Below are 72089 nucleotides of genomic sequence, written 5' to 3' on the forward strand. Positions count from 1 at the left end.
TGCATGAGATTTCATTTGGGTACGGTTCCTGCAGTAAAAATGGTTTGACAACCACTTCTCTAGGAGGCATCAAAACTTGGGATTGTGCAAACTAAAGACAGAGAAAGAGTAACTTACCTCAAGAATATCAGAGGCAAGAACACATTCATTAACTCAGCAAAAGTTGAAGGGTTATGAAAAGCTAAAAGGTTATGCATGTTGCTGAGGTGGAAAAACCAGAGGCCTACTCTGGGACTCACATCTGTATAATAAGATAAACATGCAAATGATAGGTTGGTGAGGTGAAGGATATGTTAACTAGTTTCATGTAATCTTTCTACAATGATCAAAACCCCACATCGCACACAATAAATGCATATAATTATTATTTGTCAGTTAAATAAATAAATAACAAATGAGTACAACTGTTACATAGTTGCTATGACAGAGGCCTCTTTATGAAAAACAGAAATGGTTAGCATGTGGCTCACATACTATCCTTCCACCTCCTATTCCAGAAAAGATTTTACTAATTAATCGTAATATTCCTCCCAAGAGGTCCCAGATGTGACCTCAGAATCCTTCTCAACACATTAAAACACTGAGCCACAAACAATTGATTAAAGGTAGCATTCAAGTTGAAATTTGTGTGCTATCGTTGATCCAAGTTCTGGTAAGAATATTTCACAATTCCATCTGTGTAAGTTTAGGAAATAATTCATAAAGAGGATGGTACTTGATAGAATCTTGAAAGCTAAATACATGATACATAGGTGTCAAGGAGAGTGAAGAAGGGAGGAGGTGGTGATGGAGTATTCCAGCAGATGTAAAGAATAAAATTCATTACAAAGATTAACAAGTGAATGGTAAGTTGGCCAGCAATTCTAGACCATGGCTTCGTAGATGTTTTATGTGAAAGAAAAGAGAGTTTATTAAAGGTACCTAGACGTGTGTGCAGGGAGGGTCAATGGACAATTTTTTAAAACCTGACTAGATTATGTTTCTGGGCTGTGGAGAAGGATGTAGAGAGAAAGTTTGAAAAAAATAGGCAAGAAAAGAGAATATAATGAACAAGTCCTCAGAGAAAACCTAAGGCCAGTATTCTCTCCCAGCATTGCTTTGAGGTTGTCTGATCCCTACTCCTAATAGGGTGGCTGTGGTGGAAGCACGCATGCACAGCCAGGTGTCTAGTGCACAGGCACAGAGAGGAAATGCCAAACATCAACTCAGAGGGAGACCAAGCTTGAACCACAGAAGCATACCAAGAATAGCTTAGGGTGGGAGGGCCAGGGGACTAGGGAAGTCAAGAATGAAAAGCTTCTTCTCTGAGACAGCAAAAAGGCAGTGGTCTGGAGGAATTCTAAAAGGAAAAAAAAAAAAAAAGAAAATATCACATGTCCATTGGGACTCTGCCCTCAACAAAGGTCTGGATGGGAAAACCAACAACATTTTAAAGATGGATGAAACAGACAGAAGTATAGTAAACAGGTTGTGTTTTAAGATCATGACCAATTCTTTTTCTTTTTTTTTTTTTTGGTCACTTTGCAGTACTTTATTAATTATAGGAGGTTTGAGTACTCTCAATCTTCGTTTTCAAATTTTCATGCCCATTCCGAAGAATTTAGTCTTCCACATGAACTTAAGGAAGTTCCTTGAACCTCCACTACCACCTTACATTTAAAATGGGTTTTGAGTATGATACACCTAAAGAATAAATTCAATAGGTAAATATTAACATCGTTTTTAACTTTAATTTTACTTTTAACTTTCATTTTACTTTTTAAACTTTTATTTTAAAATCAGAGGGTACATGTTCAGATTTGCTACAAAGGTATATTGTATAATGCATGTTGAGTAGAGTATTTTATAATAAGAGTCATTTATGACAAACCCAGCCAATATCATACTGAATGGGCAAAACCTGGAAGCATTCCCCTTGAAAACCAGCACAAGACAAGGATGCCCTATCTCACCACTTCTATTCAACATAGTATTGGAAGTTCTGGCCAGGGCAATCAGGCAAGAGAAAGAAGTAAAGGGTATTCAAATAGGAAGAGAGGCTGTCAAATTGTCTCTATTTGCAGATGACATGATCCTATTCTAGAAAACCCTATCATCTCAGCCCAAAAGCTTCTTAAGCTGACAAGCAACTTCATCAGAGTCTCAGGATACAAAATCAATTACAAAAATCACAAGCATTTCTATACATCAACAACAGACAAGTGGAGAACCAAATCATGAGTGAACTCCAATTTACAATAGCTACAAAGAGAATAAAATACCTAGGAATAGAGCTAACAAGGGAAGTGAAGGGCTCTTGAAGGAGAACTACAAACCACTGCTCAAGGAAATCAATCAGACAAGACATAGGCAAATGGAAAAGCATTCCATGTTCTTGGACAAGAAGAATCAATGTCGTGAAAATAGCCATACTGCCCAAAGTAATTTATAGATTCAGTGCTATTCCTATTAAACTACCATTGACATTCTTCACAGAATTAGAAAACAAACTATTTTAAAATTCATATAGAACCAAAAGGCAGCTTGAATAGCCAAGGCAATCCTAAGCAAAAAGAACAAAGCTGGAGGCATCATGCTACCCAACTTCAAACTATACTACAAGGCTACAGTAACCAAAGCAGCATGATACTAGTACAAAAACAGACACACAGACCAATGGAACAGAATAGAGAACTCAGAAATAAAACTGCACATCTACCGCCATCTGATCTTCAATAAACCTGACAAAAACAAGCAATGGGGAAATTACTTCCTATTTAATAAATGGTGCTAGGAGAACTGGCTAACCATGTGCAGAAAATTGAAACTGGGCCCTTTCCTTATACCTTATATACGTATTAACTCAAGATGGATTTAAAGACGTAAATGTAAAGCCCAAAACTACAAAAACCCTAGAAGAAAATCTACACAATACCATAGGCATGCCTATTCAGGATACAAGCACAGGCAAAGATTTCAAAACAAAAACATCAAAAGCAATACCAAAATTGACAAATCGTATCTAATTAAACTAAAGAGCTTCTGCACAGCAAAAGAAACTATCTTCAGAGTAAACAGGCAACCTGTTTACTGGCAAAAGATCTGGCATTAAGATCTTAATATCCAGAGTCTACAAGGAACTTAAACAATTTTACAAGAAAAAAAAACAAGCCCATTAAAAAGTGGGCAAAGGACATGAACAGACACTTCTCAAAAGAAGACATTTATGCAGCCAACAAACATATGAAAAAAAGCTCAACATCACTGATCATTAGAGAAATGCAAATCAAAACCACAATGAGATACCATCCTACACCAGTCAGAATGGCAATTATTACAAAGTCAAGAAACAACAGATGCTGGTGAGGCTACAGGGAAATAGGAATGCTTTTACACTGTTGATGGGAATGTAAATTAGTTCAACCATTGTGGAAGAGAGTGTGGTGATTCCTCAAAAACCTAGAACCAGAAATACCATTTGACCCAGCAATCCCATTACTGGATATATACCCAAAGGAACACAACCAATTCTTAAGAAAATCTTTTATCCGATCATTGATGAAAAAGTGCTGTAATTTTTTTTCCATAGTGAGAAATAATAAGCAAAATGTGCCAGGCAGTGTGCTAAATGCTTTAAATACATCATCTCCCTTAACTTAATCCTTGTAATGCCTATGAGATATTTTCATCTTACACATGAAAAAACTTAAGTTGATAGAAGTTAAAGGACTTCACAAGCTTGTGTGTGACAGAGCTGGGTTTTTAACCCAGGGTCCAGGCTTCTATCGACTCTACCCTACGTACTTTTTTGAAGAACATCTCTGACCCCACAAAAACACTTGCTTACTTTTCACTGAACAGACTGTTTTAATTTTTTTCTAAGCATCCTTCAAGGCCCATTTGCTTCTCTCTGTGAAGCCTTCACCCGCATCCTTGTGCTCAGTTAGTGGTACCCTGCTCTGCCTTCCTATATGATACCATAAAGCTTTGTACTTATCTCTCCCAGAGCTCTCACTATGTTTGATAATAGCCACCTGTGAGTTTGTCTTTACTATAAGGTTGAAGCAAAGCACAGAGAAAGGATGTGGACTTTGAAGTTAAGGAGAACTAGTTCAAATTTCAGTTCTTCCTCTTATTAGTTGTATAAACATGGGCAAATTACTTAACCTCTACCTCATTTGTAAAATCAAGATAATGGCAACAATGATTGTGAATATTTTAATGAAATAAGATTATGTTAAGTTCTAAAACATGCTGATGCTAATTAAATGGTAGAAATTATCATGACTTTTTATAACTGTTAAGTGAATGAATTGCAATTTTATCTTGATTCACCCCATTGGTTCTATATTTCTGAAAATTTAAGATGGGAACATTTGTTTACAACATAAATTTCAAGCAAAATATTTAAACACCTCATTTAAGAAAAACAAGCTTTTCACACATATATGTTTATAAACAATTAAGGTATTTATGTAAATATCCTTATAGTCATCAAAATGGATCCCAAAAGATCTCAGCTTCCCAATAGTTGGTTTAATTTGAATTACTATAAGACTTTAAAAATAATAAAAGTACAATTCCTTTAAATGGCTGACTGTCACACAAGTCCGTGTGAAAAGACCACCAAACAGGCTTTATGTGAGCAATAAAGCTATTTAATCACCTGAGTGCAGGCAGACTGAGTCCAAAAAAGGAGTCAGCAAAGGAAGACATGGGTGAGGCAGTTTTATAGTATTTGGATAGGTAGTGGAAAATTACAGTCAAAGGGGGTTGTTCTCTGGCGGACAAGGGCAGGGGTCACAAGGTGCTTGGTGGGGGAGCTTCTGAGACTCATTGACTGGGAGAAGGAATTTCACAAGGTAATGTCATCAGTTAAGGCAGGAACTGGCCATTTTCACTTCTTTTGTGGTTCTTCAGTTGCCTCAGGCCATCCAGATGTATACCTGCAGGCTTGGACTCAGAGAACTCACACTGACATGATTTTACTAAATTACATTCCAACCTCTTTCTTCCAATTAATCCCAATGAGTCAAGTTTTATTGTGTTTACATTTCAAGTGCAAGGTTAAAGTAAGTAAGTCAAAAATCTCAAATCCAAATGTTTCAGAGAGCCATAGAAAAAGGCTTTGGCAGATTAATTGGAGGAAAAGAGGGCTTTCAAAGGAGGCTGAAAACAATTTTCTATTGATAGTTAAGTATGTCATCATCTGAGGGTATATGCAAAGCAAGACTAGCCATATGACTGAGAGTTACATGGGGCTTCATTATATTACTTCTTTATATAGACTAGAGATGTTGGAAATTTTCCATGATAAAAAATATTTTAAAAGAACAAGATATAATTACCATCATCATTTGTTAAATTTACTGGGCATTTTCCATCTCTTTTAATTCATAAAATTATCACTTCCTTATGAAGAGAAGCAAACTTAAGATTAAAGAGATTACAGAAATTTCCCAAATTCACGATCCTAATAAGTAGCAGATTTCAAGACTCTCATTTTTAACCAGTCCAAGATACTCAGAAGGAGAAAGGGGGAGAAATGGCATCCTACTGAGAAAGGAAATGTTTCCTTTTTCTATGTGAAAACTGCTAGCAGCCCTCAGATAAAGAACCCCAAGGGGAAAGCAGATGTGACAACTGGAGGCACTGCGTGTGGCCTGTGGACTCCTGGGGAGGGAAGCAAGTAGAGCAGACCACAGCACTGATAGGGGAATGGAGCTGGCAGAAGTGAAGAAACAGCAGCTCTACTGGGATCTATCAGAAAGGTAGATGGATCCAAAAATATGTTGAATCAAAAAATGCAGAATGTGCTGTGTGCAAAAACCGGAGAAGGAATAAATAACCCACCCTGAGGGAGATTCATTCAGATGTTTCCTCTCCAAGAAAAAGTGTGAGGTGAGTATTTTCATTTGAGTTTGAGGAAATTCAGGCAACATAACCAAGAGAAGCACATACCCCAAGATTTCACAAGCAGAACACAGTTTCCATGTGGCTTGTGGAAGGAAGTGGGCATTCAAAACCCGATTTTGAATTCAACCAGGAATTCCCAATGATATATGAGATGGACATACTGAGTGCTTTTTGTCAACATCCAACGAATATTTATTGAGCAAATATTATGTTTGGCACTGTGCTACATGATGAAATACAACAAAGAAAACAGATTCAGTTCTCTAAGCTATAGAGGAAACAGACAAACAAGTCAAACAACAAAAAAAATAAAATAATTTAAAAGGTCTGAGTGCCACTGTATTGGTTTTCCAGGGCTGCCATAATAAAATGTCACAGACTGGGTGGCTTAAACAACAATTTATTTTCTCACAATTCTGCAGACCAGAAGTCCAAGATCAAAGTGTCAGCAGATTTGGTATTTCCTGAGACCTCTCTCCTTGGTTTGCAGATGCCACCTTCTCACTGCGTCCTCACATGGCTCTCCCTTTATCTATGTGTTTTCTGTTTCCTGATCTTCTCTTCTGATAAGGGCAGCAGTCACACTGGATTAGGGTCCACCCATATGACCTTATTTTACCGTAATTACCTCTTTAAAGGCCCTATCTCCAAATACAACTAAGGTACTGCACGTTAGAACTTCAGCATATGAATTCGAGGTGGGAGGGAACAATTCAACCTCTAACAGCCATGAAGTTAAAAAACAGGATGCTGGCCCCATCTTTTCAGGGAAGTCGTACCTATTCAATCTGATGAAGTTAGACTAATAAGTTATCATAATACGGGACACCTCCTCCTTTTGCACAGTTGCAATTGTCACAATGGCAATTTACATTACTTTGTGTGATCACTTGCTTAAGGTCTTCCTCCCTCTCCTCACTGCAAGCTCCAAGAGGGCAAGAATCTCTTCTGCTTTTTCCTTTCACTGTATCCTACCACTTAGCAGTTAACTGTACCTGATATGTAGCAGTTGAGGTATCCACACATGTATTTTTTAAAAGGATGAATGAATAAGCATCAAGATTGAGAACAATGTTGAGGTGTGAGGTAGCATCTAAACTGATATCTGAAGGATGGGATGATGAGCTGGACATGAAATAAATGGGAAAAAGACAACTCCAACCACAGTATGTGTGAAAGGTTTGCAAAAAGATATAATCTGACATGTTACAAAATATATGTATTACATAGTGCCATATAATAATTGAACTTAATATGGCAACAAGATAAGACTGTCTTTTGTTTCAGATATTCATGGATATGCTGGGAAAATGTGGAAGAAGGGCCTAGCAATATCCTATAAAGCTAATTACTTTGGGGAATTCAAATAAAGATGAACCAACAAGAAAACAGCAGAGACGAATAATCCCTAATTTTCCCCAAATCTCAAAGTAGGAAAGTATCTTTCTCAACCGGAGGTAATCCCCCTCCAACTCCCAGGTTTCAAAGAGTAGCAACTGTCAATCTGCAGAAATTCAGCTACCACACATACCCTATGAATATATTAAGACTTTATTATGATTTTGCAGCTAAATTGCATATGATCTTGAACTCAATATATTGTTACTATACATGGACATTTTAGAGCACTGAATCTGTTCAAGGAATTTGAAGATCACTCCATTGGTTTTGAAACTCCTGCAGCAGAATAACCCTCTGCATGTGCACAGAACTTTGAAAGACTGCTAACATAAGACTTGAAGAGCTTTTATGGAGGCTACAGTTGGTTAGATAAGCAATAAACATATTTAAGCTTTTGCTCTTGAGTTACACATTATGGAAAATACATAAATATATATATCTTTCATGAAACACACATATGACGCACTGTACACCCGGGAAAAAAACAAAATTTAATGGTCAAAATATCCCATATTTGAGTCTGTCAACCTGAAATCAAAAACATCAGAATCCAGCTTAAAAGAGTTCGTTCAACTGCAAAGCTGAGAATAGCCATCCAGGTAATACAGATTCCAAAGGAATTGGATCAGTGCTCCAATGCTGAAAAGTTAAGGTCTTGCTTATACAGGCAAAAAACAAATGTAACAGGATTACAACATTTTCCATAGAAGGCTGGTTTATGAGTTACAGCAATTAGATTAGGTACAGCTTGTTTCCTTTTCATTTTCCAATTAAAGAAACTATATTCAACGTTTATCCCAGACAATGTGATAGTCATGAGGTCTTTGTGTAGGAGAATTAAGAGGAAAGTTAATCTATAATGAATATCAACAGTGAAAAGAGAATGGGTCTAGGTCTTCCCTTGTGCCCTTTAGTCTTTTACATTTTACAAAACAATGTAGGTTAAAAAAAAAAAAGCCTAATCTGTAATCAGAGAACAAAGATAACAGCTGCCTAGGTTACAGGTGCCTGTCATGTGACTCAGGTCCCATAATCACATTCCTTTAAGGCTCAAAGTAACTTAAAGTTCCAACAGCTTTTGAATTACTTTTTTTTTACAAGTCAACTTTGCCAATAGCCAACAGTGTGACCTTGACTGCCACATCACCATGACATATTCACTGTGTGTCTAACTCCTTCACTAGATTATAATTCCCTAAGGGCAGAAGACATGTTTTATTTCTTTTTCATCTTTACCAGTTCCTTCTGTAACAGGCACTCACCAAATAGATGTTGTGTGGCTGGATGGAATAAATAACAGCACCTGTAATAGATAAGATAGACATTATCTTGTTTACCAATGCAATAAGTTAACTAAGATAAAACATATATAAAACAATTACAAGGTGTAAAGTATATCTGAATAGTCTGTTTTCACATGGCTGATAAAGATATACCTGAGACTGGGCAATTTACAAAAGAAAGAGGTTTAGTGGACTTACAGTTGCATGTAGCTAGGGAGGCCTCACAGTCATGGCAGAAGGTGAAAGGCATGTCTCATGTGGCAGCAGACAAGAGAAGAGAACTTCTGCAAGGAAACTCCCCTTTATAAAACTATCAGATCTCATGAGACGTATTCATTATCACAAGAACAGCATGGGAAAGACCTGCCCCTATGATTTAATTACCTCCCACTGGCTCCCTCCCACAACAGGTGGGAATTCAAGATGAGATTTGGGTGGGGACACAGCCAAACCATTTCACTAATCAAGGTGAAATTATACAGTATTAATAATAAATTCAGCAGAGGGGAGAGAATAAGACAAACCAACTTGTCTCCAAATTTAGTCAAAGATATATTTAAGAGTTAGTGAAAATTTGACTCACTTAAAAATACTTCTAATGGGGAATGGTGTATAAATTGTCTGGCAAGGAGCCAGTAAAAGGAAGTGGTTCTGTGGTCCTTGGATTTTCTTCCCTGGGGTTCATCCCCTTCCTACTCCTTAAAATCTTCAGAATAGATTTATATCCATGTTCTGCTATAAAAGGAAGTGGCATTTTCCCTTTTTTAACTACTTTTTAAATCTAATATTTTTACTTTGTTCTGTTTTCTGATTGCTAATATCTTCCCTTATTTTCTTAAGTATATCTATCATGTTTATGTTAAATTATCTTTTCATCTGTTCTAACCCTTTTGCTCCAGATGGGAAATGTTAACCAGTTTTGTATCATCTCTCTTTTGAGGAAATTGTACTTCTCTAGTGTCTGGTTATTTTCAGCTTATCAGCTCAGCTTCCCCTAGGAGTTCAACCCGCTTGTCTTGCCATTGTACTGAAAAAGGTTCAAAGATCAGGCCCTATCTTTGTCCATAGCATAAAGAATAAGGAGAGACAAGAGTGAGTCCCAGGACAGAGAATCTTGACATCCACAGAGCCATCACTCCTTTTTGGCAACACCTACCCAGGCAACTCCTCTTGCCAGGCTTTCACTTTTAAACCCTTCTTTAGGAAGAAGCAGTGTGGGGAGGAGGCATATCCCTAGTTTGCAATATACTAGTCCGTGGATCTAGGAGAAGTGCAGGAGTGAATGCCTAGGAATAGTCAGTCCATACCTCTTGCCATCAACCTCAGCAAGGTGGTCACTAACACCAGTAGCCTAGCACTAGAACAATTAGGCACTGATTGTCCTAAGGCAGCGGGAGAAAGAGGCAAGAGCTAAATGTCCCTAAAGATTTCCTCTAGCCACAGCCACTCACCTTCAACATTCACCATCCAAAATAGCCTTCAAGGGCTTCTTGTGTTCATTCCTAGCACCCTGGATTCTCAATTCTATAGCTTCTTTAAGGTTGATTTTTGGAATAGGGTGCCAGTAGCCCATACTAGTTTGCTTGTTTTTAAGACCTTGTTTTTAAGCCCATCCCCTCAATGGATTTCTTTTTTGTTTCTTCGTTTTATGATTGAGTCTTGCTTTGTTGTCCAGGCTGGAATGCAGTGGTGTGCGACCTCAGCCTCCCGGGTTCAAACAATTCTCCTGTCTCAGCCTCCCGAGTAGCTGGGACTACAGGCACACGCCATGACACCCAGCTAATCTTTCTGTATTTTTAGTAGAGACAGGGTTTCACCATATTGATCAGGCTGGTCTCGAGCTCCTGACCTCAGGTGATCTGCCAGCCTTGGCCTCCCAAAGTGCTGGGATTATAGGCGTGAGCCACCCACCGTGCCCAGCCCAATGGATTTCTTTTAAAAGACTTTCTGGCTTACTTTCAGGTATCATTAGCCAATAAGTAAATTGTGATATTGTTTGAGAATCAGTGATACATTTGAGTATCAAAGATTTGTGATGTGCCTAGCAATTCTACTTTTAGAAATGTATCCTAAAGAAATAAGCTGATAGGTACACAAAAGTGTTTAAGGTCATCCACTGCAGTGGTACTGCTAATAGGGACAATTTGGAAATAACTGAGTGATCATCAGCAGAAGATTGGATAAATAAATCTGGCATACAAATGCAACACAATGCTGCATAGTCATGAAAATGATGATATGGATTATATGGGCAGAGAAGATATACCCTGTGATTGTTAGCTTACATTTCTAATATAATTCCATTTATGCAAAATAAAAGAGAGAGGGAGAAAGAGGGCTGTAGCATAGACAGCAAAATGTTATCACGGATTGTCTCTAGATGTTGGGGTTTAAAATTATTGTTGCTTTTCTTCATTATAATTCTCTGTATTGTTTGATATGTGAACATCCATTTTAATAATCCTTATGATCAGAAATATAATTTTTTTTGAAAATTAAAAAAATAATGAATATCTCCCCAATCATGAAGCCAAAGACTAAACTTCCCTAATGATTTGAGCCCCATTTCTATAGTGTTGGGGGTTTCAGAATAATCTGCTGCTGACCTTCAGTAATAATTTGCTTAGTTTATAACTTAATAACCACTGTAACCCAAGGGTACAATGAAATAAAAGTGCTAATTCGGTGGAGCTGAAGGAAGACAAATTATCCCGGGGAAAGGGCTTCCCCTGAGCTTAGTCACTTAAAACCCTTGGTGGGACCACCAGGGAAAAGAGAGCCACTGCAAGCTGATGAATTGTTCATAGTCTTATCTGCTTGGAGGGGTTCACTGAAGCATTGTTTATGCTGCTATTTCCTGCATATCTAGGCTGACTAATCAGATGATGTTAGGCTGGGGATAAAGGGTAGCAAGGAATGTAAACGTTGTCAAGCCCAGGTGTTGAAAGCAAGAATCAAAAATAAATCAAATATCTTGCTGGTGCTCCCCGGCCTTATGACCTTGTAATTCTTGGCTTAAAGTCTGGATCCTTAATGCAAATGAGCTAATGGTCTCCCCTGGAGCAAAATAGCTTCTGGTCTTGGTGAGAAATGAATAAATAGCTGTAGTGTCCTGAGGCATCAGGAAAGGATCAACACTTGGGCCAAATTCAGTGGTTGAAGCTTCCTGGGGTGAGAGGAAAATGAATCTAGGTCAGCAGGATTTGGGGGGCAACTCAGTGTTTGTTTATTATTGCTGTAAAAATAATTCTACACTTGTTGGAAATTTAAATGAATCAGATTTTTTCCCACTATTCAAAGAGGGGAGGCTGAGAGTAAGATACCAAGTTACTTCGCAGTGCAGCTCCCCCATTCTATAAGGAGGCTCAAAGGAGCTGCCATAGCTTGACAAGTGGACTAAATGACCACTAAAGGAAAAGTCTTCATGCTGATGATTTCAGAGTCAATTTAGTGATGAGAAACTAAAACAGAATTTAGATTTATTCTCTACTCTGTGCCAGGGACTATGCTGGGCACTCTGTGTGTGTAATCACATATTTCTCACAAAACTGTATAAGATAGGGAAATTATCCCAAGCTTCAGATAAGGAAAAATAGCAGTCAAAGAGTAATTATCTTGGCAAAGGTTCAAATCCAATTAAGAGGTTCATCACCTGGTTCAAGACTCAGATTGGTTTGGCTTTATGAACAGAATAAAAGCTCTTTACATTTTCCCACCACATTGGCTCCCAAACTCCTCTCTTTGGACCAAATAGCTGCAAATTAAAAGTTCTTTAGTATAATCCCCTCTCAAGTTTTACATTGGGTTTGATTGCTATGCACATCAAGGCTTCTATTGTGGACTGCAAACTTGCTAGTTCTCTACCCAACATCTATTCTTTTTCTTCCTTTTTCCAGATTAAATCTCCTTACAGCCCACGTACCTTGGGAAGGCTGACCTCACTCCAGCTCCAAGACTAAACCCCAATTTACTCATGCCAATCAGCACATCCTATTATCTTAGCCAGAATATTGGATTAGGGAGGGCATGTGACCTAAATGAGTCTATTAAGGTGAAATTTCAGGATGCTTGCTTGGAATGCTGGAATGGAGGCCTTGTGTGCTGATAAATGCAAAGCCTAGAATTGCTGCAGCCTTTTTGCTATCAAGTGGGAGGCTCAGTTTGGGATAAAGCTGATATAATATAGGGCAGAATGAAAAAAGAGAAAGAAAGAAAGTGGTCCTAAAGACAGCATTAAATTCCTGGATCAACCAAAAGTGTCTAGGACTTCCAGCTGTGCCTATCAACGAAGTATCATTATTATTTAAGCCTGCATGAGTCCTGATCTGTTTCCTAATTGACATAAAATTTTGTATCCGAAGTAGAGTATTGGAATAATAAAACTATAAATTTAGAGCTGGCTGGGTAGCAATCAGAAGCTGGCAAGCTGGTGATCATTGTTGTCTGGTTATAAAACAGCTGTTGACACTATAGCCTATTAATAAAATGATCATTTAGTTTATTGTCCAAACTAGATCACATTAGAGAATAAAACACAGATGACATTAATAATTATTTCAGGAACGGTACACTAGTCAGATTTTAGTTCACTTTTGTCTTTTAACCCTTAGAGCCTAGTGATACATTTACAATACATTGCTGTAATTTATTCAGGATCTGCTCTTTTAACCTCCCCGTCTAGAGTATGTGGTACAGTCATCCCTCAATATCCATGGGAAATTGGTTTCAGGATCTGCTCTTTTTACCTCCCCCTCAAGAGTATGTGGTACAGTCATCCCTCAATATCCATGGGAAATTGGTTCCAGGATCACCCACCCCAATAAGAAAATTCATGAGTGTTCAAGTTACTTATAAAATGGCATGGAATGTGCATATCATCTATGCACATTCTCCCATATAGTTTAGATCATCGCTAGATTACCTATAATACCTAATAGAATGTAAATGCAATGTAAATAGTTGTTATACTATGTTGTTTTATTTGTATTCTCTTTTTATTGTTGTATTTTTATTGTTTTTCTCTAATATTTTCAATCTGTAACTGGTTGAATCCATGGATGCGGAACCCACAGCTATGGAAGGCTGACTGTGTATCTTTGCAGTGAAAGTAGAAGTCCGTAACAGTAGACTGAAGTTGCCTGTAGGGAAAAGGCAGGCCAGGAGAAGGGAAATTATATATCAATGTAAATAATAAGCAGGGAGAGGTTCTTTAAAAGAAAGTGATGTTTATTCAGAAACTTCAGAAACAGCACATTGCAATTGGAATACAGTTGCCATAGTAAACTAAGTGTGTATTCAGGGAGGTAGATGGAAGACAAAGAGTTTTAAGGAAAAAATAAAGAAGACTGCATAATTTTTTTGAAATGATTATCCTTGGCTAAAAGGATCAATAACAAGGGTGACACCAGTCTGAGGTTGGACAAACAGTTGCTGGGCAGATGTCCTTGCACAAGTATTTTTTGTGTAAGGTTGCAGTGGCCTTTATGCAACGTTGTGATTTTTGCAGTCTTTTGTTACAGTTTTGCTATTAGTCATACAAGTGTGAGAACCCTCTCTTCATAGCCTTCCCTGGCTGTATTTGTCAGGGTTTGGTTTTTTTGTTTTGTTTTATTTTGTTTTTAACACAAGCGACTCCATTTTGATTCTGACATTTGCTGAGCTAACGAGGCTGACTTTATCATGAAGGTAATGGGAAACCACTCCAAGAGTTGAAGGAAGGTAGTACTGTACCTATCCTTCATGTTGTTAAAAATCTCTCTTTATGTTGAGGACGATAGATAAGAGATGAAGAAGCCACATGTAGGCTATAGCTCTAAGAATAACGAGTGTTTTTAACACAGGCAGTGGCAATGTGAATGGGGACAAGGGTACAAATTTAAGAGATTGAAAAGCAAGAAGGAAGCTGATAAATTCACCTGAAGCCAATCCTCATATAGCACATCAGCCTAAAATTCTTAGTATCAGACAAGCTTTTCAAAATTGATATGATAGTTTCAGCCCATTTTAAGAAAGTTCCTATTTTTAGGTCTCGTTTTCTTCTGCATTTTTCAAGGAACTTTTATCAACTTACCTGAAGATATTTTCACATTTAGATCATAAGGCTCTTAAGTATTTAAGGAATGCAGTGGATTTTACATACAAAACATTTTGTTTAGTCCCCTTTGTATATTACTTTTACTCCTTTGGTGTTCTTTTACAGTCATGCCTACCACTGAGGTTTTCAAGGAGTTTTGTTCCATTAGTCTAAGGGCACATCTGTCTAAGTTTCATTTTTCTAATAAGTGTTTATCACATTTGTAAAATTCCACATTTGACTGTCTTCATTTGTCCCTTTTGAGGATTCTTTATTCTTTCTTGCTGGATTCTGTATGTGTGTGTTTTGTGCCTTCTGAGCACTAAATGGAATTATTAAGCAAATTAGGTCATATCTAATATTTCCCCATGTTTAGCTAAGTATGACCTTTCATACTGTGGCAATCAAAAGATACAATGGATATATAAAAAGAATCTTTAGCTCCAGTGAATTTCATTTTTAAGAAAATATTGCTGGATCATAAAACCCTAAAGAAAATCCACTATCAGTATTCCATATTATAAAGAACTGCATGCTGTAATTGGAAGCATCTTCATGGTATAAGTTCAGCGTGGCATGGCTAGTTTAATGAGTCTTGGACTTGAAGTCAGAAAGACTTAAATTTGAATATTAGCCATGGCTCTTCTAAGCTATATGCTAATGACCAAGTTATTTGACCTCTCTGGGCCCCAATTTCTTTCATCTGGAAATGGTATTAAGATTTATTTCAGGCCAAGGTGGGAGGATCACGAGGTCAGGAGATCGAGACCATCCTGGCTAACACAGTGAAACCCCGTCTCTACTAAAAATACAAAAAATTAGCCGGGCGTGGTGGCAGGCGCCTGTGGCCCCAGCTACTTGGGAGGCTGAGGCAGGAGAATGGCATGAACCCAGGAAGCAGAGCTTGCAGTGAGCAGAAATCACACCACTGCACTCCAGCCTGAGCAACAGAGCGAGACTCCGTCTCAAAAAAAAAAAGATTTATTTCAGGCCAGGCATGGTGGCTCCTGCCTATAATCCCAACACTTTGGGAGGCTGAGTCCAGGAGTTCGAGACCAGCCTGGGCTATATAATGGGACCTCATCTCTATAGAATAAATAAATAAATAACATTTATTTCATAGGATTGTTGTAAGGATTATTAAATAAAACAATATGTAAAGCACTTCATACATGTATAGCATAGGAAATACACTACGCATAGTAGCTTTTGCCATTGCTATCATTCAAGATTCTTCTGCCTTCAGTAAATTGAATGGAAACTCAACACAGTCAGCCCTCCATATATGTGGGTTTCACATCCATGAATTCAACTAGTTATGGATTGAAAATATTCAAAGAAATACCACAAACTTCCAAAAAGCAAAACTTAAATTGGCCACATGCTGAGTACCACATTGAGTCCACATGAATGAAGTAATGTTAAGCATTGTATTAGGTATTATAAGTAATCCAGAGATGATTTAAAGAACACAGGAGAATGTGCATAGTTTATACACATAGTCTATGAGATTTAATATAAGGTACTTAGGCATCCATGGATTTTGGTATCTGGAGGGGTCCTGGAACCAATTTCCCACAGATACTGAAGGATGACTGTATTATGACAACTGGGAAGCTTGTTAAACCCAATCATAAAGGCTTCAGTTTTCTTACCTGGAAAATGAGATAGTAGTATTACCTACCTTGTAGGGTTATAGTGAGGATTAAATGACATAATATATGTAAACACCTGACATTGTGACTGGCACATACTGAGCGCTTTATATATTTAGCTGTCATTACTATTGCTGTTATTATTATGGTTGATTCTGATTAAATGTAAATCAACTAATATTTTTATTCAAATACAATGAGTTGTGGCTCTCAGTTCCTTGTATCTCAAGAACCCAAACCAACCCAGAGTCAGTCCAAAATTGTGCTTTAGCTAAAAAGTAACCAATAGACTGTATAAATGTTGAAAGAAACTTTTATCAATTTCAAATGTACATCTTGTAACATCTCAGAATCTATTATATATAGAAACAGGATACTGTTATTGGAGAGTAGATAACCAGCACCTGAGAGCCAAGAATTTATTAATAGTTTGTGTAACACTGCCAGAACTTCCCTTTTCACCTTGAAGCCAGACAAAATGTAGAGATTTTAGGAGTCTGGGGGCCCAGCAACATGGTTAGTAGCCTAGTGAGGTTGAGCACTTTTTTCATATACCTGATGGCCATTTATATGTCTTCTTTTGAGACATGTATACTGAGTTCATTTGCCCACTTTTTAAGTGGATTACATTGACCGTTGAACAACATGGGCATTAAGTGTGCTGAGCCCCACACAGCTGAAAATTTGAGTATAACTTTTAGTTATCCAAAAACTTAACTCCTAGTAACCTACTATTGACTGGAAGCCTTACCAATAACATAAGCAGTCGATTAACACCTATTTTATCTGTTATATGTAATATATGCTGTATTCTTAAAATAAAGTAAGCTCAATAAAAGAAAATGTTATAAAGAAAATTGTAAGAAAGAGAAAATATATGTACTATTCACTAAGTAGAATTGGATCATCATAAAGGTCTTTATACTCATCATCTTCACATTGAGTAGTCAGAGGAGGAGTAAGAGAAGGAGGAGGAGGTAGAGGAGGAGGAGGAGGAGGAAGAGTCAGGAATGGTCTTACTGTCTCAGCGGTGACAAGAGGTGTAAGAAAAATCTACATATAAGTGGACCCATGCAGTTCAAACCTGTGTTGTTAAAGGGCCAACTGTATTTTCTTCATTTCTGTTGAGTGGTATGAATTCCTCATATATTCTGGATATTAATCCCTTGTCAGATGAGTAGTTTGCAAACATTTTCTCCCATTCTGCAGGTTGTATTCTCACTGTTGATTGTTTCCTTTGCTGTGCAGAACTTTTTAGTTTCATATAATCCCATTTGTCTATTTTTGCTTCTGTCACCTGTGCTTTTGAGGTCTTCTCCATAAAGACTGGTCTTTGCCCAGATGAAGAGCCTGAAGCTCTACCCCTGTTTTCTTCTAGTAGTTTCATAGTTTGTTTTCTTACATTAAGTCTTTAAACCATCTCGATTTGATTTTTGAGTATGGTGAGAAGTAGGGGTCTAGTTTCATTTTACTGCGGCTGGTTATTCAGTTTTCCTAGTACCATTTATTAGAGGATGTCCCTTCCCCAGTAAATGTCCTTGGTACCTTTGCTGAAAAGCTGTTGGCTGTGAACATGTAGATTTACTTCTGGGTTCTCTTATTATATTCCATTACTCTATGTGTCTGTTTTTATGCCAGTACCATGCTGTTGTATTTACTATGGCTGTGTAGTATATTTTGAAATGCAGTAGTGTGATGCCTCCAGCTTTATTCCTTTTGCTCAGAATTACTTTGACTATTCAGGGTCTTTTGTGGTTCCATAGAAATTTTAGGACTGTTTACTATATTTTTGTGAAGAATGTCATTGGTATATATATTAGTCTGTTCTCACATTGCTATAAAGAACTACCTGAGACTGGGTAATTTATAAAGAAAAGAGGTTTAATTGGCTCACAGTTCCACAGGATGGTGAAGCCTCAGGGAACTTACAATCATAGTGGAAGGCAAGGGGGAAGGAGACACATCCTACATGGCTGGACCAGGAGGAAGAGAGTGAAGGGGGAAGTGCTACACACCTTCAAACCACCAGACCTCCTGAGAATTCACTCACTGTCACAAGAACAAGAAGTGAGAAGTCTGCCCCCATGATCCAATCACCTCCCACCAGGCCCCTCCTCCAACATTGGGGATTACTACATTTTGACAACTACATTTTGACATGAGAGTAGGGCAGGAACACAAATCCAAACCATATCCTTATGCCTGTGGCCCCTCCCAAATCTCATGTCCTTCTCACATTGCAAAATACAATCATCCCTTCTCAACAGTCCCCCAAGTCTTAACTCATTTCAGCATTAACTCAAAAGTTCACATCCAAATTCTCATCTGAGACAAGGCAAGTCTCTTCTATCTATGAGCTTGTAAAATCAAAACCAAGTTAGTTATTTCCAAGATACAATGGGGTCACAGGCATTGGGTAAATACACCCATTTCAAAAGGGAGAAATCTGCTAAAACAAAGGGGCTACAGGCCCCATGAAACTCCAAAATCCTGCAGGGCAGTTGTTAAAACTTCAAAATAATTTCCTTTGATTCCATGTCTCACATCCAGGCCACACTGATGCAAGGGGTGGGCTCCCAAGGGCTTGGGAATCTCCACCCATGTGGCTCTGCAGAGTACAGCCTCCTTTGCTGCTTGCACAAGCTAGCATTGAGTGCCTGAGGGTTTTCCAGGTGCACAGTGCAAGCTGTCAGTGGATCTACCAATTTGGGGACTGGAGGATGGTAGCCTTCTTCTGGACAGTGCTCCAGTGGGGACTTTGTTTGGGGGCTCCACCCCCACATGTCTCTTCCACACTGCCCTAGTAGAGGTTCCCCATGAGGGCTCTGCCCTGCAGCAGACTTCTGCCTGGACATCCAGGCATTTCCATACATCCTCTGAAATCTAGGCAGAGGCTCCCAAGCCTCAACTTTTGCCTTCTGCACATCTGCAGGCTTAACATCATGTGGAAGTTGCCAAGGCTTATAGCTTGCACCTTTTCAAGCAATGCCCAAGCTGTACTTTGGCCTGTTTTAGCCATAGCTGGAGCTGGAGCAGAAATGATGCAGGGTACCATATCCTGAGGCTGCACAGAGCAACAGGGCCCTGGTCCTGGCCCACAAAATCATTCTTCCCTCCTAGACCTCCAGGCCTGTGATGGGAGGGGCTGCCAAGAAAGTCTCTGAAATGCCTTTGAGGCATTTTCCCTATTAACTTGGCTATCAACATTTGGCTCCTTTTTACACATGCAAATTTCTGTAGCTGGCTTGAATTCCTCCCCAGAAAATGGGTTTATCTTTTCTAACACATGGCCAGGCTGTAAATTTTCCAAACTTTTACATTCTGCTTCCCTTTTAAATATAAATTTCAGTTTCAGATCATCTCCTTGCTCAAGTATATGAGCATATGCTCTTAGAAGCAGCCAGACCACATCTTGAATGCTTTGCTGCTTAGAAATTTCTTCCTCCAGATACCCTAAATCATTTCTCTCAATTTCAAAGTTCCACAGAGCTCTAGGACAGGGGTACAATGCCTCCAACCTCTTTGCTAATACATAACAATAGTGGCCTTTGCTTCAGTTCCCAATAAGTTCCTTATCTCCATCTCAGACCACCTTAGCCTAGACATCATTGTTCATAGCACTATCAGCATTTTGGTCACAACAAATTAACAAGTCTCTAGGAAGTTCCAAACTTTCTCTCATCTTCCTGTCTTCTTTTCAGCCCTCCACTCTCTTCCAACCTCTTCCCATTACCCAGTTCCAAAGTCACTTCCACATTTTCATGTATCTTTACAGCAATACCGCACTATTGGTACCAGTTTTCTGTATTAGTCCATTTTCACATTGCTATAAAGAACTACCCGAGACTGGGCAATTTATAAAGAAAAGAGGTTTAATTCACTCACGGTTCCACAGGCTGCACAGGAAGCATGGCTGGGGAAGCCCCAGGAAACTTACTATCATGACGGAAGGCAAAGGGGAAGGAGGCACATCCTATATGGCTGGAGCAGGAGGAAGAGAGTGGAGGGGGAAGTGCTACACACTTTTAAACAACCAGATCTCCTGGGAACTCACTCACTATCATGAGAACAGTAAGGGGGACATCCACCCCATTATACAATCACCTCCCACCAAGCTCCTTCTCTAACACTGGAGATTACAATTCAACGTGAGAGTTGGACAGGAACACAAATCCCAACCATATCAGTATGTTGATAGGGATTGCAATGAATCTGTAGATCACTTTCGGTAATATGGTAATTTTCACAATATTAGTTATTCTAATCCATGAACATAGAATGTCTTCTTGTTTGTCTGTGTGTGTGTATCCTCTTCAATTTTTTCATCAGTGTTTAATAGTTTTTCTTGCAGAGACCTTTATCTATTTGGTTAATTAATTCCTAGGTATTTTAAAATTTTTTACAACTATATTATAAATGGGATTGTTTTCTTGACTTTTTTTTCTCTTAGTTTGTTGTTGGCATATATAAACACAACACAACTAATTTTTGTATGTTGATTTTGTATCCCACAACTTTGCCGAATTTGTTTATCAGGTATGAGTTTTTAGTGGAACTTCTAAGGTTTCTGTATGTAAGATTATGTCATTGGCAAACAGGGACAATTTTACTTCAAGACCCAAAATTTGGTCTCAAATTTATTTATTTATTTCTCATTTTATAACCTACATTTACATAAGCAGTTCATAATATCTGTCAATGTCAAGGGCTCAAGTTCTTTCTGTGTTTTTCCTCCACATTTCCTAGGATAACACCATCATCTTTAAGTTTCAAGATGGCACACAATGATGGTCTTATTCCAGCACAAGAGTTAAAGGGGAAGGGGGTGGGGCATGCTCTTTCCCTTCAAGGGATGATCTGGATTTATATATGTCACTTTCATTCATATTCCTTTAGTCAGAACTTAGCTATGTGGACATTTACCTGAAGAAAGGATGGAAAATATTGTTTTATTTTGGGTGGCAATGTGCCCAGCTAAATCTTGAGGTTCTGTTATTAGGGAAATTTATTAAGGACAGAAACAAGATACAACTAGCATTCTCTGTCAAAACAGCAGTTTAGATTGATAGTACAAGACATAGGCCTGGAAGGCTGAAAGCCTAGGTTTAAGTCCTGAAACAACATTTATGTAGCTGGCTTAACTATCAATTAACTGGGTGATCTTGGCAATGATATTCAGTTCAGTAAGCTGCAGTTTCCTCATAACAGAGTGCCTATTTCATCGGATTACTGGAAGGATTAAAAGTGCTAACCCAAATAATCTCACATAGTTCTTGACACTCAGCATGTACTCAGTAATGTAAGCTATTATTGTCAGTAATTAGGAACATCAGTTCCTCATTAGAGCCTCCTTCTAGGAAAAATACTAAACAGCTTGAGGGCAAGGACAGTGTCCTGAATTTTCTCTTGGAGAATGGGTGAGTGTATTTTGCATGTAGGGTCTTCAGGGGAATGAAAAGATGTTTTTACAAATATGTCTCCCCCAAGAGACCGTTTCTAAGCGATCTCAATAGCCCCAGGTGTTAAGTGTCGAAGGAAATGTGCCAAGTTTTATAAGGCAAACATGCTGGTCTGGGCACTGGCTGCTTTAAAATGACCCTTGATAAAATGTATGAATTCCTGAGCATCTCATAATCAGAATCTCCAGGAGTATAACACACAATGTTATTTTTAATAAGCTTTCTGAGTTAATGCTGTTATTCCACAAGGTGTTCGAATCATTGCTGAATAACAATACTAATAAGAGTATTTGTTGTTATTAATAATGACAGCTATATTTATTAAGGCTTACTGTGTATGTGCACTAGTCTAAGCACTTTATACATGTTAACTTATTTTATCCTCACAATAACCTTATGAATTGTTGCTATTGTTATCTTCATTTTACTGATTAAGAAATGGAAACACAAAAAAATGTACATAACTCACCCCAATCACAGAGTGAGTAAGTAGTTGAGCCAGGATTTGAACCCAATCTTGCTCAGAGTGTGCACAATTAACCACATTATTCTGTTTCCATTTGCAGTGGAAGGAAAGTGATGAGTGGAACTGGATCCCACTGGAGAACAGCCAGGGCTCCATCACAGCCTAAAGCCTCAAGGAGCTCCCCATGAGGTGTCCCACACATGCAACCTTGCTTACTTACAGAAGCACCTAAGACACACCATTAAAAGCTGGAATAAATAGCCTCGAAAAGAGCATAACTATGTAACAGACGTTTTTCCCAATGTGACAAAACTAGCTGTGCTTAATCTAGGGCTGTTAAATACCCAAAGTAGATGAAACTACATTGAGTTATGCTTGGCACTTTCTGGCCATAAAGTTAATTTTGTATTCCCTAGAACAGATGTCCAGCTGGACTTCTAGACTGTGCCAGGCTCCTCGGGGGCAGGGTGAGGGGCAACGATGCAGGGATGATGCAAAGTCTTACTCAGAAAATAATGAAGGTTTTCAAGGGCTAGGTTATCACGGACATGAGGGCTTCTCACTACTAAAACTGCCCAGTGTCCAGGCAGTTCCATGGACTGCGCTGCTCCTTTTCCAAGAAAATCTCATGCACATGAAACTGCCAAGCTCTGTGCTGCCCAAAGCATTTTGTAGGCTGGTGAAACAGGCAGCCTCCATATTTGTAAGCAGTTTTCAGAATGTCTTGTCATTTATCTGTCTACGTATCTCTCCTTCTCACCAGACTGAGTGACCTGGCAGAGAATAAGGGTGGTGACTGCAAAACTGGATGAAAATGCCTCTTCTATTATTGAGAGGTGGAATCTAATTCTCCACCTTGGAATCTGGGTTGGCCACATGACTTTCTTTGGCTAACAGGGAGGGAGGAAGGGGGCAAGCAGTGAGTTGAGATCGTGCCACTTCACTCCAGCCTGGGCGACAGAGCAAGACTCCATCAAAAAAGAAAGAAGAAAGGAAGGAAGAAAGAAAGAAAAGGAAAAGAAAAGAAAAGAAAAGAAAAGAAAAGAAAAGAAAAGAAAAGAAAAGAAGAGTGATGGTGCATTGGATCTTGCCTTCTTGCTATGCTTAGAACCCTGAGATCTAAGGGAACAAGCCCAGAGTAGCAGCTGAAAGATGAGAGGCTGATAGAGAAGAACCAGGGCACTCCTGCCAATGCCCAGTCAGTGTTCACACATGTAATTGAGGCCATCCTAGACCATCCAGTTCCCAGTGACCCCAGACCACAGATGCGTGACAGGACACAGTAGAGATCAGCTGCTATGCCCAAAGCAGAAAAACGTCCCAGCTGGGACACAAGATTATAATGAGCTATATAAAATGATGCTATTTTAGGTCTCTAAGTTTTGGAATGGTTTGCTGCCCAACAATTGCTAACTGACTAAGAAGGTAAATTATTAAAAGGAGAGGCTCTGGAATTAACCATGCCTAGGTTCAAATCCCAGCTTTTTCTCTTACTAGATGTGTGCCTCTAGACAACTAAGTTAACTTCTCTAACTCCCAGTTTCATTATCTTTAAAATTAGGAAAAATAAACATAGCTATTACCTGTTTTTTTTAAGAAGAAATAAGGTTTGTATGAGCCACTGGTTTGTTATATGGTAGTTATTTTTCTACTACTATTACTATTATTGTTATTGCTATTGGAATCTTGTGGATTTGAACTGAGCTATGGGCTAGAACAGGGTGATTAGTCTTGCCAGGTTCCAGAGATAAAGAAATGAATCTAACAAGGTATTGGCTTGAGCCAAGAGTCAACAAATATCTATAGATATGAATTACGTTATATAGTAAATAACCACTGTCTAAATACTTGCATGGTTGCAAAGGGTTTGTCATCCCTGGAAAATATCACTAAGATCCCTCCAGTTCTCAGGTTTTAGAGAGCGGGGAGAGAGCAGGAAGTGGCAGCAAACAAATGGAAATGGGAGCAACCCGTTGCCACAGAATAGGATCAGGGATTCCTAGAACTGGGTGGGGAGGTGGAGGTGGCTTTGAATACAAAGATTCACCCCACTAGCCTTCAGACTCCTTCTGAAATAGAAACAAGAACCAACTATCCAAGAGCAGCCTGACATAATGAGAACATTACAAATTCTGGAGTCAGGAACACCAGTTTAAATCCTCCTGAGCTGGCTCATGTATCTATTGAGACTATAGAACCCAATAGGATTTATACGTAGGTTCATAGGATGGTTGTGAGAATTTGACATAACACAAATGTAAAATGTTTCACATAGTAGCTGCCACATGATAGGTGATCAACTGACATAGTGTTTTCCCCATGTCTTCCATGTTCATAAAGCCGCTTTTGCTGTTCACCTCCTGACAGAGCCTGCCTCCTACAACCCGGGGATGCAGCGAAATCTGAAGGCCAGCCTCCTGACCACAGATACTATTTCTAGATTTGTGAACTTGCACCAATCCCTTGGCCTCTCTGTTTATCAGTTTCTCACTGGTGAAATGAGGATAATATTTTGTGTCCCTGATGCAGTTCTCAAGGATAAGGGGATGATTCATTCAATTTTAAAACCTAACTCAGGGCTTGATGATGCTGAGTAGAAAATAAATAAAACACAAAAGGAAAGTCAAATGACTAATACTTAAAGTCCCAAGTCACTAATGAATAGTCGGTGACATTTTCATCACTTTTAATTCTTTTTTCTCTTTCCCTTTTCTTTGTCCTAGACCCTCTCATGGAGAGATGCATTTCTCATACTGGTTTTGCTGCCTCTCTCTTTTCCCCTTCTCCCCACCCCAAGCCTGCAGTTTCTCAACAGGGACAAAAAGCCAGCACTGGAACCAGGCCTAGGGAAATAGCACAATAATAGTTAACCAAGAACTTACTCTATGCTAGGCACTCTGCTATATACTTTATACATGTTATCTCTTCTAATTCTAACAATTCAATGAAGGTGATATGATTTTAATCTTGGAAAGGCTCAATAATTTTTCAAGGTGACACAGTAAATTGTAATAGCAGAGTTAGGATTTAGATCCAAGCCAGCTGACTTCAAAGCTCACTAGCTTATCTTTTGCAATACAATATGTATTCAAGATCAGTACAGTGTAGTGATTGAGACCATAGTTTCTTTTTTTTTTTCAAGTATGATTCTTCTGTTTTTAACAATGGGGGCTTAGGATTGAGACCATAGTCTTTAAAGTCAGATGCCTGGTTACAGAATGACTGAGTAATTGCTTAGTAATATCTAAAATATAAGATATATATTGGATTATATTGTGTATTATATATGTGCGTGTATGTGTGTGTGTCTGGTGTATGCAGTAGATTAAGCACTTACATATGCCAAGTCTGCATTTAATATTTATAACAACCCCATGAAGAAGGTGATAGTATTATCCCCATTTTATTCATAGGGAAAATGAGATACAGAGAGCGCAAGAAATTTGCCCAAGATTGCACAGCTAGTAAACAGCAGAGCCAAGATTCAAACCTGGGCAATCTAGCTCTGAGGTCTCTACCCTTGATCACTAAACCTTGTAGCCTCCAGGAGGCACAAAGCTCCCACTTCCAGCCCAGCTCCTCACCATGCCCTTGTGAGCTGTTCTTCATTCCATTTCTCCAGCCTTGATGCCCACGAAAGTCGAGAAGGCACAAATCAAGCTCTCCCCAGAACTCTCATCACACTCCACTCTGGCGCAGTGGCAGCCTCGTGTGGGCCTAAGAGTTCCTTCAGCTCAGCAAGCATCCTGCTAGACTAGAGCAGAGATGCGAGAGAAACAAAGCTCTTCCTGTGCCAACAGCCCAAGTCTCTGTGAGTAATTCTCTTAGGGCTCCTTCTTTTGGCTTGAGATGCAGGGGTGGGGAGAGGAAGTGCTTTCTACTCTGCAAATTTCCTTCTGTAGAAGACACTGCGGCACCTCCTGTACCTAAGTCTCCCTGGGACCCCTTTTATCACCTCATTCCCCAGATTCTGTAATGCTTTGCTGTTGATAATCCCACTAGTGACCTACAGATGACTGAGCATTGAAAGCTGAGAGCAGGCTCCATGTGAGGGTACTTTTGCCTTGAGGCAGAAAAAACCTGGAGGTGTCATTTACACACCCAAGCCTCAGGGATTTCACCTTGTTTGAGTCTTCCTCTTCCTTGTCCATTCTCCCACTTCCTTGCTGGTTTCTCTTGGGAACACTTTTTAAATAAATTACTTGGAAATTATTTGAGCTGAGGGGTTCTGCTTCTGGGAGAATCCAACTGATATGGTTTGGCTGTGTTCCCACCCAAATCTCATCTTGAATTGTAGCTCCCATAATTCCCACATGTTGTGGGAGGGACCTGGTGGGAGATAATTGAATCATGAGGGGAAAGGTGTCCCCCATGCTGGTCTCGTGGTGGTGAATAAGTCTCACGAGAGCTGACGGTTTTATAAGGGTTTCTCCTTTCACTTGGCTCTCATTATCTCTTGCCTGCTGCCATGTAAGATATGTCTTTCACCTTCCGCCATGATTGTGAGGCCTCTCCAGCCACGTGAAACTGTGAGTCCATTAAATCTCCTTCCTTTATATATTACCCAGTCTCAGCTATGTTTTTATTAGAAGCATGAGAACAGACTAATACTCCAACCTAAGAGACAAATTTTGTTTTGCTTTGTCTTAAAGAATGTCTAGGCTTTTCTTAAATGCACTCGTTAAGAGGAATGGGCATTGGTGGTCATCTCTTAGCATGTCTTGCACAAATGGTATTGATAACTTTCTTTACAGAGGATGTAAGCATTACCAACCAATGTCCTCAGCTCATGAGCCTCCACTGCAGCTCCAGAAGGAGAAAAACATTTTCCATTTAACATTCTGTAATGTGATTTTTTCCCCCTCAGTATTGTCCAGACTCTGTGATAAAAAAACAAACCTTTTTTTTTCTCCCTTTTATGCCTGTTTTGGAGCAGAGCTTCCTCCATATTCACTGGGGCTCTTATGCCTCAGCTGCCACAGAGATGTGTTTGGCTCCATTTGGAGAACCGACAGGCAGAGAAAATGTTTATAAAACAAAAATCAAAACCAAGATACCTGGCTGCTACCCGGGAGCCTGACAGTGTCACAGGAAGGCTTTTTCCACCACTGTCTGCAGCCAGCTTCAATCATGCTAACAGAGTGTACTTCAGGTCACCCCACTTCTCTCCTAGGTTCTTCTCCAAGAGGCCAACAAAGCCCATCTCTCTGAGGTAAGCCATTTCCCAGGAGACCATAGTATTGCTCCCCAGCCTTCAAGACATGGCACACACATGGTAAAGGGATGAGACTGCTAAGGGCTTGGAGATACCTTCCCAGAGCTCCTTCTGCCCAGCCCACTCCAAGGTGTGTGTGAGGGGAGGGGTGGATCAATATCTCAGCAAGCCTTAACCCAATCTCAGTGTCCTGTCTAGGAAGCTCAAGTCTAGGAAATGAGGATAGGAGAGAAAAGAATTTTGGGGTCCAAATATACCCTGAGCAGTATTGTGTCACCCCTCTTACTTTATGTCAGTGTCATCAGTGCCCATACAAGTAGCACAGAGTGATACTTAGAGAAAAATTAGTGTGCAGCATCGTGCAGTGGCTATGAAAAAGTTGGAAGTCACACAGAACAGATTTGAGTTCAAAACCCCATACTGGGGTTGTATACCTTAGGCAAATTTGTATCTTAGAACAGTTATGTAACCTGTTAATTCCCCATCTGGAAAATGGACCTTCTGCCTTAGATGATTGCTTTGAAGATCAATGAAATAGTATATGCAAAAGAATTTCAAAAAAGCAGACAGTAGAATCGTGGTTGCCAGAGGCTGGCTAGGGAATGGGGAGATGTGGGTCAAAGAGCACAAAATTTCAGTTTTACATGATTACTAAATTCTGGAGATCTAATGTACAGCATGGTGACTATGAATAATAACAATGTAATGTATATTTGAATTCTGCAGAGGAAGTAAATATTAAATATTCTCACCACACACACACAAAACCCACAATGGTAACTATGTGGAGTGATGCATATGTGAATTAGGTTGATTGTGGTAATCAATCCACAATGCATACATATATCAAATCATTAGACTACGCATCTTACATTTACACAAATTTTTTTATTTTTTTATTTTATTATTATTATACTTTAAGTTTTAGGGTACATGTGCACAATGTGCAGGTTAGTTACATATGTATACATGTGCCATGCTGGTGTGCTGCACCCATTAAGTCGTCATTTAGCATTAGATATATCTCCTAAAGCTACCCTCCCACCCCCTCCCCCCACCCCACAACAGGCCCCAGAGTGTGATGTTCCCCTTCCTGTGTCCATGTGTTCTCATTGTTCAATTCCCACCTATGAGTGAGAATATGCAGTGTTTGGTTTTTTGTTCTTGCAGTAGTTTACTGAGAATGATGATTTCCAATTTCATCCATGTCCCTACAAAGGACATAAACTCATCATTTTTTATGGCTGCATAGTATTCCATGATGTATATGTGCCACATTTTCTTAATCCAGTCTATCATTGTTGGACATTTGGCTTGGTTCTAAGTCTTTGCTATTGTGAATAGTGCCGCAATAAACATACATGTGCATGTGTCTTTATAGCAGCATGATTTATAGTCCTTTGGGTATATACCCAGTAATGGGATTGCTGGGTCAAATAGTATTTCTAGTTCTAGATCCCTGAGGAATCGCCACATTGACTTCCACAATGGTTGAACTAGTTTACAGTCCCACCAACAGTGTAAAAGTGTTCCTATTTCTCCACATCCTCTCCAATACCTGTTGTTTCCTGACTTTTTAATGATTGCCATTCTAACTGGTGTGAGATGGTATCTCATTGTGGTTTTGATTTGCATTTGTCTGATGGCCAGTGATGATGAGCATTTTTTCATGTGTTTTTTGGCTGCATAAATGTCTTCTTTTGAGAAGTGTCTGTTCATGACCTTCGCCCACTTTTTGATGGGGTTGTTTGTTTTTTTTCTTGTAAATTCGATTGAGTTCATTGTAGATTCTGGATATTAGCCCTTTGTCAGATGAGTAGATTGCGAAAATTTTCTCCCATTCTGTAGGTTGCCTATTCACTCTGATGGTAGTTTCTTTTGCATGCAGAAGCTCTTTAGTTTAATTAGATCCCATTTGTCAATTTTGGCTTTTGTTGCCATTGCTTTTTGTGTTTTGGACATGAAGTCCTTGCCCACGCCTATGTCCTGAATGGTAATGCCTAGGTTTTCCTCTAGGGTTTTTATGGTTTTAGGTCTAACGTTTAAGTCTTTAATCCATCTTGAATTGATTTTTGTATAAGGTGTAAGGAAGGGATCCAGTTTCAGCTTTCTACATATGGCTAGCCAGTTTTCTCAGCACCATTTATTAAATAGGGAATCCTTTCCCCATTGCTTGTTTTTCTCAGGTTTGTCAAAGATCAGATAGTTGTAGATATGCGGTGTTATTTCTGAGGGCTCTGTTCTGTTCCATTGATCTATATCTCTGTTTTGGTACCAATACCATGCTGTTTTGGTTACTGCAGCCTTGTAGTATAGTTTGAAGTCAGGTAGCGTGATGCCTCCAGCTTTGTTCTTTTGGCTTAGGATTGACTTGGCAATGCGGGCTCTTTTTTGGTTCCATATGAACTTTAAAGTAGTTTTTTCCAATTCTGTGAAGAAAGTCATTGGTAGCTTGATGGGAATGGCATTGAATCTATAAATTACCTTGGGCAGTATGGCCATTTTCACGATACTGATTCTTCCAACCCATGAGCATGGAACGTTCTTCCATTTGTTTGTATCCTCTTTTATTTCATTGAGCAGTGTTTTGTAGTTCTCCTTGATGAGCTCCTTCATGTCCCTTGTAAATTGGATTCCTAGGTATTTTATTCTCTTTGAAGAAATTGTGAATGGGAGTTCACTCAAGATTTGGCTCTCTGTTTGTCTGTTATTGGTGTATAAGAATGCCTGTGATTTTTGTACATTGATTTTGTATCCTGAGACTTTGCTGAAGTTGCTTATCAGCTTAAGGAGATTTTGGGCTGAGACAATGGGGTTTTCTAGATATACAATCATGTCATCTGCAAACAGGGACAATTTGATTTCTAATTGAATACCCTTTATTTCCTTCTCCTGCCTAATTGCCCTGGCCAGAACTTCCAACACTATGTTGAATAGGAGTGGTGAGAGAGGGAATCCCTGTCTTATGCCAGTTTTCAAAGGAAATGCTTCCAGTTTTTGCCCATTCAGTATGATATTGGCTGTGAGTTTGTCATAGATAGCTCTTATTATTTTGAAATACGTCCCATCAATACCTAATTTATTGAGAGTTTTTAGCATGAAGGGTTGTTGAATTTTGTCAAAGGCCTTTTCTGCATCTATTGAGATAATCATGTGGTTTTTGTCTTTGGTTCTGTTTATATACTGGATTACATTTATTGATTTGTGTATGTTGAACCAGCCTTGCATCCCAGGGATGAAGCCCACTTGATGATGGTGGATAAGCTTTTTGATGTGCTGCTGGATTCATTTTGCCAGTATTTTATTGAGGATTTTTGCATCAATGTTCATCAAGGATATTTGTCTAAAATTCTCTTTTTTGGTTGTGTCTCTGCCAGGCTTTGGTATCAGGATGATGCTGGCCTCATAAAATGAGTTAGGGAAGATTCCCTCTTTTTCTATTGATTGGAATAGTTTCAGAAGGAATGGTACCAGCTCCTCCTTGTACCTCTGGTAGAATTTGGCTGTGAATCCATGTGGTCCTGGACTCTTTTTGGTTGGTAAACTATTGATTATTGCCACAATTTCAGAGCGTGTTATTGGTCTATTCAGAGATTCAACTTCTTCCTGGTTTAGTCTTGGGAGGGTGTATGTGCCCAGGAATTTATCCATTTCTTCCAGATTTTCTAGTTTATTTGCGTAGAGGTGTTTGTAGTATTCTCTGATGGTAGTTTGTATTTCTGTGGGATTGGTGGTGATATCCCCTTAATCATTTTTTATTGTGTCTATTTGATTCTTCTCTCTTTTCTTCTTTATTCGTCTTGCTAGTGGTCTATTAATTTTGTTGATCCTTTCAAAAAACCAGCTCCTGGATTCCTTAATTTTTTGAAGGTTTTTTTGTGTCTTTATTTCCTTCAGTTCTGCTCTGATTTTAGTTATTTCTTGCCTTCTGCTAGCTTTTGAATGTGTTTGCTCTTGCTTTTCTAGTTCTTTTAATTGTGATGTTAGGGTGTCAATTTTGGGTCTTTCCTGCTTTCTCTTGTGGGCATTTAATGCTACAAATTTCCCTCTACACACTGCTTTCAATGTGTCCCAGAGATTCTGGTATGTTGTGTCTTTGTTCTCGTTGGTTTCAAAGAACATCTTATTTCTGCCTTCATTTCATTATGTACCCAGTAGTCATTCAGGAGCAGGTTGTTCAGTTTCCATGTAGTTGAGCGGTTTTGAGTGAGTTTCTTAATCCTGAGTTCTAGTTTGATTGCACCGTGGTCTGAGAGACAGTTTGTTATAATTTCTGATCTTTTACATTTGCTGAGGAGAGCTTTACTTCCAAGTATGTGGTCAATGTTGGAATAGGTGTGGTGTGGTGCTGAAAAAAATGCATATTCTGTTGATTTGGGGTGGAGAGATCTGTAGCTGTCTATTAGGTCCACTTGGTGCAGAGCTGAGTTCAATTCCTGGGTATCCTTGTTAACTTTCTGTCTCATTGATCTGTCTAATGTTGACAGTGGGGTGTTAAAGTCTCCAATTATTATTGTGTGGGAGTCTAAGTCTCTTTGTAGGTCACTCAGGACTTGCTTTATGAATCTGGGTGCTCCTGTATTGGGTGCATATATATTTAGGATAGTTAGTTCTTCTTGTTGAATTGATCCTTCTACCATTATGTAATGGCCTTCTTTGTCTCTTTTGATCTTTGTTGGTTTAAACTCTGTTTTATCAGAGACTAGGATTGCAACCCCTGCCTTTTTTTGTTTTCCATTTGCTTGGTAGATCTTCCTCCATCCTTTTATTTTGAGCCTATGTGTGTCTCTGCATGTGAGATGGGTTTCCTGAATACAGCACACTGATGGGTCTTGACGCTTTATCCAATTTGCCAGTCTATGTCTTTTAATTGGAGCATTTAGTCCATTTACACTTAAATTTAATATCGTTTTGTGTGAATATGATCCTGCCATTATGATGCTAGCTGGTTATTTTGCTCGTTAATTGATGCAGTTTCTTCCTAGCCTCAATGGTCTTTACAATTTGGCATGATTTTGCAGTGGCTGGTACCGGCTGTTCCTTTCCATGTTTAGTGCTTCCTTCAGGAGCTCTTTTAGGGCAGGCCTGGTGGTGACAAAATCTCTCAGCACTTGCTTGTCTGTAAAGTATTTTATTTCTCCTTCACTTATGAAGCTTAGTTTGGCTGGATATGAAATTCTGCGTTGAAAATTCATTTCTTTAAGAATGTTGAATATTGGCCCCCACTCTCTTCTGGCTTGTAGAGTTTCTGCTGAGAGATCAGCTGTTAGTCTGATCGGCTTCCCTTTGTGGGTAACCTGACCTTTCTCTCTGGCTGCCCTTAACATTTTTTCCTTCATTTCAACTTTGGTGAATCTGACAATTATGTGTCTTGGAGTTGCTCTTCTTGAGGAGTATCTTTGTGGCGTTCTCTGTATTTCCTGAAAGTGAATGTTGGCCTGCCTTGCTAGATTGGGGAAGTTCTCCTGGATAATATCCTGCAGAGTGTTTTCCAACTTGGTTCCATTCTCACCGTCACTTTCAGGTACACCAATCATACGTAGATTTGGTCTTTTCACATAGTCCCATATTTCTTGGAGGCTTTGTTTGTTACTTTTTTTTCTCTAAACTTCCCTTCTTGCTTCATTTTATTCATTTCATCTTCCATCACTGATACCCTTTCTTCCAGTTGATCACATCGGCTCCTGAGGCTTCTGCATTCTTCATGTAGGTCTCGAGCCTTGGTTTTCAGCTCCATCAGCTCCTTTAAGCACTTCACTGTATTGGTTATTCTAGTTATACATTCCTCTAAATTTTTTTCAAAGTTTTTAACTTCTTTGCCTTTGGTTTGAATTTCCTCCTGTAGCTCGGAGTAGCTTGATCGTCTGAAGCCTTCTTCTCTCAACTCGTCAAAGTCACTCTCCATCCAGCTTTGTTCCGTTGCTGGTGAGGAACTGCGTTCCTTTGGAGGAGGAGAGGTGCTCTGCTTTTTAGAGTTTCCAGTTTTTCTGCTCTGTTTTTTCCCCATCTTTGTGATTTTATCTAATTTCGGTCTTTGATGATGGTGATGTACAGATGGGTTTTTGGTGTGTATGTCCTTTCTGTTTGTTAGTTTTCCTTCTAACAGTCAGGACCGTCAGCTGCAGGTCTGTTGGAGTTTGCTAGAGGTCCACTCCAGACCCTGTTTGCCTGGGTACCAGCAGCTGTGGCTGCAGAACAGCGGATTTTCGTGAACCGTGAATGCTGCTGTCCGATTGTTCCTCTGGAAGTTTTGTCTCAGAGGAGTACCCGGCCATGTGAGGTGTCTGCCCCTACTGGGGGGTGCCTCCCAGTTAGGCTGCTCAGGGGTCAGGGGTCAGGGACCCACTTGAGGAGGCTGTCTGCCCATTCTCAGATCTCCAGCTGTGTGCTGGGGGAACCACTGCTCTCTTCAAAGCTGTCAGACAGGGATATTTAAGTCTGCAGCAGTTACTTCTGTCTTTTTGTTTGTCTGCACCCTGCCCCCAGAGATGGAGCCTACAGAAGCAGGCAGGCCTCCTTGAGCTGTGGTGGGCTCCACCCAGTTGGAGCTTCCCGGCTGCTTTGTTTACCTAAGCAAGCCTAGGCAATGGCAGGCACCCCTCCCCCAGCCTCACTGTTGCCTTGCAGTTTGATCTCAGACTGCTGTGCTAGCAATCAGCGAGACTCCGTGGGTGTAGGACCCTCCAAGCCAGGTGTGGGATATAATCTCCTGGTGCACCGTTTTTTAAGCCCATCAGAAAAGCACAGTATTAGGGTGGGAGTGACCCGATTTTCCAGGTGCCCTCTGTCACCCCTTTCTTTGACTAGGAAAGGGAACTCCCTGACCCCTTGTGCTTCCCAAGTGAGGCAATGCCTCGCCCTGCTTCAGCTCGCACACGGTGTGCTGCACCCACTGACCTGCGCCCACTGTCTGGCACTCCTTAGTGAGATGAACCCGGTACCTCAGATGGAAATGCAGAAATCACCCATCTTCTGCATCACTCACGCTGGGAGCTGTAGACCAGAGCTGTTCCTATTTGGCCATCTTGGCTCCACCCCCATTTACACAATTTTAATTTCTATACCTCAGTAAAGCTGGTGGTTAAAAAAAAAAAAATCCACAATGTGTTTTCCTACAGTCAATTTAGACAAGCTGGAACTACATTTCCCAGAATCCCCTGACCTGAATGGTCCTGGGTTAGGGTTGGTCACAAAGAAATTTGCATGAGATCAGGAAGGCAGAAGTGAAGCAGTAGCCACTGGGCTCTGAAGGTCAGTGTAGGGTCAGGCACCACTGCAGCTCACCCATCTGGTAGCTGGTCTGTTGGCACCCATGTTAGTTGTTGCTTGGCCTTGCTCTTCAGCTTCTTTGAGTCCCAGGGCAGAGCACCTGACAGCCTTTCTGTAAGTTACTCACATCTCCAAGATGGTGGAGGTGGAAAAACAGACAAGATTATAGTTTGTCCTACCTCTCCTACAATTTACAGCCAGTTCTTTCTAACTGTCCATGCTGCTGACTTTCAGTGACCAGGCCATGACCAGCAACAGAGGCAACAACCTTCCACAGGCTGCCTTCTCAGCTCCCGTAAGTAAGTACAGCATAATTCCAGTGAGAAACCCTGGATGGCATATGACTCATAGAGGATCTGATAAGCCGTGCCTGGAGTATAGTAAATGCTCACAAAAGGAAACATTGGAATAATTTAAGTGTAGACAGTGAAGAATACTCTCTTTTGGTTCCAGTCCAAGCTCCACCTAAGACAAATTGCTTACTTCTGAAACTCAGTTTCCTCATCTGACAAGTGGTGATACAGGCTGAGTATCCCTTATCCAAAATGCTTGGGACCAGAAGTGTTTGGGATTTCCGATTTTTTTTTCTAATTTTGGAATATTTGCATTAAACTTAGCAGTTAAGCATCCCTAATTAGAAAATTCGAAATCAGAAATGCTCCAATGAGCATTTGCCTTGAGCATTATGTTGGCACTCATAAAATTTCCGATTTTGGAGCACTTTGGATTTCAGATTTTCTGATTAAGGATACTCAGCCTGTAATAATATGATCTACTTCTTAGGATTGTGGAAATGGTTAAATGAGATCAAGCATGCAAACACAGTACTTGACATTACAAGCTTTAGAGAGAAAACCTTTATTTCCCATTCTAATTCTTGAGTTTAGCATTTGGAAATCCATCATCAACAGATACAAGCTTTATCCTTCAAACTACCTTTGTCAGTAATGAAATATTTTCATCCTGTATCTGTTTTATGCTATTTTTCAATTGGCTTAGAACTTAGCCATGAAAGAAGGATGCTGCTTAATAGACCCCTTCAAAGACCACTACTGCTTAACTGTTAGTACTCAATAAATGAGAATAATAACCCTTGCTTTTGTGTTTCATAGAAGTCCTTTCATCAGCATTATCTCATGTCCCCTTGCAATAAGGCTGTGACCCAGACAGCATTAAATAGTGGGGTGCTACAGACACCGCACCACAACTCAAAGGACCTGGTTTTCCAACCTGGCTCTGTCAATAAGCATGGGTCTCTAAGCCACTGTTTCCTCATTTACAAAAGGAAAGAACTGAATCCGTCATAAAAGCCTTAAAGCCCCAGCAGACCACAAGCCTCTTATTATTTTCATTTTGCATTGTGGGAACTATGGGGGGTGGGGAGATGTTCCAAGAGACTGAATGGCTTAATTCAGTAATTTCTTAAGTGTGGTTCCTGGGCCAGCAGCAGCAGCATCACCTGGAACTTATTAGAAATGCAAATTATCGGGAGGCCGAGGCAGGTGGATCACGAGGTCAGGAGATCGAGACCATCCTGACTAACATGGTGAAACCCCATCTCTACTAAAAAATACAAAAAAGTAGCCAAGCATGGTGGTGGGCACCTGTAGTCCCAGCTACTCGGGAGGCTGAGGCAGGAGAATGGCATGAACCCGGGAGGCGGAGCTTGCAGTGAGCCAAGATAGCACCACTGCACTCCAAGCTGGGCGACAGAGTGAGACTCCATCTCAAAAAAAAAAAAAAAGAAATGCAAATTATCAGGTTCCACTTTGTACCCATAGAATCAGAAATTCTAGAGGTAAGACCTAGAGATCAGTGTCTCAACGAGCTTTTCAAGTCATTCCGATGCTTGCTCAATTTTGAGAACCACTGGCTTAATCAACATTGCAACAAAAAGAAAGCAACTGAACCAGGACTTAAACCCAGACCTATGACTCCTTTCTCATTGCCTCATGGTTCTGGAAAGAAAGACCTGGTAAAAACAAATGCATTTGAAGACAAAGCAAGTCCAAAAGCGCAGAACTAAATTCTAAGTAATATGCTAAAAATCTCAGATTTCTTCAACTGAGAACCTTTGATCCTTGACCCTAGACAGGGCCGAAGCTGACTTTTATGCCCTCTCTGACACAGTCATTGGAACTTTTAACTGGAATCTTCCATTTGGCTAGAACAATTGTCAGATGGCAACAAAGGAGTTTGCAAGTTATAGTGCAACAGAGAAAAGGAAGAGCACTGACTTAAAATTCGGCATCTGGCTTTTCAGTTTTATTTCTTTGAACACGTACACATATGTGTTCAAAAATGCATACGCAAGACAAATTTATGTATGCTCTAGGTATCTTTTACTTCCATCTTTTTCTTTTTATCCTTCTTTTCCCTTGATTCCTACCTCTTTTCTTCTTTCCTAGTCCCACTCAGACAATGCATGTTAATCACTGGTATTTGTCCTATATTTTTCTCCATGCTCAAATACTCAAATACAGTTACACACATTCTCTTTCACACAAGTACCTTGTTTTACTCATACTTCATGGAAATTTGTCCACATCAAGAGACATAGTGCAGCTCTCATAAATGCTTCTAAAAAGCTGCATAATACTTCATGACGTGAACCTACAATAATTTATATGTCCAATCCCCAAATAGTAAGTATTCACTTAGTTTTTAATTTTTTACCACCTAAAATGTTGTAATAAGTAACCTGGTATATATATGCTTCTATGGTAGTGATTTTAGTGTATTGGACAGATTTCTGAGGGTAGAATATTAGGTTCAAAGCCTCTATTTTTAAATTAATAGATGTTACATGACTCTTCAAAAGGGCCATGACAATTTATATTTTCAGCACAATGTATAGGAGTACCCATTTCTTGCACCCCTAGATCAGTCTTTTTTATTTTTTTCTTGTCTGAATATTGGGAAGTGATATCTCATTGCTATTTTAATTTGCATTTTCCTAACTACTGTTGAATTTGACTTTCTTTTAATGTGTCTGTTGGACATTTGGACTTGTAGTCCGTGTCCGTGCATGCATTCATGCTCTTTTTCCTTTTGGGTCTTTTGTCCCATTAGTGTCCGTTTTTAAGAAGACTATATAGATTAGAATATTAATTATCTGTCATTCATCAGCATAATAATTATTTTTTGAAAGCTGTCATTTGTCTATTGACTTTGTGCTATTTACTATAGCTATTTGCATGTAGTCAAAAAGCTTAACATCTCACTGATTTGATACATATAACCACCTAAATTTTTTACGAAATTTCTATTATTTTGTTTTTTGGGATTTAAAGGCACTTTACAGTTTTTTTAACTTTTGTGAATGGATCTTTATCTTTCTTTACCTTTTGAAGTGCTTATTGATAAAACCACAAATAGCTACTTATATTTGTATATCCATCCAACTACTTACTAAATTCCCTTACCAATTCTAATGGTTTTGCAATAAGCCTATTAAATTATCTGGGTACATATTATATAGTCAGAAAATGAGAAAATATTATCTTTTTATTTTCTAATATTTTATGTTACTTAATATTCTTTTCTTCTTGCATTTACTAATTGCATTGAAATTGTTCAACATTCCAAGAAAATACTGAACAATAACAATGATGGACAGCACTATCTATTCCTGATTTTAATGGAAAATGTATAATGGCTGCTTATCAAATTATTTTTAAGTCTATTGATAGAAGGATATAGTTCTATAATTTTCTTGCTAAATTTCTTCTATTGAATAACATTTGCATTTCTAGAAGAGAACTCTTCTTGATAATAGAAAGCATTGTTATAGATGTGTCACCATTCCATTTTCTAATATTTTTTAGAATTTTTAAATTTATATTTGTAAGATTGTATACAGTTCTCTTTCTTGTACTATGTTTTTTATCAGGTTTTGGCGTTAAACTTCTACTGTATTCATAAAATGAATTGAAGAACTTTGTTTTTTTCAATGGCCTGGAATTTTTTAAATAATATAAAAAGTACCTGTCCTTAAAAATTTTGAATGAAACTCATCAGTGAAATCTACTATTCTGGTGGCCTTTTCAACAGTTGATTTTTAAAATTATCCTTCCATCTTTGTCTCTGACAATTGGTCTATCAACTTTTTCACCTCTTCGAGAATAAGTTGTATTTAGTTAGAAAATTATCTACCTCCTCTAGGTCAGAGACTAGATAATGTCCTGTTTTCTATAACAGGACAGGTATTTTAAGCTTTGAGGAGCACATAGTCTATGACAACTGTTCAATTCTACCATTGTGATACAAAGACAGCCATAGACAATGTATAAATGAATGGGTGTGGTTGTGTGTCAATAAAACTTTATTTATAGATGCTGATCTCTGAATTTTATATGATTTTCACATATCACAAAATAATATATTTTAATTACTTTTCAACTCTTTAAAATTGTGAAAAACATTCTCAACTTGTGAATCGTACTGAAACATGCAATGGGCCAGATTTGCCCATGGGTCTTTCTTGCAAACCCTCGCTCTAAATTTTCAAAATGTTCCTACATAGTAGATGTATAGTGTATGCTCATAATTCTTAATCTTACAATTTAAAATACAATGCTATTATTTTAATTTCTTCAATATCTGTAACCATGTTACTTTTACTAATTTCTAATCTTTTATTTTTGTTTCTTGTTCCATTTTCCCTAATCAGGCTTATTAGGGATTTATCTGGTTCTTTTCATAGAACCAATCTTTAAATTTAGTCTTTAGCCTTTTTGATTTATATTTAATTTGTCTCAACTTTTATATTTAATTATTTCCTTCTCCCAAGTCATTTGGTTCATGTTATTGGCCTCTTTATCAATGTAAAGATGAGCACCATATTCTTTCTTAACTAATAAAAGTAGTTAAAGCTAAGATTGTTCCTCTAAATACAATTTTCACTTATCTTTATTATGGGTCAAATTGTGTCCCCCAACATGTTTAAGTCCTAATCTCTGGTACCTGTAAATGTAACCTTATTTGGAAATAGTGTCTTTGCAGATGTAATCAAGTTAAGATAAGATCATACTGAGTTAGGGTGGGCCCCTAATCCACCTTAACTGGTGGTGATGACTGGTGTCCTTGTAAGAGAAAAGGTGAAGAGACACAAACACAGATAAAGAGGGAGGATGGCCACATGAAAAAGGGGGTGGAAATTGAAGTTATGCTGTCACAAGCCAAGGAATGCCTGTGTCTACCATAAGCTAGAAGAGATAAAGAGGGATCCTTCCCTAGAGTATTAGGAGGGAGCCTGGCCCTCTCGAGACCCCGATATTAGACTTTTAGACTCTAGAACTGTGAGAGAAGAAATCTCTATTGTTTTAAGCCATCCAGTTTATGGTACTTTGTTACATTAGCCCTGGGAAATGAATATAGAGACCCCTTACAATCGCATATTAAGTCATCTCTGTCTTTTATATTGCCTTCTAAATGAGCCACAATTTCTCCTTTATTTGACCCAATAGTTATCTAAGACTATGCTGCTTAATATTGTAAGATTTGGGGGTATCAACTTTTTATTCTTTTTTTCATACTTTTATTTTAGGTTCAGGGGTACATGTGCAGGTTTGTTATACAGGTAACTTGCATGTCATGGGAGTTTGCAGATTATTTTGTCACCTAGGTAATAAGCATAGTACCCAATAGATAGTTTTTTTGATTCTCACCCTCCTCCCATCCTCCACGCTCAAGTAGGTCCTGGTGTCTGTTTTTCCCTTCTTTGTGTCCAAATGTACCCAATGTTTAGCTCCCACTTATAAATGAGAACGTGCAGTGTTCGGTTTTCTGTTCCTGCGTTAGCTTGCTTAGGATAATTGTCTCCAGCTGCATCCATGTTGCAGCAAAGGAAATGATCTCATTCTTTTTTATGGCTGCATAGTACTCCATGGTGTATATATACCACATTTTCTTTATCCAGTCTACCATTGATGGGCATTTAGGTTGATTCCATGTCTTTGCTATTGTGCATAGTGCTTCAGTGAACACACACATGAATGTGTCTTTATGGTAGAATAATTTCTATTCCTTTGGGTCTATACCCAGTAATGGGATTGCTGGGTTGAATGGTAGCTCTGCTTTTTCTTTGAGAAATCTCCAAACTACTTTCCACAGTGGCTGAACTAATTTACATTCCTGCCAGCCATCCTCTTTTCTCTGCAGCCTTCCCAGCATCTGTTCTTTTTTTACTTTTTGAATAATAGCCATTGTGACTGGTGTAAGATGCCATCTCATTGTGGTTTTCATCTGCATTTATTCTTTTTCAGTATATTAAACCACTATTTAAAAAGGTGGACTATAAAATCTCAGCATGTTTGATTTGTAAATTTTTTTGCCTTCAAATTTATGATGATTTTTGTAAATATAACACAAAAATATACACATATAATTACTTGTATACATAAATCTACCGTGTTAATAAATGTTTATGTTCTTAAGTAACTTTTTTTTTTTTTTTTTTTTTGAGACAGAGTCTCGCCCTGTCGCCCAGGCTGGAGTGCAGTAGCGCAATCTGGGCTCACTGCAAGCTCCGCCTCCCGGGTTCACGCCATTCTCCTGCCTCAGCCTCTGTAGTAGCTGGGACTACAGGCACCCGCCCCCACGCCCGGCTAATTTTTTTTGGATTTTTAGTAGAGACGGGGTTTCACAGTGTTAGCGCGGATGGTCTTGATCTCCTCACCTCGTGATCCACCTGCCTCGGCCTCCCAAAGTGCTGAGATTACAGGCGTGACCGCACCCGGCCTTAAGTAACTTTTATCTAACATACCTATATAATTCTGAAAGAGAAGTACTGAAGTCTTCCACTGTCATTGTATGTTTAGCAAATTTTCCTGACATTTCTTAGCATTTCTTCTTTATATATGCAGTGCCTTTGGTTTGATATATATAAAAATTTATAACGTATATTTTCTTTACAAATCACATATTTTTTTCATGACATAGAGCATCTATTCTTCTCATATTGGGTTTCATGGCTGTATCCTCTAAACCTTTTATATTTTTCCTCTGTTTTTCATTTCTTTACATTTTTACTCAGTCTTTGAGAAATACCTTCGAATTGCTCTTTCAGGCCAGTAATTTGTCTTCACAGTGGTCATCTTTGCCCTTATTTATCTACGAATGTGGGAAGTGGTTTTTTAGCTCCAGAAAGTTCTCTCAAGCTGTACTTGGGTCTCTTTAAGTGCACTTCTTATTTTTCTGTCCACGTTGTCATCTGTCACCTTCAAAAGCTCCGTCTGTAGCTGTGTTCTGTGTGCTCTGCTGGACCTTGCTGTCTCTGCTTCAGTCTTAACTCTTACTTTTCTTGATCACTGAGATCAGGTGTTGTTGTTGGAATATCCTACCAGGTAGCAGTCTACAAGTGAAGAAAGACAAATTAGTCCTCTTCAGGAAGCATCTTTGTTCCTCAAGGGATGACTAAAGTCATATTTTTGGCTACTCCTTGGCGTCTCAGGTATCATGGAGACCTTTTACTCACACACAGAAGACCATCAAACTTCTTTTCAGAGTCCATAAACCTCTTTGGGCCAAACTCTTCCCAGCATCCCCATTTTACAATCCCTTTCTCAAGGCTCTCTGGTATCCAGACATTCATCCACCCACAGCTCAGAAAGCACTGCACCAGTTCTGTCCCGTAAGACTTCCACAGAGCCCACAACTTCATTTCCACTTAGCAACATTTAGGTCCCAACTAATCATCTCAAAAAGAAGATATATTGGAGTTGATTGATACTGAATGGAAAACAGAGTTAGGTTCATGTCACCATCTTTCCAGAACCCCCCTGTAACATCAGCATCGTCATCTACCCTCACATCCAAGTCACCCTGTTTCCTCCACCACAAGTCAGCACATCCCACTGAAAAGATCATCAGCTCAGAGTCAGGGATCCATATTCAAATCTTCCTCTTATGAGTATAAACTTATGCATGCTATGTAATCAGCATTTCTGACCCTCAATTCCTCATTGATGAAATGATACTAATTGTGGAGAGTAAATAAAATATGTAAAACCTTTTCCCAGTGTGTAGCACATGACAGATTTTAGAGAAATATTAGTGTCTTTCCATTTAATTTGATTTTCAAGCAGTAATGGTTGGCCAGTGTGTCCCCCTCTTGGTTTGACATTTCAGCAACAACTGTTCTCGGTAACAATTCTCTATACTTGTTCTTATGCAATCCATCATCTTGAAGTATCTAGGTTAATGGTCAATGTTTCGGGCATCTTGGTGTCCCAACACCTTCCTGAGGGGAGCGACCATGCTTCACAGATTATGAAAACCACATGTTGCAAAGAGGGAATCACCATCGACCCTGGGCATACAGTTAGAGGCCAAACTGGATGGGAATGTTCAGAAATCAGTTATGACAATAAAGCTAAAGGCATTACGAACATAATTATCCTTTTAAAGTTATCATGTAATTGAATCTCTAATTTTGCTTAAATGTAGATTAATTCGTTCCACCAAGATCTCCAAGAAAAAACTATATCCCCAGAGCTCTGCAGGAAAAGCCAAAGGAATTCTTAATTGCAACAAATTATATAAAGAGATTTTACCTTATGAAAGGGGAAAATGTATGGCAAGCCTTTGTAAAATAATTAAAGTGAAAGATATCAAAAACCTCTCAATACAGGCCCTAAAATATATGCAATGAAGAATAATGTCAGTGTCCATATTTTTGGCATACCCATCTCCGTATATACGTATAGAAACAGTTCTCTTTTACCCACCCCCATCTTGTACCTTTCCCAATGGGCAACAGAAATATTTTAGTTTGTATTTGGAAAGTTCTGAGCAGACTGATCTGTAAGTTGCCCCAGCAACCTGATAATTCATTACCACTTCCATTTTACAGAGATTGAATTGCTTAATATCTTTCAGTTAGTAAATAATGAATCCAAGACTGAAAGGATGCTTTCTGATTCCCAGTCCCCTCTTCTGTAGAAATGGAGGACATGGGCAAACAAAGCCCTTTAAAGAAATTTTAGAGTTGTTTAAAAAAAAAAAAAAAGAAAAAGAAAAAGTGGGCAGGGAGGAAAATCTGAAAAATATGTTTCTCAAAGATCCAGAAACAGACAAACTTAATTTAAATAACATCTTTGTGAACCAAGAACACTTCAAACAAAAATGTATTAACTGAGCTCTTAGTATGTGAAAGATACTATGCTGGTGACAATTAAAAATGGGAAAAATGGGAATAAGTAGCCCTTTCCCTTAAAATGTTTGCAATCTTGAATAGGGAAGACAAGTTTTTTTAATTGACTTGCCCTGCTACCATTGACCTTGAGAAGAACTGTGAGTGGGGCTAAGTAGGAGAGGATTCCAAAGAAGCAGGCAATAAGGACCCAGGTGGACAAGGAGAGAAATAAACTAATTTAGAAAATCTATTATTTATGCACTAAAACCCACTTCCCTCTTGACCTGCACCTTAAACACAGACACATTTATTAAATATTTTGCTGCTAAAACTGAATGTAAGGAGCAATTATGTAGGGAAGTCATTTCCTGGTGTCACTAATGTCATCTTGAGAGAGCAGCTGGAGGATGTTCTAGACAATGCAGCCCAGCACCCAGCTCTCCCTTGCCCAGGTGTAGCTTTTGATGGTTGGAACATAACTTTAACCCCATCAAGACTTTTCCTTATGTTATCGTTAAACTGGGTCACTTGTGATCCTTCAAATGCTCCATGCAAATCACCAAATGAACTTCTGCACCCAACAATGAAAACACTACAGAGAGAAATTATGTAGAAGGAGAAATTTTTAGATTTCCTTCATTTTCTTAGAGCATAATTCAGATTGTTGGGGGGATGACAAATAGGGGTATTTTTAAAAGCAGGAAATAAACATGAAAGAGCTGGGAGGCATCATTTTGAAAAAGATAACTAACATACATTTACAGAGAGGAACGAAAATAAAAGAAAGCGGTGTTGGTCCTAACAATAAATCCGGGGTCCTTGTGAATACACAACGAGTGTTAATGTAAAAAGTGCTGAGAACAGGTGATACAGCCAAACCATGGAATACTACTCAGCAATAAAAAGGACAGAATTGTGGTGATGGATATGTTAAGAGGATGGACATGTTAATTAGCTTGATTGTGGTAATAATTTCACAAAGTAGCCGACCGTCATACTATACACGTTAAACAATTTAAATTTTTCAATTATACCTCAACAAAGCTGGAGAGAAGAAAGAGTAGGAACTATTGATGCATACAACAAAGGGTGTTATATAGATCTTCAGAGAATTATGCTGGTTGAAAAAACCCAACCTCCAAAAGTTGCATATTGTATGATTCCATTCACATAAACTGCTTGAAATTACAAATTTATAGAAATGGAGAACAGATAAGCAATAGTTTCCAGGGGCAAAGGAGGGTATAGAGGCAGGAGAAAAGTGGGTGCAGCTACAAAAGGCCAACATAAGGGATCCGTAGGGTGATAGAAATATCCTGTATATTGACTGTATCACTGTTGACATCTTGGTTGTGATATTGTACTGTAGTTTTGCAAGATGTTATCATTGGGGGAAACTGGGTAAAGGGTACACAGGGTCTCTCTTTATTATTTCTTACAACTGCATGTGAATCTACAATGATCTCAAAATAAAGAGTTTAACTTAAAAAATCAAAGGTAAAGTCTCAGAAAAATAGCTAGCTAAAAGAACCAAAAGTGGCTGACTCTTAGATGTCAAAGGTAAAGAAGGATTGAGAAAAGGATTGTCCATTTTCACTAAAAAGCCTTGTAGAATCACATAATGTTGATTCATGTGATAAAAATTAATTTTTAAAGATGCTGAGAGATTCTATTTTGATGAAATAGACTAACGTGGAGTAGACTTGTGAGACCTTCCCTTTTCTTTTTAAAACACTTTATTGAGGTATAATTAAAATACTAGAAGCTGTACATATTTAATGTATACAGCTTGATAAATTTGGAGACAAAGTATACACTCATTGAAACCATCACCACAACCTATGCCATAAACATATCCATCACCACCAAAGTTTCCTCTCACCTTATTGTTATTATTATTTGTGATAAGAACATTTAAGATTTACCCCCTTAGCATTTTAAAGTATTTTAATTATATAATACAGTTATTGTTAACTATTGTTAACTATATAACTGTTTACATACAGTTATAATATAGTTAACTATAGGCTCCATACTGTACAGTAGATCTCTAGAAGTATTCATCCTGCAAAAATGTAACTTCGTATGTTTTGAATAATACCTCCCAGTTCCCCCTTCCCCAAGCCAGCCCCTAGTCATCGCCAGTCTACTCTCTGCTTCTATGACTTTGACTATTTCTGATTCCCTGTATAAGTGATATCATGTAGTATTTATCCTTCTGTGTCTGATTTATTACACTTAGCATAATGCACTCCAGGTTCATCCATGTTGTCTGAAATGGCAGGAAACAAAATTAACATTTATTGAGCACTTGCTGTTTGTCAACCACTGTGTGCAGCATTTTAAATGCACATCCCCATCTAATCCTCAGGAAAATCAATGAAGAAAGTGCTCTTTTCCACCGTTTTATCCCCGTACACCTGAAGCTCACATTGCTTGAGAGATTAAAAATCATAGTAAGCAGCATGGCTCAGCCTGGCATTTATACTTCAGAGCCAGTGTGCTTAATGATGCTCTTTGGGGAGGGAAATACTAACTGCCAAAGCCTGTTGGTGCCCAGACCTACTCCTGGGTAAACAAATAACTTGGAGTGGGGGCCAAACCGGCCTTTGAACCAGACAGACCTGGGTTTGAGACCAAGTTCCACATATCATAGCTGTGTGACCTTGGATGTGTCACTTAACTCATCTGAGCCTCTACTTCTTCATCTATAATGTAGGAGTAACAGAACTACCCACGTCACAGTGTTGTTGGGAGAATTTAACAAAATAATATACATTTAGTGCTTAGCACAGTGCCTGAGAATCAGTTCTCAATAAGGGATAACTATTATTACTAGGATCATTATGATTATCATAAATTTTGACATTCTTATTCCTCATAAAAGGTTTCAAATAAAGCTTTCTCCAATTCATATCCAGAAGCTGTTGAACTTTCCTTGAAGATGACTCTGAACTTCATGTTTCCTCTCAGATAAAAGAGCAGAAAGGGCTTTCACAAATGACATTCATCAGAAAAGCACCTAGGATTCTGTGATTACTGAACTTCTCTCTTTTGGTATACAAGAAAATCAGAAGGAAAAAAGCTGTCTGGCTAAGTAGCTCCTGCTCCTGGATTTTGCTTTGTTTTGTTGTTGTTTTTGTATTGATTTTTTATGAAATATATCATGCAGAAAAGGCAAAGACTATTATAACACTCAAGTTCCCATCTCCCAGGTCTAACCAATATGAACATCTTTCCGTATTTGCTTTATATCCTTCTGTGAATAAATAAAACATTACAAATGCAGATGAAGGTGCCTCTCATTCCCGTACATCTCATTCTTCTCCCTCTGTCCTGCTCACACCCTCGCTCCTTCTCTCCCAAGTGCTGATTTTCCAAGGCAGCTTTGAATGGATCTAGGTTTGCAGGCTAAAGCTCAAGCAGCTCACTTCCTAGTCCTGCGGGCAGACACCACATGCAAGGCCGTCACCAGGAAGTTTTTGTTCTGAGCTTCTGCCCAATGTTAAGTATGAAAGATGAGTCCAACACTATTCTCCCAATAAGGCCTTACCATAAAAGTGCAGTGACAGACATTGAAATAAGCATATGCCCTGATTCCTCTTTGGAGAACCCTCTGGCCACATGATTTGAATAGGGCTAACCCCACTCTCTGTCTCCAAGCCCTGGCCAGTGAGTTTACTGAATCCTCCTGGCCACAACCACTGCTTCAGTGATGTAAACGGGAACAATTAAAACCAGCCCCAGAATTTTTACTGAAGTTAGAGGAGGGAGGTGCTGCCTAACCTCTGGAGTCTTTCAGTGAGAGGATATAAACCTAGTGATGGAGGGAGCACCATAAATATAGCACCTGCCTGAGATCAAGCCAGCACACAGAGAAAGTATTGCTGAGTGATACCATTGAGTCTCTGGATCCAGTGATCCCAATGTTAGGTCTGTCACTGAAATTCCCACTTATAGGGCCAATATATTCCACTGTTGTGCTTAAATTTGTTTGAATTAAAGTTCTGTCCTGAATAATATTAAACAAAACAACTAATGAATAAGACAGGACCTAACAGCAACACGTACTATCAGCCTGCATTCTTCTCTAAGTCTTTTACCTGTGAAAACTCATTTAATCCTGAGAAGAACCCTCTAAAATGTAGATTCTATTATGATCTCCAGTTTATAGCTGAGAAAACTGAGCACAGAGAGAAGTAATTTGCTCAAAAACATTGAAGTATTAAATTAAATAGTGAAGCTGGGATTCAAATCCGGGACATCTGAGCTGCAGTTTAAATTGTTAACTACTACTGTACAATTCAGAAAGTGAATGTTTATAAAGAAGTCATGATAAATGATAAAATGTGAGCTATTGTTATCAAAGAAAATACATTTCATAAAGAATATTGTGTCTTTAACTGGCCTTCGAAGGATGAGAAGCACAAATGGCAAATATAGAAAGGGAAGGAGAATTCCTCAGTGGGGGAGAAGACTTGAGCAAAGGCAAGAAATGAACACAAGAGCACTATATTTAAAGGTGACAAGTAAAAGACCTTATATTGATTTTTTTCATCCTAGGAAAATAAAGAAACTGTATATAAGACTTAATGTGTAGCATGATTCCCTAAATTTATAATTACTCTTTCAGGAATACTGGGAAGATAATGAGTTTAACCAAATCCCTGATATATTAGTCCGTTCTCACACTGCTTTAAAGAACTGCCTGAGACTGAGTAACTTAGGAAGAAAAGAGGTTTCATTGACTCATAGTTCCACAGGCTGTACAGGAAGCATGGCTATGAGGCCTCAGGAAACTTATAGTCATGGCAGAAGGTGAAGGGGAAGGAAGCACATCTTACTATGGCAGATCAGGAGAGAGAGAGAACAAAGGGGAAAGTGCCACACACTTTCAAACAACCAGATCTCCTGAGAACTCACTCACTATCACAAGAACAGCAAGGGGGAAGTCTACCCTCATTATTCAATCACCTCTCGTCAGGTCCCTCCCCCAACAAGTGGAGATTACAATTTGAGATGAGCTTTGTGTGGGGACATAAAGCCCAACATATGACCTGAGCATATTGATTTGAAGTGACTAACAAGGAAAACCAAGTCGTCTCCTTCTCCCAGCCTCTCTAACCACCTCAGAGCCTCAAGGTGCATATGTGAGGATCCAACTAAAGATTAAGAGCTTTAGAATCAGATAAGTTGGGTTCGAAACCCAGCTCTGCAATTTATTAGTTATTTGGCATTGAGCAAGCTATTTCATACCTCTGATGCTGTTTTCTCATCTGTAAGAAGGAGTTAAGAACGTAGAGATTCTCATGGCGTTGCTTCACAATTTAAATGAGATCATGTACATCTGTGCTTAGCACAGTGCATGGCAGAAAGTAAATTCCCAATATGGTCAGCACTATCAGTGATAGTATTAATAACAAAATCAAGTGACAGTGAAGGTGCATACTGTTCTTAGGTGTAGCAAAGATCCAGGCCATTTGGCTGGGTCCTCTAAGCTATTTGTCTTTGCCTTAGAGGTGGGAAGAGGAGCCATGGAGGCCAATAGAAACCATCTATTGCTTTCCCTTTTCAAGGCAGCCAGAATAATTTTTCAACCACTGAAATTATAAAGAAGATGCTCAATCTGCTGATAATTTGATTTTAATTAGAACTTCCATCCACAATGCTGGACTTGCAAGGGAAAAAAAGAAGCAGAAATGAAACAGCAATTAACCTTTGGTTTTCAGCTTATTTGTTCCTAACCAACATGGGTCAGTTGCCATAGAGATTATACCTACGTGGTCTGCAGATGTGAGCAAAGCTGCCTGGAGCCTCTGAACTGACCTGCTCTCAGTGTGGCTTTGGGATAATTAAAAATCTACTAAAGAAAGAATTGAAAGTTAATCTGAAACTCTAGTCCAAAGCAGACTTGAATGGAAGTAGAAGAAAAGGAGAGGAAGACAAGGAGAAATTAGAGTCAGGAAAAAAAAGTTAAAAGTTAAAGACACAAATTACTTTCCCTACTTTGGAAAAAAAATTGATCTCTTTCATTCACAACTTTCCAGAGTCTGACTGTCTGTGACTTTAGGAGAGATTTATCGAATGAGGAGGAAATGAGGGGGCATGAAGAATTTGTCGCTTCTATTAGAAGGGGATCTCTTAGCTTTGGATGGTGACCAGCCCACCTTAGCCAGGGAGGCTGAAGTAGGGATGGGGTTAGCAACCGTGAGCTTGAAATTCTAGTCTCCAGAAAAGTGGGTGTGCATGAAGCAATGGAGCAAAGTCACTGGTGGCATGCAGATGTCTTGGGCCAGGTCACACCAGCAATAGCATGGAAACAGAGAGCAGGACATCTAGTGTGAAAGAACCAGCAAGTTGCTCAGTCATTGGAATCTTACCTCCCTGCAGGAAATCCATTCCCCATTTGCCCAGTGGATCCCTTTTCAGCCGGATAGAGCTTGGTCTACATCTGTCTCCATTCCCCAGCTATATTCTGGCCCCTTTCCTTCTTTTTGGCCCAACACTTACAAAATCAAGGTCAGATGGATAATTAAGTTATATCTTCTCCCAAATCTAAGGGCTGTTAATTACCCAGGACAGTGCTAATCACTATTAGGGAACAAAATAGCATCTGACTTAAGTGGATTCTAATTAAAGCTTTAGTATTATCTCCTGAAGCAGTGACTTTGAAAGTTTTTTTCTTTCATACAAGATCCTTCTAGGAAGCACTGTCCTGGGGATCCTTCATAAAAGCCCCCTCCTCAGTGAAGCCTTCCCTGTCCACCCTGTCTACAGTAGCCCCCATCATTCTTGACCACACCATCCTGTCATGAATAATGTTTTCATAGAACTTATAACTTACTGGAATAATCGTGTTCATTTTGTTAATATTTTCCATAAGCTTCATAAGAGCAGGAGAACTTGTTACCTTGTGTATAATTGTATTTTCAGTGCGTAGAACAGTGCCTGGACAATCAAATACTCAACAGGCATTTGTTGACTAAATAAATGACTGTTCCCCTAGGCCTGCCCAGTTTATGTGCCACTTACAGCCAGCTATCATTCCAACCTATCTTTCTCCTCTAGAAAGTATTTCAGAATGTATAAGAATGACAGAATTATTGAACTATTCCTTCTTTCAACAAATATTTATCAAATGTTTACTACATGCCATATACTATGTATATTAATCCATTCTCATGCTGCTAATGAAGACATACCCAAGACTGGGTAATTTATAAATTATAATTTATAAAAGAAAGAGGTTTAATTGACTCATGGTTCCACAGGGCTGGAGAGGCCTCAGGAAACTTACCTTCATGGCAGAAGGGGAAACAAACACATCCTTCTTCACATGGTAGCAGCAAGGAGAAGTGCAGAGCGAAGGGGGAGAAAGCCCCTTCTAAAACCATCAGATCTCATGAGAACTTACTCGCTATCATGAGAACAGCATGGAGGTAACCGCCCCCATGATTCAATTACCTCCCACCAGGAGATTATGGGAGCTATAATTCAAGATGATATATAGGTGGGGACACAGGCAAACCATATCACTATGCTAGGTGCTGGCAATAAAAAAGACAAGGCTCCTGCCTTATGGAGGTTCCATTATGAAAGTGGAAAAATAGCTGCTGTACATTGACGTACAAATAAAAAGTAAGATTTAGTCATTAATGGTGGTGTTCATTGCAATGGAGGGAATCAATGGGGTGATGTGATAGGAAGTAATGGGGTTGGGAGGGCAGTGTGTCAGGGGAAGTCACTTCAGTTCAGAGTCAGGGAAGGCCTCTTCCGTAAGGTAATATTTGAGAGCCTGTCTCACAATAAGAAAGGAATTCTACGCAGAGGGAACAGAAGATGCAAACTCCATGAGGTTGGAAAGAGCTCAGCACTTTCAAGAGCTCAAGGGTAGTGGTCCAGCGGGAGAGAAAAAGGTGTCAATGAAGAGGTACACTGGGCCTTGAGGATGGGGAAGGAGTTTGTATTTTATGTTGACCACAATGAGAAGGTACCAGCAGGTTTAAGCAGGAGCATGGCATGGTCTGAATTACATGTTAAGAAAATTACTCTGGCTGCTAGGTGGAGAATGAAAGGAGGAGGAAGAATAGATGCGAAAGGGCAGCAAGTGGCAATTGCAGTTATCAAAGCAGAGATGATGGCTGCTGCCTTGCTCTTGGCTGGTTGCAAAAGCGAGGAGGAAAAACAGAGATAACCTCATCTCATTCTAATATGTATTTTTATTAAATTTTTAAATAAATTATTTACAAATTCGTGTGCTTCATTATAATAACAAAGCATTATTATATTGATTAGAACATACAAGCATGTTGTGACTAATGGCTGGGAATTGCTGTTCTGGAGAAATTAACACTGGTTAGGCAGGTGAGAAGAGGCATAGTAGCCCAAGGCTTATATACATATACCGAGGTCCTGTAAGTATGACTGCTCTACCACTCCCTTCTGGCCTGTGATTGAATTTGTCACCTCTCATCACCACACATCAATCTTAGGCCTGACCTCAGCAATGTCACTTTGATCATGCCCCTTCAGGGTATAGTCTACATAGTCTACAGATGCTGGGTTAGTTAGCAACGTGACCCTGCCGTCAGCACTCCGGAATGATCAATATTACAATACAGAGCTCATTGCAGGACACTTCGCTGGTTACCCACTGGCTGAGATGCCAGTCACACTGATAAACAGAGGTGGGGATGTACAAAAATTTACCTCAAAGCCATCTGCCTCCTAGGATTGTCCAATCCAATGATTCTCAATCTAGTTGGATAGTTAGAATCACCGGTAGCTTGTTTTAAGTTGCAGATAAGAATCTCTGGGTATAGAGTTCAGAGATGATTGTGCTTTTAAATCTCTGTAAGTGATGCTAATGGGCAGCTAGGTTTGAGAACCACAGTTTCTAACCCAACTGTCTTATCTATCACAGTCTACCTTATCTAAGACCCTGTGGGACTTCCTCTTTCTCAATCCTCACCCCTGTTAGGCTTTGACAAAGAAATACATTCCAGCAGATTCTAACGGCTACCATTTAGTTGGTTCTCACCAGCTTCCAGGCAAGATGATCAGCACCTTGCCAATGTTATCTCATTTCATCCTCATAACCACCCTCTGAAGCAGCAGCATCAAGAAGGCTGAGAAAATGCTGGCTCAGAGAAATTATTCGAGATGCCCAAAGTCACATAGCTAATCAGACAAGTCAGACTTCATACCAAGGTCTTACGATTCTTCATGACTAAGCAACTGTAACACTGTCTCTTCACTGTCTCTTAGAGAAATCAAAGTTTCAATCCCTGTTTTGCCCCCTACTGGCTGTGTAATATTGGTGAGTTATTTAACCTATCCAAATCCCAAGTCCCTCTTGTAAACAGCTTGTTGTCCACTCCAGCCCTCTTCTCCCCCATATTTTCTCATTAAGTCTCATTAGTTCTCAAAGCATTGCATATCCATGCTACCTGCTTTTTTCTCTATCTGCCACATGCATCTCACCACGGATTCCTTCGGATCTTGGCTAAGGACCCTCCAGCACCTAGCACAGAGCTTGGCCCAAAGTAAGAAGTCAATGTCCATTGAACTGAAAAAGATAGCCTCCCACTGGGATGACATAATTTGGGAATTTGGGTTGTTGTCTGACATTCAGCAAAACCCTCCACAAGAGCCACATTGGCCCTTACAGAGCTCTCCTATCAGGTGACCAGGGATACTCAATGTTAAACTGCAAAGGGCAAATGGTCTGTGTGATCCCAGGCACTTATTTAGAAGAATTAACTATATTTACATAACTTTACATATATTCAAGGCAAAAATTTATGATATATTTATTCAAGGCAAAAAAGATGCAGATGTGAAATACCAAAGACAAAAATATTTTCCCATAACATATAGTGCAAGTGTTAGAGAACAATGCAATTCTACAACTCTCCCTTCTATCACAGCCAAAGTTGGGTCTTCCAAATTATCAAAAGGTGACCCTTATCAGCATAAAAAGGAGAGTGAACTTAGTCATAATTGAAGATCAAAAATCAAGAAACAACCAACCTTCCTTGTTGCCACTTCTACCCTTAGATTAGAACCAGAAGGCTATGGAAGAGAAGGATAAGGGACTCACTTTTCCTCTCTAAATCCCTTGCAAAGGAGCATGAGAATTTGTACAGTTGAGGACACTGCATTAGAGAGAAATCAGTCACCCCTTCAATCCCAGAAGAGATTTTTTCTTTAAAAGATCTTTGTGAGGTGGCAAGTGCTTAATATAAGATGATGATGATGATTATTATTATTCTTTCATAGTACCAGTTCTTGCCTTCATTCATTTAGTCATTCAAAAAAACATTTACTGAGCATCCACTGAGTACTCTTATCCTCTTCATTGTGCTACTGGGCTTGAAGGGAGAAACTGACGAGACTCCTGTCAATAGAGAATTTCAAAAAGAGACAAAAAAAAACAAAACTTTACTTGAACTTGAGCAGCTGCATTGTTTGAGCTCAGTTCTTTATCTGAAAAATGGAGAATAAAATACCAATTTTCCATGGTTAGTGTAATAGAATATAATAGCCTCAGTGTGATATCTGTTACATAGTAGAGACTCAATAAAAAACAGTCATTATCACAGTTATTCTTGCTATAAGGGAATTTAATGAAGGTACTATGAAATCACAAAGGAGAGAACACTTACCTCTGTGGAACTATTCAATGAGGGAATAAAGGCATCATGTCACCAAGCCAATACTGTACTTCAGAGATTTATGGAATCACTGCTTATGTGCCACTTAGCAACTTCTGAATGCCTATTAACTTGTATTTGAAAACCTCAACTCAGGGGTCTATGTCTCCTTCTGTCCACAGTGACATCTGATGTCTAGGTCTTCACTTTCTTTGACAGACCTAGAATCTGCTAAGGAGAAAAACAGAGGGAAATTGAGAGTACATAACCATTAAAATTAATTGCTCACAAACATTAGAAATCAGACACCCATTGCAGTCATAAAATATGGATAAGGATTTGCTGAAAGTCATTTATATTAAATTACTTTTATAATAATATTTAACTTTTAAGCTTTAAATATTTAGTGCTTCTTTTCTTGTTGTTTGCAAGGAAACTTGCAGCTGTTTCATAGCTGAAGAACTCCATATCCATTCTGACTTGAGGCCCAGAGGACTGGACATCAAACCAGCAGCTCTGAGAGTTGAGACCAGCATGTGTGTCAGTGACTTGATATTAGCCAACTCTCATTCATTCAACAAAAATTAACTGAAACTCTTGGCATTCCAGATTCCAGGATATAAAGATATATAAAGCATGATCCAAGAACCCAAAAACTATCAAGAAAAGACAGGAAGGAAAAACCCAACTGTTACAAAATGTTGCCTACATTTCCCCCACACTCATTCCCAAATTACTTAATAGCTTAGAAATGCATCTTGCTCTTTCCCACCTCCATGTCTCTGCCTGTGCTAGTCCCCCTACCTTAAATGACAACCCTCCGCCTTGCCATCTCCCAATTCTCCTTATGGATTTAGCTTTAATTGTAACGGGGGTCATCACTTCCAAGAGGCTTTTCCAGGAACTACTTGCAGTGTAATTTAGACGTCAAACATTTAATCCACTCTGTTCATACTTAATCCACCCTTTAGACACTAACTCTTAATTCACTCTGTGCATACTTCAGTCATAATACCCATCACACTTCCCTGCACTTGTTGATTTACTTGTCAGTCTCCTCTGCCAGCCTGTGAGATACTTGTGTCTAATGCATGATTATATTCCTATGTCCTTTGCAGTAACTGACACAGCATAGATGTTCAATTAAACTTTTGGAAGTCAATAAATTAATTGCATAATTAATTAATTTGGTAGTATAAGTGTTATAGTAGATAGGTTTACTTAGTATAATGCAACTGTATGGAGGGATACAACCAACTTCTTGTGGGGAATGAGGAGGAGGGATGCTGTCAGGAAATACTTAGAAATGATCATAGCATTTGAGCAAATTTCTGGAAAAACTGTGATATGGTTTGGCTCTGTGTCCCCACCCAAATCTCACCTTGAATTGTAATAATCCCTATGTGTCAAGGGTGGGACCAGGTGGAAATAAATCATGGGGGTGATTTCCCCCATGCTGTTCTCATGATAATGAGTGAGTCTTGTGAAATCTGACTGTTTCATAAGCATCTGGCATTTCCCCTGCTGGCACTCATTCTCCCTTCTGCCACCCTGTGAAGAGGTGCCTTCCACCAAGATTGTAAGTTTCCTGACGCCTCCCCAGCCAGGCGGAACTGTGAATCAATTAAGCCTCTTTTCTTTATAAGTTACCCAATCTTGGGTATTTCTTCATAGCGGCATGAGAATGGACTAATACAAACTGGATATCTTATAATTATGTACACTAAAAACTGAAATTACTTAATTGTCATTGTGCCCTCAAAAAACTACTTCAGATATTTTCACATCTAATTAGCATCGTATGGCCTCTGGTCCTCTCCTATTGCATCGTCCATCACACTGCCATCATCACACCCACTAAAAACATTGTGAACACCAAAGAACAAGCAGGAACAAAGGAAAGAAAAGGTCTTTCTTCCCTCTCCTCCTACCAACTTTAGACGGTATAAAGTGCCCATCCTATTAGCTTTTCTGTTAATGTATTCAGAAAGAATTCCAGTCAGATGCCAGGGTAAAACCTAAGTTGACTGCCAGGAAAGTCTTCATCAAACCCAATCCTATTATTGCAACCCATACATTCATTCATTCATTAAAACCATCACCTTCTGGGTAAACCTGTCAATCTACCAGAGTAACAACAGGAGTCACAGAGACACCAACTGCTTCCTGACTCCATTTCAATACCTCAGAAAGTTTTTCAAAAGACAAAGTCAGACAAAGTCCTGGGATCCTCTAGACTTAAACTAAATTGTGATTATCATGACCTAGTATAACCTTGGTTCCAGCTACTGCCAAAGGTGATGATAACCTAAACAGGAATAGAAATCTAACTGTTATTATTGCTGGGAAAGTCTTTTTATGTGAGAAAACAATAGGCTGATCTCTGAACAGGAACTTCTGGTGCTTGTTCTGTAACTTGGAATACATTAAGTTTTGCAGTGCCCTGGAACCTCCATTAAACATACCCAAGGGAGGACACCACCCCTTGCAGGCCTAAGGAAATGACTTGCTTCCAACTGCAAATCCCTTCGACCTACTTCCAACCTGTAGTTGGAACATCTCTGCTGGATCCTTTTGAATTGTTAAGAGTTGGCATTTGGTATTATTTGGGTAACTTAATATCAGAAAAAAAACAGATCCAAAAATATATGGTGGCTAAACAAAATAGAAATTTACATGTTGTTTACAAACCAGTAAAGGCAGATGAAAGAATTGTGGGTTGGGGGCAAAGAGGTGTCTTCCTGTTCCACACAGCACTGACAAAGAATCTTCCATCTTTGACATGTGGTTTCTATACCCCAGGGAAACTCTCTCATCACAACCAGCTACAAGGAGAGAAGCACCTGGAGTGATGTGTACCACTTCTACTTATCTTGCATTCTACAGAACTCAGTCACATGGCCACATCAAACTTCAAGAAAGGCTGGGAAATGTAATCTAGCAGTGTGCCCCAGAAGAAGAGAGTAACAAGGATTTTGGTAAGCAGCAGATATTGTTGGAAAATAACTTGCAATTTTTAAGAGCATTCATGCAACAATCACCCTATAATAGGCAATAACAAACCTAAGGAAGCAAGTGCAAGAACATAGGTAGACCTATCTTTAATCCTCTCTGAGCCTCAGATTTCTCCTCAATGAAACAGAGAGAAAAACCAATGTAGGAATAAGTGAGCCAATGGGGTCAAACACCTATCACAATGCCTGGCACATACGTGTTCAACAAATGTGGTGGTGCTGGTGGTAATTTGCAGTTACTCACTATTCATGGGTAAGATATTGTTTTCATTTTCAGTATGTAAAATAGTAAGTGCCAAGTTCTAACCTTTGCTGGAGCAATTAGCCACCAATTCAGTTCACACTCTCCTTCCCCCACCTCAGCTTTTTCCCCTAGAGCTACCACTCTGTCTGCATGGGAAGTCTTAACCATTGATGAGGGACCAATGTCCACTCCATACCCCAAGAGCATTCCTGCTTAGTCTTTAACTGCAGCCCTGATAAATCACTAGGATTGGTCTGCCTGTCACGGCACATAAAATACAAACCATCAAATGCTAATGAAATTGTATCCACCACTGAGTGCACAAAAGTGTGTGGCTGGAAGGAGGTCTGACTGCCCAGCAAGTTCATTTGTTCCTTGCTTTAAAGTGATCAATCATTTACTCAAATTTCAGTGAAATGGCCTGAAATGTGGAAGATAAAACAGCCCAGAGCTCGGGCACAGTAGATTGGAGGCAAGTCTCAGCAGTGGTCATAAGTAGGCAGCCACATCAGAAACAGTAAAGCCCCAGGGGTCCTGGGTTTTTCAGCTGGGAGCAGAAGGGGTTCTTCATGTGATTGAGTCTCAGTAGGAGCCTTCTGCTTTAGCTCGAACTAAGCTGCAGCTTCCATCACTTGCTGTGGCACTTAGAGCACTTGCAGTTCAAGGTACTCCCTGGAGTCCCACTCTCAACTTCTGGAGCACCTGCTCCTCCAGTTCATTTCCGGCAGCTCTCCTACAGCAACTGCCAATAAATATGAGGTGACTTCAAAAAGTTCATAGAATAATGGAATTAAAAGACAAAAATAAAAAGTATAAACTTCGTTTCCCAACATAAGCTCCATCAAGGTCAAGACAGTTTAGTAAGTGATGATACCAGCCATTGAGTTCATCCCTAAAGAACCAAGGGTCCTAGGAATTTAATCATGTCACCGCAGTCCCTTTTACATTAAAAACTGAAGAAAAATGGTGCTCTTTACAGATTTTTTAAGATTAGGACACAAAAAGATATCAGAAGGAGCCAAATCATGACTGTCAGGTGGATGCCTAATGATTTCTCATTGAAACTCTTAAAAAATGGTCCTTGTTTAATGAGAGGAATGAGCAGGAGCATTGTCATGGTGGAGAAGGACTGTCTGGTAAAGTTTTCTTGGACATTTCCCTGCTAAAGCTTTGCCTTTCTCAAAACACTCTCATAATAAGCAGATGTTATCATTTTTGGCACTCCTGAAAGTTAACAAGCAAAATGCCTTGAGCATCCCAAAAACCTGTTGCCATGACCTTTCCTCTTGATTGGTCCACTTTTGCTGTGACTGGACCACTTCCACCTCTTGGTAGCCATTGCTTTGATTGTGCCTTGTCTGTGGAATCATACTGGTAAAGTCATGTTTCATCTCCTCTTCCAATTCTTTGAAGAAATGCTTCAAGATCTTGATCACACTTACTCAGAATTTACATTGAAAGCTCTGCTTTTCTCTGCAGCTACTCGACGCAATGATTTTGTCACTCATCAAGTGGAAAGTTTGTTAAACTTTAGTTTTTCAGGCAGAATTGAGTAAGTAGAACCAATTGAGAAGTCTGTGCTGTTAGCTAGTGTTTCTGCTATTAATCATTGGTCCTCTCATTTAGGGCATAAGCCAGATTAATTTTTTCCTCACAAATTGATCTGCAGCTGAGGGTTTCATCTTCAACATCATCTTGTCCCTTCTTAAAATGAGTTATCTGCTTGTAAACTGTTGATTTCTTTGAGGCATTGCCCTCATAAACATTTTGTGAAGTATCAATTATTTCACCATGTTTCCACCCAGGCTCCACCATAAATTTGATGTTTGTTCTTGATTCAATTTTATCAGAATTCATGTTGTTCTGGTAGGGGCTCTTTTCAAAGTGATATCTTAGCATTTTTAGTCCCTCAAACTAGATCCTGTCTAGACATGTTATAACAAGTTAGTATGAGTTTATTTTAGTGCAAAAAAAAATGAAATCCAAGCATAGTTATTTTACAATGCACATGTTACAAGGAATTATTAAGTCTCCTTGTATATATATTAAAAGATTTTTAGCCATTCAGATTCTCTCACCCAGAAATTTCACCTTCAGTAGTCACTCCTAAAAAAAATTATCCTGGCTGGTAAAAAACATATGAAAAAAAGCTCAACAACACTGATCATTAGAGAAATGCAAATCAAAACCACAATGAGATACCATCTCACGACAGTCAGAATGGTGATTATTAAAAAGTCAAGAAACAACAGAGGCTGGCAAGGTTACAGAGAAATAGGAATGCTTTTACACTGTCGGTGTGAATGTAAATTACTTCAACCATTGTGGAAGACAGTATGGCGATTCCTCAAAGATCTAGAACCAGAAATACCATTTGGCCCAGCAATCCCATTACTGGGTATATACCCAAAGGAATATAACTCATTCTATTATAAAGATACATGCCCACAGATGTTCATTACAGCACTATTCACAATAGCAAAGACATAGAATCAACCCAAATGCCCATCAGTGATAGACTGGATAAAGAAAATGTGGTACATATATACCACGGAATACTATGAACCCACAGAAAGGAATGAGATCATGTCCTTTGCAGGGACATGATGGAGCTGGAAGCCATTATCCTCAACAAACTAATGCAGGAACAGAAAATCAAACACCACATGTTCTCACTTGTAAGTGGGAGCTGAACAATGAGAACACATAACACAGGGAGGGGAACAACAGACACTGGTGCCTGTCAGGGGGTGGGGTGGTAGGAGGGAGAGCATTAGGAATAATAGCTAATACATGCTGGGCTTAATACCTAGGTGATGGGTTGATAGGTGCAGCAAACCACCATGACACAAACTTTACCTGTGTAACGAACTTGCACATCCTGCACGTGTACCCTGGAACTTAAAATTAAAATTAAAATTAATTTTAAAAAATTATCCTGTCTGGGCATGGTGGCTCATGCCTATAATCCCAGCACTCTGGGAGGCTGAGACAGGAGGATTGCTTGAGGCCAGGAATTTGAGACCAGCCTAGGCAACATAGCAAGACCCTGTCTCTACAAAAATTAAAAATTAGCCAGACATGTTGGCACATGCCTGTAGTCCCAACCACTCAGGAGACTGAGGTGGGAGAATCCCTTGAGGCCAGAAGTTCAAGGTTGCAGAGTGCTATGATCACACCACTGCTGCACTCCAGCCTGAATGACAGAATGAGACCCTGTCTCAGAAATGAATAAAATAAAATAATCCTAAGTATGGAAATAGCCTTATGCACAAGGATGCTCAATAATAACAAAACAGTAAAAACAACTCATACAATTGGAATCCCATTGCTAGTCCAATAGTAAGAAAATTGCTTCAATTAGAGTATGAAACATCAAGACATTGAAATACATGTTTGCCATGAATTTGTGATAAATGAAAGTGTGTATAATGTTATGTTAAGTGAGAAGAGGAAGAAACAACAGCACTATGAGTACAGCTCAGTTTTTAAAGAAGGAACAAAACTATGGTTATATAAGATATTATAACTGGGGGAAGTTAGATGAAAGGTACACAAAACTCTGTATTATTTTTATAATTTCTTATAGATCTTAAACTATTTCCAAATAAAAACTTATTTTTACAAACCGGAAACAGTTGTGCATTGGAAGGCAATATAGTATAGGAGCTAAGAGCATATGATGAAAAAAAAATAAGTGCAGGTGGTCAATTACAGAAGAGATTTTAAACCATTCATTCTTTTTGTTTAATCACAGCTCATAATAAAACTCCCATAAGAATCCTTTCTAAAAATCTCCTCTCCTTGCAGTTGACTTTTATTACTACAGTCTTCTTAGCAGAATAGACCAGAAACCAAGGTGATACAGAAAGTTGTTTCCTTATAACTATAATTACCAGAACAATAATGGAATTTATTATTTACCACAGTGTGCCAGGCACAGGTGTTTTATAAATATTAATCCTCATCACAACTTCTAAAGGCAAGTACCATTAAATCCATTTTAAAGATGAAAACATGAAATTAAGAGAAGTCCAGTGACTTGTCTAACAGTCATAACTAGTGAGCAATTTAGGCAGAGTTTAAACAGAGCTATACAAGGCCTAATCCCAGGCTTTTTCCAAAACAAATTATTTATCGATTATTTACTTCTTTAAAAATTTATTTACCTGATTGCTATGGTCTGAATTTGTCCTCCAAAATTCATGTGTTAAAAATTTAGTCCCTAGTGCAAGAGTGTTTGGAGATAGGGCTTGGGAGGTATTTAGGTCATGAGGGCTTTGTCCCCATAAATGAATTGATACCACTATAAAAAGTGTTTTCAGGGGTGGGTTTGCTATCTCTTGCCCTTCTGCCTTCCTCCATGTGATGACACAGCAAGAAAACCCTCACCAGATGCTAATGCCTTGATCTTGGGCTTTCCAGCCTCTACAACTGTGAGGAAATAAATTTCTGCTCTTTAAGAACTATCTAGTCTCAGGTATTCTGTTATAAGAGCACAAAACGGACTAAGACACTAATGTAACAGCAAATGCCCTTCTGGGGCTTTAGTTGCTCATCTGTGAAATTGAGCTGCTGGACTGAGTTTCCCCAACTCTAAGACACAAGGATTCCCCAGGAGCTCTAGCTCTCCTTTGAGACATTTCCCCCACCAGGCAATGGTCTCCTAGCTCAGTGATGCTCAGCCACTCAGGGAACTTTTAATTCCAAGACTGGGAACTCAAACCTGGACATTTTGATTTACTTTGTCTGGGATGGGCTTAGTCATAGGTACTGTGGCCAGGGTTGAGAACCACTGTCCTAACTTGACGACCTTTCTCTTCTTCCAATCTCCACCCATCCTACAGCTCCTCCATGATACTCCATGACATTCCCAACCTGCCTTTCCAAATTATGCTTATCAATGGAACCAGAATGATCTTTATAAAACAGATATGACTGTGCGACTCTCCTGTATATACAAGTTTAGTATCTCCCCAGGGTTTACCCAATGGGGTTCTTAAGATGGCACACAGGCCCTTACCTGGCCTGACCCCAGAGCTCTGCATCCCCAGCATCTTCTGCAGCCATTTCAGACAGCACCCCACACAGATTACGCAATATGCCCCAACCACACCAAACACTGTCATACAACTAAGCCCAAATTCACCCTGCATTTACCTGGAAGGCTCTCCCATCCTGTTATCTACTTTGTCCATTCACCCAGCTTTTCAAACCCATTGCCCCTCTTCCCCTGCTCCCACCTTCACACCTCACTGCATCCTCCTAGAACTCTTCTGTAGTTCCCTCAGGCAGAGCTAAGAATTCTGTCATCCATGTTCCTATATGTCTATCAGGCAGCTTAATATGTCTATTAAGTCCTCACCACACTGAATCATTGCAACCACACATGTTGCTCTCCTCTCCTCTGCACTCCAGCCTGGGCGACACAGTGAGACTCTGAGCTCCTTGAGAGCCATGCAGTGTTCACTCCAGCACCCTGAGAGAGCAATATGTGTATAAAATACCCTTCAATATGTGTCAAATAACTGAATGAATGAACAGACATAATAACAAGCAAATGCCATGCTCATGGGTCACTGAGAAAGGTTCGAATAATTTTCAAACTGCTTCTTCCTTAGACCAACAATGTCTCCTGATTAACAGGCACTACCATGGAACTCAAATAGGGCAGAGTGGCAGGGAGAAGTGGCAGAAAAGTAGACAGAACCAGGACCTCTTCTCGCAGTTTAAACCAGACTTAAGCCAGCAGCTTACACACCAAGCAAGCACAGAGAGGTTTCCTTTGGCCCAGAAAGTGCTTTAAAATTCTGGTTCTACACTTTCACTTGATGTGTCGGAGGCTCAGGCAACCCGCAACCTGCATTCCCACCAGGCTTCAATGACAGCAGTGGGGTAGCTGCTCCCCCATTTTGAGAAAGCACCTGTGTTCTCCAATGCGCCACAGTCCCCAACAGTCTCTGTTGTCTTCCCTTAGCTCATCTCTCCCAGTATGTTTGCTGTCTGGCCACTGTAGGCATTTGAGTTTGCAACCCTGGGTTTAAACAGATTTCTTGGCTTAAGGAGTTAAAATGCCTGGGGGTGTGCTCATTCTTTGCACCAAAGATTAACAGAAAGGATCTCTGCAGCTCCATTTCTCTCCAGGCTAGAAAGTTTAATAAAACCCAGCTGATGCTGCCTGGCTTTAGGGCTGAGAATGCCAGGGGCCATGACTGGGAAAGGAGAACAAAGTGGGGGGAAGAGGAGGCTAGGTGTAGCACAAAGAGGCTGTCTGGAAGTGTGACCCTCTGTTCTGCCAGGCTGAGATAAGCTCCTCAGCAGGACTGTTAAGGAAAGGTGAGGACGGAGCTGGACACTCAGCAAAGGGAAATGTTCAGGAAGAAATTCCCCAGCAAGTCTGTTAGACAAGCCACTGTCTCGTGAAGCTTTAGCTCCACTCACTGGCTGGCTATAAATTAAGCTCCAGGAAGCCAGCACAGCTCAGCAAAGCTTCCAGGCAGCCCCAAGGCACTGCTTAGAAGAGGAACTTTTCCTCAAACTCCACCTCTTACAGAGTTTCCATAGGCTGGCCATTTATGGGTTGTGTGACCCTGGACTTCAGTGTCCTCCCGTAGAAAACAAGGAGTATGAACTAGATTTATCTCTAGTGTCCTTTCTAGGTGTTTCTTTCTTTCTTTTTAAACAAGGTCTCACTCTGTCACCCAGGCTGGAATGCAATGGAACGATCATGGCTCACAGCAGCCTCAACCTCCTGCGCTCAAGTGATCCTCCTGCCTCAGCCTCCCAAGTAACTGGGACCACAGGCATGCACCACCACTCTGGGCTAATTTTTTTACTCTTTGCAAAGATGGGGTTGCAATGTTTCCCAGGTTAGTCTTTAACTCCTGGGCTTCTAAGAATTTTAACATTTGCTCTTTCTTCCAACAAAGAGGTGATGCCCACATAGAGGAAAATGTAACTTTATATAAACATATATAAACCCTGCTTTCCACTTTAATTAAGACATAAATACCTGCAGCAGCTAGAGATGTGAAGAGGCAAGTGAGCAGAGGAAATGTGCATAAGACTCTCAGCAGCTTGGTAATAAACAGGGAGGACTGAAGTGACCCTGTGGCTCCAAAGGTGGCTGTTCATTAGCCTCCTCCTATCCTTAGACCCAGCTGGAACATTGCATGCACTGGCTCCCAGGTTGCAGAGGATGTCAGCAGCTCCAGCTCACCTGATTGAAGGAGGCCATGTGACTTTCCCTGGACTTCCTGCTTGGACAGTGAATCCCTGTAGGGCCTGGATCCATTACCCTCTTCTTCTCCCACTCTACCCAGCACTCTTCTTCATGAGTTTGCTTTCTCCTGTCTTTTTTTCCTCCACTTTTCATTCAAAAATTGTTGATTAAGCACCTCCTATGGGACAGACATTTTTCTAGAGTCTGGGAACACCTCAGTGAACAGACAGGTTCTTATTCTTATAGATCTTCCATTCTAGAGAGAAAGCTGAAAGATAAATAACACAGCAGGCAGTGAGGGGTGCTACAAAGAAGGATAAGCAGGGTAAGTGCGTGGGAAAATGTGCTACTTTGTCCTCTAGAGGCCAGGGAAAGCCTCTCTGTTAAGGTGATATTTGACAGAGATTTGAAGACACTGAAGGAGTGAGCCATTTGGATCTCTAGGGAAAGAGCATTCTTCTCCACGCAGAGAAGAGCAAGTGCAAAGGCCATGATGAAGAAGTGAGCTTGGCCAGAGTGAGGGACACCAAGGGTGGCCTACAGTGCATGCAAGTCTTAAGAGATGAGGTTCCCGGTGCCCTTTGACTGCTCCAGAGATCCTGTGCTCACAACACAAAGCCCCAATCATCCTAAAATATATCTATGCTAAGGAAATTTGTCCCAAAATTTCCTTTCATCATGATTTACCTTCTGGTATCCCACCCATGAAAGCAGAAATTTCCTGCTTTCTCCTAATAATTGCTAACCTGTCTCCTCCCCTAAAATGTAAGACCAAGGAGAACAGGGACTTGGTCTATTCATTCACTGCTCTATGTTCAGCTCCTATTTCAGTACTGAAAACCAAGTAGGCCCTCAATAAGTATTTTTTAATTAATTAATTTATTTATTTTATTATTATTATTATTTTATATTTTTGAGATGGAATCTCTCTCTGCTGCCCAAGCTGAGTGCAGTGGCACAATCTCGGCTCACTGCAACCTCCACCTCCCAGGTTTAAGCAATTTCTGGCTAATTTTTGTATTTTTAGTAGAGACAGGGTTTCACCATGTTGGCCAGGCTGATCTCAAGCTCCTGACCCCAAATGATCCCTCTGCCTCAGCCTCCCAAAGTGCTGGGATTACAAGCATGAGTTACCGCCCCTGGCCAACCCTCAATAAATATTTATTTTCTAGATGAAATGGGGAAACTAGCTATGTTACATGGTAATGAGGCAGCTGACTTTCTTGGAAGCAGAAGACTTAATTCTAGATTTGGTGACACAAAAGCAATAAAGGAAGGACCTCTATAAATCACTCATGTCTCTGAGCCTCAGCTCTCAAAGTGTTGGATTAGAACTAGGGATGGCAAAATCCTGCTACAGGCACAACCACTACCCCCTTCCATGCCCACTAGACCCTCTAATGAACCGTAGCTGTCTCTCTCTAGAAAAAACTTCGGAATTCTTCCCACCCAATGCTCTTAGCAGCCACAACCAAAGGGTCAGAGGTGACTCTTACAATGAACCCAATTTGCCATCCATCAATTAGATGTTTAAGATTCCTTTCCACTTTAATATCCTATAATTCAAATCTAAGCAAGCTTGTTTGGCCATATGGAGGTACATTTTTCTGCAAAATCAATCCCAAGAAATCCTACTGCTCACAGGCAAGCAGGTAACCCCTGCTTCCATAGCACAGACAGTCACTAATAACACTTGCTTCAATTGGGACAAATAGTTTTCCCCCAGAACCTAATTCAAGGCTATCTTTTTCAGGCTCTTTAGAAGGCTGCTAGAGTTGGTCCCTTGAGTAAGCTGAGTATTGTGGTGCCCTTCAGTTCCTATGCCATAGAAGCTTGAACCTCATTCATTAATCCACTAGCCCTAAGGCTTAAAACCAGTCTGGCCTGGCTTGGAGCCTTTAGATCACTCTCTATCTTCTGGCCAATAAGAATGAATTTCTAGGCCAGGCATGGCGGCTCACGCCTGTAATCCCAGCACTTTGGGGGACTGAGGGTGGCGGATCAATTAAGGTCAGGAGTTGAGGTCAGGACCAGCTGGGCCAAGCCCATATCTACAAAAAATACAAAAATTAGCCAGGCATGGTAGCACACACCTGTAATCCCAGCTACTGAGGGAGGCTGAGGCACAGGAATCGCTTGAACCCAGGAGGCAGAGGTCGCAGTGAGCTGGGATCGCACCACTGCACTCCAGCCTGGGCGACAGAGTGAGACTCCGTTTCAAAAAAAAAAAAAGAGTGAGTTTCTGAGGTCTCTGATATGGTTATGGTCTTCTGGCTCTCGAGCCCTTCAGCCTCATTCCTCCTCAGGCATTCATTCCTGACCTGTCCCTCATGCCTTTCTGTGTCTCCTGTCTAAGCGTTCTTGCTCCCCATGCCTGATGGGAGTTGAATGCACCTTTTCCTACAATGTGCACTCACCCCTCAGAACATGTTCTCCTCCAGCCACTCCAGGTACAAATCCAATAAAATCCACCCTGAAGTCAGGAACACTCCCCATTGGCAGGCCCATGAGATGGGCATTTCTGCTGAGGAAGAAAAATACACAAATATCCAGATATAGAAGAGGACCATGAAAGATGCCCAAACCCCTATGGAGAAATGTGGCATTGTCTCAACTTCCTCCCAAAACCACGAAGAGGAGTGTTTTAAATGACATGATCCCATAAGGACAAAGGAAATTGGAGAAGTATGAGCAGAGGAGAAAAGCCAACAACATTTTAGAAGCTGAAAGTTGAGCAGTGACTGTCTTAGTTAGCCAGAGAATATGAGCTAAAAGAGAACTTTATTACATGGGCCCTGTAACAGGAGACTTAAAAACACCATGGAAAATGTCTCCAAATGTGTGTTCTTGAAAGTTGCTTGTTCAGGTACTTGTCATCGAAATAACTTCCCTTTCAACCCAAACATCTTAATGTCACCATCACTGACTACAATTTCCTTCTGACTCCATATCTCACAATGGTGGTGCCCTGGGGTAACTGGAGTGCTTTAAACCCCTTTAAACTCCAGTGGCCCTCTACCGAAGTCACCCAAATAAATACACGATGGAGGTGAAAATGCTGTGCTGGGTATGCAAGCACTGAACAAGATAACTCTCCAGCCCTCCAACCCTCTACTCCAATCACCATCCTAAGCCCCTCACTCTCCCATACAAACTCTGGAGTGACCACTGGGATCTCAGCCACCGGTTCTTCTTAATATTCCTCCTCAAGTTAGCATCATGGTCCCCTTTAAAAGTCATCCCCATGCCTACTCTGAGCAATCATTTCATCTGGGTCAGGGGTCTGGATCTCAATAGAAGTGGAGGGTATACCAGTAATATTTATTTTTATGGAGGCTTTTCTGGAGTTATATCTAAGATAGTGTGGTCAGAGACATGCCTGTGAGGATTTGCTTTAGTAGAGACAGAGTTTAGGAAAGCTAGAGGCCCAGAAAGTTAATACATCCATTAGACAGTCTTTCTACTGGGTGCTTGGATGCTAGAGAGTCTGAAATGGCCATTGAGGGCACTGCTGAGTGTATAGGAAACCATGCACATTTTGCTCCAGATATCTAGAAGTCAGAACTTATAATTATAGGGGGTAAAGTCTTGACTCCAACTTGTCCTGAATTGTCCTCAGTTTATGTTGCATGATGTAATAAAAAGACCCAGAGCTTTCAATTTATGGATATGGGTTTCAAGCCCAAATCTACCAATTTACCTGTGCGATATTGCTTGATCATTCTGGACCTTGATTTCCTCAGCTGCAAAACAGAGGCAATAATAATACCAACCTTGCATGGTTGTGTCTAGGATTTTAAATAATATACGTAAAAATTTTTCAGTGCAATGCTAATTACACAGGAGCCCCTGAGGAAGTGATGGATATTCTTTTTCTTCTCACTTAGGCAAAGGCCCATTTCACTGCCACATGGAAGTGAGTATTCCACAAGAATACTCAAGGTAGGGTAAAAATTTTCCTTTAAAAATACCTTAAAATCATCTGACATGTTTGAATAAGTTTCTTATTTGATTAAGGCCCCACAGTTCTGGGCTCTACAATGGAGAAAAGGAAAAAAAATAACGGATTTAAGAGCAGGAGTTACCAATCAACCGCCTTCTCAAAAAAGAGTCTCCAATTCCTAAAGAGATGAGTTCTTCATGGGACCAACCAGGATGAATTGCATGCAAAATGTGCTCCAACTGAAGGGATCAACCTGTAATTCTCAGTCTTCTTATAAAAAACCCAAACAATTAATTCAGAATGGCTTGAAATGGAGAATATTTTTAAAAGCTCTCCAGTGACCCTAGTGTACAGCCAGGATGAAAAGCCACCCTCTTTTTAAAAAATGACCTATTGGATGGAGAAAAAGGATTTTACTCATTTAAATATTTGAAATACCTTCCAAACACAATCACCTAAGTCTCAGCATAGTTGCTGCTAAATCACTTGTCAGAAAGTTCTGACACAAAGTCATCTGCTTAAGCAGAGGTGCCTCAGGTTATCTGAGTGTGTTGAGGCCAAAAGGAGATAACATCAGGCCCAAAAGAAGAGGCAGGTCTGCAGTTGAAGAAGCAGGTAATCTAAAGTTTCAAAAAGGAGATAAGGCAGAAGCAGAGAGAAACTTTGGAAGTAGGGCAGAGGCCAGTTTGATCACAAGACATGAAGATGCAGAACAAGGTAGCCACAGAATGACTCTTGTGGGCAGCACACACACGCCACATTAAATATAGCCTGGGCCGGGTGCGGTGACTCATACCTGGAATCCCAGCCCTTTGGGAGGCCGAGGCAAGTGGATCACTTGCACCCAGGATTTTGAGACCAGCCTAGGCAACATGGTAGAACCCCATATCTACAAAAAAATACAAAAAATTAGCCAGGCATGGTGGCACGGACCTGTAGTCTCAACTACTCAGGAGGCTGAAGTGAGAGGATTGCTTGTGCTGGGGAGGTCAAGGCTGCAATGGGCTGTGATCATGCCACTGTACTCCAGCCTGGGTGACAGAGTAAGGTTGGAGTGCAGTCTCAAAAAAAAAAAAAAAAAAAAAAAAAACCCTGCAGCCTGCACCACTCCTACTGGTAGGCTTGCTCTGGTATCAGCACTTCAAGCAGGTGATAACACTATGAAGTTTATTTTTAATTGCTAGGTGTGGTGGTTGTCCTTCTTCAGAGTAAAAATGCACTTTCTTACTCCCTTTGAAGTGAGATGTGGACCTGTGCATTGATCTGGCCAAGAAAATGTGACCAAAAATGACCTGGACACTTCCGATGGGAGCTTTAAAAGCCAGTGCACAATTTATCACTGATCCTTTTCCTGCTTCAGTCATCATGGAAGCCCAGGTCAGGATGGAACTCCCACCAGCCTGGATTGCTGATTAAGGATGCTCCATGTTAGCACAAAAAAATGAGTTGTTGTGTTAAGCCACAGAAATTTGGAGGTGGTTTCTTATTGCAACATAACTAGTCTCCATGGCTTGAGATTATTAATGGGATTTTTCTAGCGTAGAGTTTCTCAATTTTGGTAGGATTGATGTTTGGAGTTAATGCTTTCTTTTTTTTTTAATTATACTTTAAGTTTTAGGGTACATGTGCACAACGTGCAGGTTTGTTACATATATATACATGTGCCATGTTGGTGTGCTGCACCCATTAACTCATCACTTAACATTAGGTATATCGACTAATGCCATCCCTCCCCCCTCCCCCCACCCCACAACAGGCCCCAGTGTGTGATGTTCCCCTTCCTGTGTCCATGTGTTCTCATTGTTCAATTCCCACCTATGAGTGAGAACATGCTTTCTTGTGGGGATTGTCCTGTGTATTGCAGGATGTTGAGTGGCCTCCCTAGCCTCTACCCACTAGACACCAGCAGCACCCCACCCCAAGTTGTGACCATGAAAAATGCCTCCACCAGTATGATTCCACTTATGTGAGGTACCTAGAGTAGTCAAAATCATGGAGACAGAAAGTGAAATGATGGTTGTCAGGGGCTAGGAGAAGAGGGAAATGGGGAGTTAGTGTTTAATGGGTACAGAGTCTCAGTTTTGCAGAATGAGAAGAGTTATATGGATGGATGGTGGTGATGGTTGCACACCAGTGTGAATGTGCTTAATGCCACTGAACTATACACATGATATGGTTCAAATGGCTAATTTTATGTTAGGTGCTTTGTCACAATTTTTGAAAATGGAAAAAAAAGTGTCTCCAGACATTGCCAACATACTCGGGAAAGCAAAATCGCCCCTGGTTGAGAACTAGTGTTCCAGCTGTAGCACAACACATTCAATTGTATAATATGTGTAAAAACATGGGCCTAGGGCTCAGCCCTGCTTTTTGCCATTAAGGGTTAGAATCTCATCTCTCCTAAAATATTTTTTATCTACTCAGATTTTAGGCCAGGATCAAAAGGACAATTGACCTGTTTGATCTAGAAAAAGCCCGTCTATGGACACAAAACTGGTGTGATATAAAACTGTAAAAACTCTTACACTGTTTTAAGCTTTCCATCTGATAAACAGTACAGTAGAGATTCCATTTGGGATAATTTTTCCTGAAACCTACTTGTTTTTCATGCTGATTCTACAGTTAAGGGGCCTGGTCTTAACATGTGTTGAAGCAAAAGAGTGAGAAGAGCTGAGGGAGACATCAGAGACTTTCCAAATGACAGAATTGCAAATCTTCTGGGCAGTCCTCCCCTGAGGAAGGGGTAGCTTATACTTTGAATGCATCTTGAGGAGTATTCTCCACACCTGAGGAATAAATTAAGGCTAATACGGTTGGCTCAGCTCTTGACAAATTGAATTCCATGCTGGGACTGAGGCAGCAGAGGGCTTTTTACATCTACCTCCACCACCACCACCCTGCCTAAGTCATCTCGGAGAATCCTCTTTCTATCTCAGTATTGGGCCTACATTCTTATACTTCAGCCCTTTTCCATAATGACCCCTCCAGATTGCCACACTCTAGAACCACTACATAGAAGGCGGCGCTACTGCTGTGTGGACACTTCATCTCAAAGTGAGGGGTCGGCTCACATGATCGCAGGCCTCCTCTCTCTGGCCTTCTAAAACATTCTCCGGGTTGAGGCTAAAACTGCTCCCCCAAAGCCCCATAATAGGCATG

The 72089-nt window shown here is 39.8% G+C and overlaps 1 long non-coding RNA gene across 1 annotated transcript, besides 1 other annotated feature; it reads right to left on the reverse strand.

The window, feature by feature from the left end:
- Window positions 1–8496: 8496 nt before the first annotated feature.
- On the reverse strand, window positions 8497–54803 carry LOC124902662 (uncharacterized). The gene is made up of 2 exons (XR_007062656.1): window positions 54520–54803; window positions 8497–8599 (listed from the first exon to the last, which is right to left on the reverse strand). It is a non-coding gene; the product is annotated as an uncharacterized LOC124902662 (long non-coding RNA).
- Window positions 33585–34085: an enhancer, noted in NCBI's record as "H3K4me1 hESC enhancer chr11:43121800-43122300 (GRCh37/hg19 assembly coordinates)". NCBI's record gives its function as "activates a minimal SCP1, AML or CMV promoter by ChIP-STARR-seq in naive H9 embryonic stem cells {active_cell/tissue: H9 hESC(naive)}" and the evidence as "EXISTENCE:reporter gene assay evidence [ECO:0000049][PMID:30033119]".
- Window positions 54804–72089: the final 17286 nt, after the last annotated feature.

Source organism: Homo sapiens, chromosome 11 (genome assembly GCF_000001405.40).
Source record: "Homo sapiens chromosome 11, GRCh38.p14 Primary Assembly".
NCBI classification, from domain to species: domain Eukaryota; kingdom Metazoa; phylum Chordata; class Mammalia; order Primates; family Hominidae; genus Homo; species Homo sapiens.